The sequence below is a fragment of the Ziziphus jujuba genome, chromosome 1 (assembly GCF_031755915.1).
Source record: "Ziziphus jujuba cultivar Dongzao chromosome 1, ASM3175591v1".
In the NCBI taxonomy this organism is placed as follows: domain Eukaryota; kingdom Viridiplantae; phylum Streptophyta; class Magnoliopsida; order Rosales; family Rhamnaceae; genus Ziziphus; species Ziziphus jujuba.
The window spans coordinates 12839528-12911616 of NC_083379.1; the positions used below are offsets into that span (position 1 = coordinate 12839528).

Genomic DNA, 72089 nt, shown 5'->3' on the forward strand with positions numbered 1-72089 from the left:
TATTATATATGCATGCACTTTCTGAGAAAAAAAAAAATAAATTAAAGTTCAATTATATATCCATCACATTTTTATTTTTATCACATATATCCAATATCACATCTTATGTTCTTTTGCTTTTCACTTTATACCATATGATTGATTAATTTTACAACGATGACATATATATTTTAAATTGAGTTAGTCTTCATATAGGAAATCTGAATGAATTTTTGTCCAAAATACCTATAAAAATTATAATCTCCCCTTAATAGTCATCTATGATTGATAAACTCATCCTAAGTTCAAATCGCTACATTCAATAATAATAATAATAATAATAATAATAATAATAAACAGCTGATAAAGATGATAATGAAAAGAGACAACTCAAATATATACACAAACATTTATTTTATTTTTTTTGTGAATCCTTAGGTGAATTGAACCTCTGACATTGCAAGTGGGAAGAGAGTGGAGATAATGTAGCACGCATCTTTCTTCCTTCCACTCTGGAGGCCTTTCAGTGGCAAAAGGACTATCTTCTTTTCCAAAAGTTGATTCCACACTCCACTATTTAAAAATAGAAAAAGAAAACCATTCCACTGAAATATTATCTTATACATTTGGTGCTTGTCTGAAAGAAACAATGCATTATATGTCATTCACAGCCTCTCACGTTTATAACCTGGCCTGCAAATACAATTGAATTTTTCTTAGACTGTATCCATAAATATTTGTAGAACTATGAAATTGAACAAATAAAAATATTTTTTCTATAACAAATAATGAGAACGAATATTATAAATATTACAATAGTAGATTCAATAAAACAAAATTATATAATCCAAGAATTAGGGGAAAAAAAATAGAAAAACTCCTTAGAGATTTATTCAAGGCCTGTATTCCACAGTGTTCCCAAGTTAGATTTGTCTTAAACGGTGCAAATGTTACTAAAGAAACCGTCTTCCACAACACAATGAAACATTTAGAGTTTTGAATTTTTGCACCTTCAAAACTCCCTACTCCAAACTTGAACCGTACCTTTGCTTTGTCCCACTAATAACTCTAAAACTAAGAGAATAAAAAAATTTCTTCTGATTTGCTTCTTGTATATATATATACAGTCCGTCTATGGTGCGGATGGTCTTCATACGGACCACAGCATTGATGATGGTTTTTATAATATTGGTGACGATTTTCTAAAAAATTGTCGTTAATACTATGAAAAACCATCATTAATACTGCTGTCCTCATACGGACCGTCCTCACCATAGAATTTCCACATATATATATATATATATATATATATATATATATATATATATATATATATATATATATATATATATTTGACTTTCTAAATGAATGTAACTATGAATAAGAGCTATAGCCCAAAAGAATCAGATAAGTTACAAACTTATAAAGTAAAATTCAAACAAAAAAAGTTTAAATAAAACTATCTCTCATAAAATAATTCAAAATATAATAAACGGTCAAATAAAACTATTTGTTTTAAAATCATTCACAACCAAATAACATTTTTAACTCCTTAAATTAATAACCAAATTAAAACATTGGCTGTTATAAGAAATTTTTTAACAGGGAAAAAAAAATTACAAAATACAACAAAAACAAATAAACAAACATAACCTGTGGCGGCATAGCCTTTCACCCTCTAATTGATTGGAAGGTTTGGGATGCTCTGTTCATGCCTGAAGAAGTTATCCGGATCAACTTTGCCCTTTACCTTCGCCAATCTATCGAAGTTATCCTTGAAATACTTATTACCCCAAACACTTGCCTCTACAAAACTCATGTTCTTCTTCTTGTTCATCCCCAGATCAAGATCTCTATAATTCACATACGCTTCTCTTGGAAACATCGAAACTACGGGCCCATGTAGTTGTAAAGCTTCCTAATCCACTCCATGTGTTTTGCTGTGTTTCTTTCACCATCAAACCAAACAATTAGGTACTGGATCATGAAGATTGTTCCTTCTCTGTGAGGAAATGGAATCTCTGTCTCTGGAATCCTGCTCATCATACCCCCATATGGAGTCCAAATACTGACGGGCACGTCGTCTTCCAAAAACGTTTTCCACAGCCCCATGAGAGCAGTTTCTGGTATAGGCACTTTAACAAAATCTGACTTGGCTTTGAAAAAAACCTTGGACGTAGATGTCCCCACAAGCAGAACTTCAGGACGAGTCCCATTTGGGTGGCCTGCTATGTAAAGCACAGAGCCAATCCAGCTTGTTTCGATGCAATCCTTTCTTGTCAAACCCAATTCGGGAAAGCTCTGTTGCATAACATCAAGCAGTTCATCTGCATCTCCAAGAAACAGCGCATTGTAAGAAGTTGATACTGTTTTCTTAGTGGAATTTCCAATACTGGTTGTTTGAATGATGACCCTGATGAGTAGGTCTTCTTCAAGCTTATATACAACCTGTTGCCATATATGCAGGAGCTTTGTAGCTCCCTGTTCCAATGTCTTTGTCACTGTAAAACCGTGACAGTTTCCGGAACAGGTACAAGATTTATCTTCCACCATCGAATGATCCCAAAGCTTGCTCCTCCACCTCCTCTGATTGCCCAAAAAAGATCTTCTCCCATGACTTTTCGGTCAAGAATTCTCCCGGTTGCATCGACCACGTTATCAGCACCGAGGCCATATTTTCTCATCATTGAGCCATAAGCTCCTCCAGTTATATGCCCACCAATTCCTAACTGGTGCAAAGCCCAGCAGGGAAGCCATGGATTTTGCTTTTCTCAGAAATTATATAATAAACTTCACCGATGGTAGCACCGGCTTGAATCCATGCACTGTGGTCTTCAATATCGACGTTGATGGACCGGAGTTTGGCGAGGTCGACGACGATGAAAGGTGTTTCGATTTCGGATACATAAGAGAGGCCTTCGTAGTCATGGCCTCCACTTCGGACTCTAAGATGTATTCCAAGCTGTTTTGAACAAATGACAGAGGCTTGGACATGGGAATCACGAAGGGGTTGGAATATAAACACTGGCTTCGGCACTGAAGGAACTGAGTACCTGAGGTTTTGTGCTGAAGATTGCAAAACAGTAGTGAATGAAGAAGAAGTGTTTGGAGTGAAAATTGCTGAAGAAATTTGAATTGAACGATCGGAATGAAGTGTGACACATCAAATAAATTTGTCAAGGATTGATACTGAAGCTGTTCTGCATGAAGCTGACTGCATAACGACAAGAATTAGTAACAGATGGGATGATTTTGAAAGCATAATGGTTGCCTTCTTTTGGTTTCCTCAAGAGTTAGTTTCTATAAAGGGTTAGATGTGATGAGCCTTGAAGCCACATTATGATGCAAGTGAGTGTCCAATTAAATATAATCCTTTTTTTAATAAAAGCCAAACTTTATATCCCACAGACTGTAGCAATATTATATGGTTCACAAAAACAGACATAGAAGATCTTTTAACATTATCCTACCATAATTGGATTTCTTGTTTTAATCATTAAAGTTTATTGTGGGTTGTGTGGGCGTTAAGCTCGGGCCCACAACTTGCATTATCCTTGTTAATTAATTTCTTCCAATATGTACTAAAAAAAGTTGAAGGGATTAATTTTCCAATAATTAATTATTATTACGATAAAAAAAAATACAATTAAGTAATTTTTTTTCTATTTTATGTGCATATGTTATTATTTTATTAGTTTGATATTAATGTAATTTAATTAAACTCTTATACAAATAAGCATAACTAAATATAAATTACTTAAATAGTGACACATATAAATTTGATAAATATTTTAGTGGATTTTTTGACACCTTTAGCATTATTCAAAATTAATGGAGTAACTATATTTTAGTGCTTTGTATTTTGGATGAATTGCATATTGGATCACATATTTAAGATATTTCATATGAGATTCTCAATTTACAATTTATTTTACAAATTGGCTACCAAAAAGTTTATAAATTTTCCAAATTGACTAGTTTTCTCATGAATTAATTTATCAATTTTCTTATCTTAATTATAAATTAAGAAACCCACTCATTTTTTTTTTCAATTTTTAAACTTTTTTATGAGTTAATTTGGAAATTGAGTTAATATGATACAAAATGTAGAGTGCAATATACAATTTGACCAAAGTGCAAAATACTAAACCCAATTAATCCAAATTAATATAATTTAAATACAGATGAATATGAATGAACCTTTAAAAATATAGTATAACAAAATATAAATCAACAAAACAAAAACTAAATGTGTATATATATATATAGCTTCATCATTTGCTATATATTTTAGTAGAGTTTTGGTAGTATAAGTCTTAAAATAATTTTTTTTTTGGGCCTACGAGTATTAATTATTTCATCATTCCGAGAGAGATTCATTGTACAAGTGATTTGATTTTAATTTGCCATTAGCCAGGACGATTAGAAAATATACACCAAATAAAATAAATGTGAATGAAAACAAGAAGAAAATCGCCAATGAGTATTTCACTCCCAATATGGAATTACAAATTATTATAGGGTCAATATTACAGACAACTAAATATTGACAACTAAGTAAAAACCAGTAGAAACACACAGCTCATGGAAGTATAAGACAAGAAGGTAATGATTGACCTTTGAAAATAATTTCTGTGCATGACTTTTAACTGCACGGTACATGACTTTTAACTGCACAGTAGTCTTTGTTCCCATATGCTCTGCGCACCATCAAGTGAAAAAAGCAAGATTGGTTGCTACCTATAAATTAGCAAACGAAACCCTCCTACCTATAAAGCAAGATTAAGTGCAAATCTAAATAAAAAATAAATGATTTAATCAGAAAAAAAAAATTATGTGAGCAAAAAGTAGTCAAATGGAAAGGAATCAACAAATTTGCACAAGTTCCCCCATTTTTCATGCGATTAAATAATAAAAAAAACCTGAATAAATAAGAAACATGTTGCTACACACACACACACACACACACACACACACACACACACACACACACACACACACACACATATATATATATATATATAAGTGCAATAAAAAAGATCCGTCCGCACCACATGGAAAGAACATGGATATCTGTTTCCTTTTCTCCTTTTAATGAAACGGTACATTGGCACCCATTTTGGAAAAAAAAAAAAAAAAAAAAAAAAAAAAGAAAAAGCAAAGCAAAATAAAATCCACATCCATTTTCTATGTTTTAATGAAATGTAGTGTTGGCACCCATTTTGGGAAGGAAAAAAAAAAAAATGAAAACAAAGCTTTTTTTTCCTTCTTTGCTGCCTAGTAGCTCCAACAGTATTCCTCTCTTCCTTTCTTTTCTAAATTCCTAAACCAATTTCAGTAGCTCACTCACTTTCAGATTTTTTCTCTGCTGTCCAATAGCTCGCTACGGCACTCTAGAGAGGAAGAGTACATATTAATGACGTAATTAAATATAAAAATCTATTTGTAAAATATCAAATAAATATGCATATATGTGCTTCTTTTTTTTTCTTTTTTTTTTTTGATAAATTCATCTGTGTTTATGAAAAAATCTATGTACATACATTATATGTATAAGTATATATATTATAAAATAGTAAAGACATTATGAGACATTATGAGAAACTTACAAAGAAAGAATTCTATGTGTCAATCCAATTCACAACTTATAACAAATCAATTAAATTTTGATTTTTAAAAAATAAAATCTAAATAGGCAAAAAGCTAATCCATGAATGTGTGTGAGACCAATATTAAATTATTAGTTACTTTTTATGGTTGATTCAAATTTTTTCTTATATGACAATTGACATGGCATGTACTATTCCAAAAATTCTTTACAAGGTCTTTACCATGTCAAAATTTTTTTGGTTTTTGATCATAGGGTGTCTCCATACCTAATTAAGCATGGCCTAATCCATGTTTGAGATTAGAGTATTAATAGGTTTTTCTCTCCCAATAAGAGCTACTCCAACTTGAATCCCTACAATATCAAAATTGACATACTAATACATATTATATAAATAAGAACTCTGCGGTGAGGGAAATTGCCCACCATCTGGTGGATTAATTTACTAAAATTGACATACTAATACATAATCCACAAGGATTGAAGCTGAAGCTGTCCTGCATGAAGCTGATTGTACAAGCATCAGAATTAGTAATACAAAAGGTGATTTTTGAAGCATCATGGTTATAGCTTCTCTTTTTCTCTCTTTTATTTATTTATTTATTTATTTATTTATTTTTTTTTTTTTTTTTTGGGTTTCCTTGTTTGTGTTCATGAAAGTAGTTTTTATATATACTATATATGGACCATGTTTGCTTAAGCAAGACATAAGGGAAGAAGACTGTTAAAGAACAATTCAAATTTCTCGACTTAATCTTGAAGTTTATTGTGCATTCTGAGCATTAAGTCCAGGACGACGACTTGCACTGGCACCAGCTACCATATTGATTAATTTTGTTCTAAAATGTACAAAAGTTGAAATGATTAATTTTCCAATAACTACTTGATTATTTGATATATAAAAATAAAATTATTTTGGCCTACTAGCTAGCTAGTATTAATTTTTTCTCATCATTCTGATATAGATTCATTGTATAAATGATTTAATATTAGTTTGTCATTAACCGGGTTGATTAGAAATATAAATCGAAAGAAAATAAACGTGAAGTTAAAACAATTGAAGAACATCAATTAGGAAAATGTGAAAGCAGCCAGAGAAGGAACATGGAATGTGTAATTAATTAGTGCGCTGTAAATAGTTTACAATAAACTGAAAAAACAAATTGAAGTGTTTATATATTATTGCCAAAAAAAAAAAAAAAAGTTGTTATACAGTATGTACACACACGCAGAGAGAACTGATTTTATAATATTATTAAATTGTTTGATCAGACGGGTAAATTTTGTCTTTTTGGGAGGCGTTTGTGGGATGATGGTGCATCAAACAAGCTCTAGCAAGGCACCAACTTAATGAAAAATATTATTCGAATTTTTTTTGGCGATTAAAATTTTTGAATTTTTTTGACACAATTAAATTTATTCGGAATTGCTGATAGAGATAAAAGCAAAATAATAGATAAAGTACTATTTAATTATGAATAAAAAAGAAGGTATTATTTAACTTTTTTTTTTTTTTTGGCTGAATAAAGTACTATTTAACTTGTATTTTTAACTCCACAATTCAAAGTTGAGTTGGACTGAGTTGGGATCCGTGTTTTCTTTTCTTTTTTTTTTTCTTTTTTTTTTTTTTTTTTTTTTGGTGTGTGTGTGTTCTTTTTTGGTAAATGATTTGGCTCCTTTTCATTTTTATTTAAAAAAAAAAAAAGCATTCTCATAACCATTGATAAAATTGTATGCTATTTGATCATTTAAATAGCTTATTTAAAATGTTTATTTTATTAAATTAGAATTTTTATTCTAAAATTTAATATATAATTATATATTACAAATTAACATATGTCATATCGATCTCATCCTCATGGTTACCATTGGTAATGGACTATGGAGTATCACTTCATCAAATTATATGACGTAAATATAATGGATTTAATATTAAAATGTTGTCAAATCATAGTTTTAAATTGAAAATATTCTAATAACATTAATATGGTACTAATTTCTTTAATTTTATGTTCCTTGAAATGGCCAATAATGATTTTCAAATTGAAAGGTATTGCAAATATAATTTTGGTTTTTTATTTTTGTTTTTTTAATTTATCCAAGGAGTTTTAAAAAACAATTATTATCTAATAATAAAATTTTCAATGCTTAATTTGCTTTTCTAAACATAAAAAAAAATAATAATAATTGTGTTTATAGTTTTTTTTTTTTTAACTCAAATGCTATCTTTTATTTAAAACACATATATTTTTTAATTTAAATATTATATTTTATTTGACTTTTTATTGAATGAATTGACATACTAATATATTTACCATTGTGCATCAAACAAATAAGACCAAAAAAAAATTTTTTTTTCTTTCGAAATTAAAAATAAAAAGAAAGAAAGAAGAAAGAATTGTATGCATCTTCCAATAATTTTTAGTATATGAGTTAAATACATGCCTTTAAAATACTTTTTTTTTTAAAGCCTTTAAAATACTTGTTTTTTGGGTGATAAAAAGCCTTTAAAATCTATATAATATTTAAAAATAGAAGAATCAATGCCACGTGTCAGCATATGATAATCATTCCAAATTCCCTTCAAAATTATGAATAAAAAAAATCATAGTTTTTTATTATTATTTATGATTTATCAAAATATAAATCAATAACAAATGAAGAAGTTATTTAAAAACATGAAATTTTTATCTTTATTGGTTATATTCAAAAATATATATTATTATTATTATAATATTAAATAATTGATTAAAAAAGTATGAGATTTTTTCAATTTTTATGGTTACACCCAAATATATATAAAATCAATTTTTATTTTGAAATACATTTTAAATAAACAATAAATATATATTTATAATATTTTATATATAATTTTACTATATTAAATTTTTCCATGCAACTAAAATTAGGTCATAATCAAATTATATGTAATATTGAAATAAAATATATATAATATATCATAAGTTATACATAACTTAATACTAATATGTATCATAATGTATAAGTCAACACATATTGCAGTGAAATTGTATATATATTTTTGTATTATATATATATATATATATATCTCTTTTTAAATTCAAATGATTGTTAATTGGGTTATAATAATAATAACAATAATAATAAATATAATTATATTATATTATAGTGATTTAACATAAGAAAATTAATTATTTGCAAAGAATCAAAAAATAAATTTGAATTTGAATTTTATAGATGAAAAATATTATATAAATACATTTGAATTTAAATTCCATAAATGGAAAAAATTAAATAAGTAAATATTTTTTAATTTGAATTCAATAAATAATTTACTTTAAAAGGTAAAAATGTGTTTATATGATAAATAATGATAATTATTATTATATTATGAGTATTTAATATATGAAAATTAATTATTTGCCAGGAATCAAAACATACATTTGAATTTGAATTTGAATTCCATAGATGAAAAATATTATTTAAATACATTTATAAATGCATTTGAATTTAAACTTAAAATCCATAGATGAAAAAAAAAAAAAGATTCAAATAAATTTATTAACAATAAAACTTTTAAATAAATTTTCAAATATGACCCGGCATGTTGATTTTATCAACAAAATCAATACTAACAAGACGCACTGGATGTTAAAGTTCGAGTTTTATGACTTTAGAGGTTCCAAGCTTTAATAATAAATCAGAAATTAATAGTGTTAAAATGGTTGTAATGGATGAACAAGTTTCGTTTTTTTTTTTTTTTAATTTTCATTACATACTAGTGATATTATTATTATTATTATTATATATAATATATAATTATATATTATATAATAATATAATAATATTATATATAAATTTTTTTGTTTAAAGTTTAAAATTTTTTTCAAATATTTATAAGATAGAATGATTTATGCTACAATAAAGAATTCATTAGTTCGTCATTGCAAACTATTGATTCATGAAGGTCAATTGTATTTAACGCGAAATTTAATAGTTAGATTCAACAATATCAAATTTAAGATCACAAAATACAAATATAAATTAAATTTTATGCTGAAGACTAATATTGTAGACACTTTGAATGAAAGTTTTTCAACGTACAAGTTTTGTATTCAAATTGCTTGCTGAAATTTTGAATACAACTAAACCCAATGAACAAGAATTGTTTGGTATGTAAGAAGTTTATAATAGTGTAATGATTAATGCTTTGGAATTTTATATATAACTTTTTTGATTTTTTAATATATTATCGGAGAAGTTCTTTGAAAAGACAATGTTAAAAGTCTGGGCATGGAGGAAAGATAAACAAACTAATTGATATTATACTTTAGGATCTAAAATACGTTTCATCTATAATTTAGTTATATTTTAGGTTAAACATGGTAAAATAGAATTTATATTCAAAACAATTTTCTTTATTTTATTTTATTTATCAAATAAGTCATATACATTTAGTTTTTTATTAATACAGAGAAATTAATTACTTGCAAGGAACAAAAAAAAACAAAAAAAAAAGATAGTCAGAATAAAAAACATTAAAAAAGATTTATCATCTATATATTAATATTTTTGTTGATTTGTTATATTTATTTTATTGTTAAATAAAAAGATGTTATATATAGTAATTAATAATTAGATTCTATATACTAATACATACATACATACATATATATATATATATATATATATATATATACTGATGTGTAATAAATGAAATTTAAATAACAAAATATATAGATCTCAATAATAAAATTTATCTCCTTATTTAATCTTCTTAAAATATATATAACCATAGATAAATTATCTTATAAGGTAAAAAAGTGTTCATTGGGCAAATAATAATAATAATAATAATAAATATATTTAAATTATATTATGATTATTTCACATAGGAAAATTAACTATTGCGATAAATGAAAAAATACATTTTAATTTGAATCTGAGTTCTATAGATGAAAAATATTATACAAATACATTAAAATTTGAATTTAAACTCCATAGATGGAAAAAATTAATTAGTAAACGGCTTTTGAATTTAAATTCCATAATTGAATAAGATTATATATAAAAGTCAAATTTTTTGTTCTTAACAAATTTTTACAATATAAATTGAAAAAAAATTAAGATCCAAATATACGTAGTAACAATAAAACTTTTAAATAAGTTTCCAAATATGGCTGGATATGTTGATTTTACCAACCAGATCAACGCTACGAAGGCACAACGAATGTTCAAAGTTCGAGTTCTAAGACTTTGGAATGTTACAGACTTTGATGATAAATCAAGGTTACAGACTTTGATGAGAAATCAGAAATTAGTAGTGTTAAAATGAATTTAATGGATGGATAAATTTTTTTCCTTAAATTTTTGTTATATTATTATTATTATTATTATTATTTATATCATTTATCTAATTTCTACTTACTTTTAATTTGCTGTTTCAAATTATTTTAAATTATTTTTTATAACAAATAATACATATAATATAATTTATAGTTTTCATCAATGATATTGATATTCCCATTAATTAGCTTTTGTATGTAAATGTGCATGTAATATACACCAACATCAAAGTTTAAATATTATTATTTAATTATTATTTATGATATTATATATTATCTATATTATACATAAAAGTAAAAGTAAGATACTTAGTAAAAAAAAAAATTTATATGTTATTAGTAGATTTAAATATAATTAATTATTATAAATTATTTTTAAAATTATATATCGTACCTAGCATGGAAACATATTCTAATATTTATTATCAAATAAACAAATGAAATAAAACACGCCCGCGTGTAGAGGAGAGCCCCATGGTCTTGAAATAAGCCTTGGGCTCTCGGACTTCCATTTAGGTTTCAGCCAGGGGTAAATTGGTCCAATGCTACTAATTTAGGCCTTCAAGGGTGTTTGGTTTAATGATTAGGATTTTGTTTCGGTTTATTCAAATTCAAGGAATGAAGACAAAATAACGATGATTGAATTTTGCGTTTTTTTAATACTTAAAAAAATAAAATATTATTATTGTTTTAATTTGATTGAGGGATGGAAGTAGCATTGCAACCAATAGGAATTGAAGAATAAAATAATGGTATATGTGGAAAAAGTTGGAAGAACAATATTTTATATTTATATTTATTTTCCAACTCTGAAAACAAGGCTGCTGCATCTAAATGATCTCCAGTAACTTTATAATAATAATAGGATATTTCTCAATACTGGATATCACATAAACTTCATGTTCACTAAAATTCTATATAATATTGAATACTAAATCTCTAGATTTTTACATTTAAATTCAAATAACAACTATTAGTGCATACAGTTGATAAACACAGGCTATATAAGAGCATCTCCAATTATTTTTTTTATTGGAATTTATATAGTATTGATTTTAAAAAGTATTTATGTTTACATAGTATTTTTTCTATTTAATAGATAATATTTTGGATAATTTCTTTCTAATGGAATTTGTTTAAAATGTTATGCAATGTTAATATGTAATTTTTTATTTTAAAATTATATCTAACTAAAAAAATCTAAAAGTCCATCCAGGAATTATTTTTCTTTTAACAAAAGTCAATAAAAATAAATAAAATACTGATTCAGCCTGTCTAATAAAGCGTCTAGAAATAGACAGTGTTCTCACGGCTTTTATTTCTTTTGTTACCATATTAGCATAACTAATGCACAGAACTATTGGAGATGATTTTTTTAAAACCCTATCTACTTATCTGATGTAGCAAAGAATTTTTAAATAGATATAGTTAATATACAGAACCATGGGAGATACTCCAAACATTTTTTATATAACTAAATCGATGATCTTGATAATAAAAAAATATTATTATCATATATTGTCTCTATGAGCGTGTAAAAGTGTATTGATTGAAAGAAATTAAAAAAAAATATATATATATATATATATATATAGTAATATAGGGGCTTATGGCCATCAAAATTGAATTCAATAAGATAATAATTCATTATTTAGTATCTAAAGTTTGGTGACTATTTTTTTTTTTGTTTTGGGTTATTGGTAAAGGACTCTAGAATTATTGATAAAAAAATTATATATCTCAATTCTCTACAAAAGTTGAATCCATTTTAAATTGGGCGCATTTTATATACTGATGTAATATTCAAATAAAAATTTGATATATATATATATATATATATTTATATAGGATGGGAGATGGAAGCTCAAACATTTTATCAAACAAAAGCCTCAAAAAATTTATTACATCAGTTTGTGAGGAAAGTGCATAATTTAAGCCCGCATGAAAGGATATTTATACTGAACAATAATTACACGTGAATTGAACCTGTGACATTACACGTGGGAAGAGAGTGGAGATAGTGTAGCACGCATCTTTCTTCCTTCCACTCTGGAGGCAGTTCAGTGGCAAAAGGATTATCTTCTTTTCCAAAAGTTCAAAGTCTACTTTTACACTCCACTATTTAAAAATAGAAAAAGAAAACTAGTAGTATCATCTTCTTTTGACCATTCCAGTGAAATATTATCTTATACATTTGATGCTTGTCAAACCAATTAACAGAAACAATGCATTATATGTCATTCACAGCCTTTCATGTTCGTAACCTGGCCTGCAAATACAATTAGATTTTCTGAGGCTATATACATAAAGATTTGTAGAAATATGAAATTGAACAAATAAAAATATTTTTCTATAACAAATAATGAGAACAAATATTATAAACATAACAATTTTAAATTCAATAAAACAAAATTACAATTATAATTCAAGAATTTGAAAAAAATAAATAAAAATCCACAGAGATTTATTCAAGGTCTGTGTTCCTCAGCATCCTTAGTTAAATTTGTCTTAAACGGTGTAAATGTTCCTAAAGAGACAGTCTTCCAAAACACAATGAAACATTCAGAGTTTTGAATTTATGCACCTTCAAAACTCCCTACTTCAAACTTGAAGCATACATTTACTTTGTCACACTGATGGCTCTAAAACTAAGAGAATAAAAAAGTTTCTTCTGATTTGCTTCGTATGTATATATATATATATACACATTCTTTCTGAATGGATGTAACTCTGAAGAAGAGTTATAGCCCAAAAGAATCAGATGAGTTACAAACTAAAAACGGTTAAATGAAACTAAATCTTATAAAATCATTCAAAACAAAATAAACAGTCAAATAAAACTATTTGTTACAAAATCATTCAAAACCAAATAACTCTTGTAACTACTTAAATTCATAACCTAATTAAAACATTAGCTGCTCTAAGAAATTTTTTAACCAAAAAAAAAAAAATAATAAAAAAATAAAAAAAGAAAAAAGGCCAAAAAAAAAATTACAAAATACAACAAAAAACATATAAACAAACATAAAAAAATAAAAAAATAAAATAAAAATTACAAAATACAACAAAAAAACATATAAACAAACATAACCTGTGGCGGCCTAGCCTTTCACCCTATAATTGATTGGAAGGTTTGGGATGCTTTGTTCATGCCTGAAGAAGTTATCCGGATCAACTCTGCTCTTCACCTTCACCAATCTATAAAAGTTGTTCTTGAAATACTTAATTCCCCAAAACCTTGCCTCTATAAAACTCATGTTCTTCTTGTTCATCCCCAGATCAAGATCTCTATAATTCACATACGCTTCTCTTGGAAACTTTGAAACGTACGGGCCCATGTAGTTGTAAACCTTCCTAATCCACTCCATGTGTTTTGCTGTGTTATTTTCACCATCAGTCCAACCAGTTAGGTACTGGATCATGAAGATTGTTCCTTCTCTGTGAGGAAATGGAATTTCTCTCTCTGGAATCCTGTTCATCATACCCCCATATGGAGTCCAAATACTCAGGGCCCCGTCGTCTTCCAAAAACCTTTTCCACAGCCCTTCGAGAGCAGTTTCTGATATAGGCACTTTAACAAAATCTGATTTGGCTTTGAAAAAGAACTTGAGCGTAGATGTCCCCTGGAGCAAAACTTCAGGATGAGTCCCATTTGGGTTGCCTGCTATGTAAAGTACAGAACCAATCCAACTTGTTTCGATGCAATCGTTTCTTGTCAAACCCAATTCGGGAAAGCTCTGTTGCATAACATCAAGCAGCTCATCTGCATCTCCAAGAAACAGGGCATTGTAAGAAGTTGATACTGTTTTCTCAGTGGAATTTCCAATATTGGTTGGTTGAATGATTACCCTGATGAATAGGTCTTCATCAAGGTTAGCTACAACCTGTTGCCATATATGGAGGAGCTTTGTAGCTCCCTGTTCCAATGTCTTTGTCACTGTAAAAACTGTGACAGTTTCCGGAACAGGCACTAGATTTATCTTCCACCATAGAATGATCCCAAAGCTTGCTCCTCCACCTCCTCTGATTGCCCAAAAAAGATCTTCTCCCATGGCTTTTCGGTCAAGAATTCTCCCGGTTGCATCGACAATTCGAGCATCGGCGACGTTATCAGCACCGAGGCCATATTTTCTCATCATTGAGCCATAAGCACCTCCAGTTATATGCCCACCAATTCCTAAACTGGTGCAAAGCCCAGCAGGGAAGCCATGGATTTTGCTTTTCTCAGAAATTCTATAATAAACTTCACCGATGGTGGCACCGGCTTGAATCCATGCACTGTTTTCTTCAATATCGACGTTGATGGACCGGAGTTTGGCGAGGTCGACGACGATGAAAGGTGTTTCGATTTCGGATACATAAGAAAGGCCCTCGTAGTCATGGCCTCCACTTCGCACTCTAAGATGTAATCCAAGCCGTTTTGAACAAATGACAGAGGCTTGGACATGGGAGTCACGAAGGGGTTGGAATATAAACTCTGGCTTTGGCACTGAAGGAACTAAGTACCTGAGGTTTTGTCCTGAAGATTGCAGAACAGAAGTGAATGAAGAAGTGTTCGGGGTGAAAATTGCTGAGGAGATTTGAATTGAACTATCAGAATGAAGAGTGACACATCGGATAAATTTGTCGAGGACTGAAACTGAAGCTGTCCTGCATGAAGCTGACTGCGGAAGAACAAGAATTAGTAATAGAATGGTTGATTTTGAAAGCTTCATGGTCGCCTTCTTTTGGTTTCCTTGTTTGAGTTAATTTCTATATAGGGGTTACACTTGATGAGCCTTGAAGCCACTTTAGCAGTGAGCGTCCAATTAAATGTAATATCTTTTTGAAAAAACCAAACTTTGAACCCCACTATGGCAATAATCCATGCTTTGGGAAAAAGAAGACAGAATATCTTCACGTGTGATTAGAATTCTTGTTTCAATCATTAAGTTTATTGTGGGTGGTTGTGAGCATTAAGCTCGTGTCCACAACTTTCATTATCCTTATTGATTAATTTTATCCAGTATGTACTAAAGACTAAAGTTTAAGGGATTAATTTTCCAACAGTTAGATATTATTATGACAAAAAATTTTTTTTAAAAAAAAAAAAAAAAAAAACAACAACAACAACAACAAATTCTTAGTGATATTATTACGTACATATGTTATTATTTTGTTAATTTAAATATTAATATAATTTAATTTATGAATGTTAGAGAAAAATATAAATGAAATGAAAATCTATTTTCCATCAGTTTAAATTTTTGGAATAAATAGTATTTTAATATGATATCAAAACCAACAAATATATGGATCCAAAGAAAAACCCAAAAAAAACAGATTTATATTTGAAAAGAGTGTTAGAGAAAAATATAAATGAAATGAAAGTTCACCTTCCATCAATTTAAATATTTTACTTAGATTTTTTGTCACCTTTAGCATTATTCCATTATTCATAAGTAATATGGGTAATTGCATTTTAGTGCTTTGTATATTGGATGAATTGCACATTGAACCTCTAATTTAAGACATGTCATATTGGACTTTCAATTTACAATTTATTTTACCAATTGGCTAACAGAAACTTTACAAATTTAAAAAATTGACTAGTTTTCTCACGAATCAATTTATCAATTTTTTTATTTTAATTATAAATTGAGAAACCTAGTCATTGTTTTTTTCTCAATTTTTTATAAGTTAATTTGGAAATTGGATTAATATGAAACACACTGTAGAATGCATTATACAATTTGATCAAAATGGAAAATACTAAAATGCAATTAATTCAAATTAATATAATTTAAATATAAATGAATAAATCTTTAAAAAAATATATTATAACTAAATCTAAATCAACAAAACAAAAGTAAATGTATAATATATAACACCTCATTATTTGGTATATTTTTTGGTAAAGTTTTCAGTAATATAAATCTTAAAATAAAATTATTTTGGCCTACTATTATTAATGATTCCATCATTCCGAGATAGATTCGTTGTACAAGTGATTTGATTTTAATTTTCCATTAACCAGAACGATTATAAAATATACGAGAAATAAAATAAGTGTGTTTGAAAACAATAAGAAAAACAAATGGGAAAATGTGAACGGAGCTTGAGAAGGAAACTTTTTTTTCTTTCTTTTTTTTGGGTGAACGCTTGAGAAGTAAACGCTGAATGTGTAATTAGAATATGTTTTGCAAGGGAAGTGTGGCCTAAAAAATTCTAAGAATAGTTGTAGAATTGATGAAAGATTTTATGAGAGTCAATAGATTTTAAAAAGGGTTAATAACGTTGTGCTCCTATAATTTTTTGAAAATCTTAAAATAAACTTTTTTTTTTAAGATTTAAAGATGTATTTAGAATATTTATACGAAATCTAACAGACGTTTTGCCCTCATAGGGTATTAATATTTTATTAGACTCATATAAAATTTCAAAAAAAATCTTTAAATCTCAATCGTTGAATAGATCTAAGGACCAATAAAGAAGATTCAAATAAAAAATATATCAGAATGTTCTAATAAAAAACTAACTCTATATATATATATATATATATATATTTGTTGAATATATAATCCTAGAGTTAGGCTTATATAGGACAACTTGATAGTTTTGATATTAGAATTTTCTTTATTAGCTATTAGATCACATCAAAGATTGAGATTTAAAATTTAAATATGGTAAAATATGAATTTAATGATATATTTAGATCCTATTTAGAATAAGTGAACCCTATCAAAATACGATGATTAATAAATATGGTTTTAAATCTCAATATTTAATGCGATCTAAAAGCTCAATAAGGAAATTTTAATGTAAATTTTGATATTAAAAAACTGATTTAGTATGCTTGTATATAAATATACACATATAAGAAGATGTGAAAGCACATTTCTATTTCTCTTATGAGAAAAGAATACTACACAATGAAAAAATAAAAATAAAAATAAAAAGGCTCCTACAACACCTGATAAACAAGGAATGAGATTGCAATTTTGTCTACCTTTTACTGATAATAAGTGAGGCATCCTTATGTCTAATGCTTTCGAGATTGACTTCCTATATATATATGTATGTATGTATGTATGTATGTATATATATATACAATAATTATCTAATTAGAGGTATTTTTTAAATTTAATAAGAAATGATTATGTGGTAAATGTTAAAGTCTGTTATATCTAATTTAAAGTATCTTTAATAGGCTATTTATTAGTTTTATTCTTTATAAAATAGAGAATCAATTCTCATTGTTAAGTCTCCATTCTCCAATAAACTTTTCATATTTATAAATTAAAATAAAAAGTAAATTTGATTCTCCAAATTTAAAGAGCGAAATTCACTCTCTAAAGTTAAATTTTTAATATTTTGATTGTATATTATATTACACCTTCCGATGCATCTATATCACTTTATGTTAATTAAAACAATAAACAAAAAGAAAATATTCTTTCAATTTTTATGCACTAGTAATATTTTACATTTCCTTATGCAACATAAAAATAAATTTAAAAAGTTGTGTTGCAATGGTTTTATTAGTTTCACTCTTTATTTTTAAATATTCTTTAAGATGCACTTTATAATAATAAAAAAAAAATGTTCTTCAAAATGAAAAGCATTGTTGGAGACACTAGGATTTTAAATTTAAATTCAAATATTAATTATCCTTAAGCATCTTTAATATAATTGAATTAGTGATTATTTGATAAAAGACTTCATGGTGTATATGTAGTTAATCTCTTATCAAGATATTATAATGGAAAAATCATCACAACCATTACTTACTAGCTTTTAAATTGTTTGAAGAGCTACAATTTAAAAATGTTTTAATGGTCTAAATAAATTGGATGGGTTATGTACTATGGCCATAAACGAGCAAAGTGAACCCAGACTCATTTAAACCCCAAAAATAATTTTACATTTCAACCATTAAAAAAATTTGAAAGTTCATTAAAAGTGTGATCTTGATTAAAAAGGCATTTCAACGTCTTGATAGGAGAATTATTCAATGTTCATATCTATATAATATATAAAAATTGAATAGTCAATGAAAAAAATACCACGTACCATCATAATATTATTTTAAATTTCTTCCAAAATTATCAATAAAAAAAAATTCATCCCTCATTCTTCTTATTATTTATGGCCATATCAAAATATCAATCAGTATCAAATAGAACAGTTATTTAATAACATAAGATTTTTTACTTTCAATTAGTTGAATCCAAAAATATATATTTTTATTAGCACAAAAATATAATATTATATTTATAAAATAATAAATTAAAGTGTATCTCCATATATAACATATCTTAAATTACATATATAAATGTAATTATATAAAAAATAATAAAGATATTTCTTTATTTGGATAAAAAAATTACATAAATAATATTATTTTATTTTATTCGTGGAAAAAATTTGAAATATCATTTTCATAATATATTTGTTAAATATTGCAAAGTAGGATTTTTATTCAAAATAAATTTTTTGATTTTATTTTATTTGAGATATCTTTTTATTGGTTGTACCTAAAAATATATAATTTTATTATTATAATACTATATATGACGTTTGATTAAGGAAACCACCTTGATTATGACAAAAATGTTAAAGTGTATAATTAGGACAAAATATAATATTATATTTGTAAAATGATAAATTAAAATATATATCCACCTACAATGTATTTTAAATATTTTTATATCTACAAACGTAATTATATGGAATATAATAAAGATATCTTTTTATTTGTACACAAAAAATATATATAAATAATATAATTTTATTTTATTAGTAGAAAAAAATTCAAATATCATTTTTAAAATATAATTGTTAATTATGGAAAAATAGGATTTATATTCAAAATAATTTTTTTGATTTTATTTCATTTACCAAATAAGTAAAATATATTTGGTTATAAATTCGTAAGTGACATCTTCCTATTATCTAAAATTTCAATGTTCAATATTTTGGTGGTTTTTATTTTTTTATATTTCTGTTTTGGTTATTAGAGTTTTTTTTTTGTTGTTTAATTTCAATTTATTTTTTTCCATGGATCATAATTATGATCATCTAAATTATGACCATGGATGTAGACCATGGTATGGATTTTTTATTGAAATTGACGATATTGAATCAAAATATGTTGTGGAAACTAATCAAAAAGAGCAAAAGTTTCTTTTGATGAAGATTCCTCACTAATTATTAATTTACCTTTATGTATCAAATTTTTCAGGATAATAGAGGACAAGAATATAAAAAGGAAAAAACGTAAAATATTATTAAGGCTGAGGGTATTATTCAAGCCAAAAGCATGTAAGAAAGAATGATACGATTGTTTTGAAAGTCGGATGGTATCAGAATTTTCGAACTCAGCAATAATGGCATTGAAAAAAAATAACTTACACCGATTAAATATTTATCCTAAATAATTTTTTTTTTGTTATTATGTTTTATTTTTTTAATCTGTTTGAAAAATAATATTAAATTTTTTTTTTTGATTGAAAAAAATAATAACTTTATTTTAATAAGTAATGAAATAAGCCCTCCAACAAAGAAAAGCAATCCTGGAGTACCCTAGACTTTGAAGTCCTTCAAATCATTTTATACCATGTGGAATTACTTTATACCATATTTAAGGTATGTTATGTGTGAAACATATTGTCTTGATTTACTAAATAAAAAAAAACAGTTCAAGATCCTTTATATCTACTTCGTCGCTATGTAAATCGAATATGTATCACTAAGGTAAGTTTAAGTCCAAAAGACATTTTTCCTTAAGCATGACACATCTATTTCCTCTCTGGTTACATTGCATACATTCATTACATTATAATATTTTGTTTCAAAATGTGGGATAATATTGAAGTTATGAGTGTTTTAAAATAAAAACACATAGTCCCACATAGAAAGTTTAAGAGAAACTTTTATGCTTTATAACCATAAGTGATATGGGTTAAACTTTATCATAGGTTCTCCAATGGGGGCCTACCTGATTACCCATCATATACATATTAAACTTGAACATGGGCCCATTTACTGGGGCCTACCTAATTACCCATTATATACATATAAATATATATATATATATATATATATATATATATATATACATATTTTTATTAAAATAAAATTTTATTTTATTTTTATTTTTTAGAAGTCTGTTAGAAGATGTTTTCAGGAAAAACCGAAGTTATTTCCTGTTACAACTTCCACCTTTACATGGAATTGTATTGTGCCATGAAAGAGTACGAATTATCCTATAAACAGAGAATATATTTCATTCATTTTTTTTTAATACAAAATCTGCATAAAACATTTAGAGAGAAAAGATATTTTTGTTCTGGATTGGGTTTGGGATTAAGTACTCAATTTAAAATATCTGATAGCTTAATCCTGGGAGGCAGTTTCCTACATAACTTCAAGTACAGAGAAGGGGAAAAATACTGTCTTTAGGACATTACTACAAGCAAGACTCTATCATCAACTCTTCAATACAGGTTTTCCTAATTTTTTTATTTTTATTTTATTTTGCTGTATATTATTATTTCTTCTCTTCTTCTTTATTGTACATCATATTAAATATTTATTGAATATTTATACTTTGTTTTCTATATTGTTTGTGAATTTTCAACAATCTAAAGACAGTATTTCATGGCAGATTCAAAGCAAGTATAGTGGCAAATCCTATAAATGTATCTAAGAATCCTTATGATGAGAAGCCTGAGAAGTTCAATAGTATTGACTTCAAGAGATGGCAACAAAAAATGCTTTTCTATCTGACAACCATGAATCTATGACACATAGTCAAAGAAGAGGTTCCCAAGGCAAATGGTGATCCTCTTTCAAAGGAATCATTAATGACCATTGAGCCTTGGAAACAATCTGACTTCCTATGCGGAAAGTATATTTTGAATTGTTTAGAGAATGGCTTATATGATATTTATTTTTCATATAAGACTGTAAAGGAAGTTTGGGAAATGCTTGAGAAAAAGTATAAAACTGAAGATACTAGTGCAAAGAAATTTATAATTGGTAAATTTCTCAAGTTTATTATGGTTGACTCTAAAACTGTTGTGAAACAGGTTAAAGAATTGCAGGTGTTGATTCATGAGTTACATGCTGAGGGATGTTTTCTCAATGAACAATCTCAAGTTGGAGCAATTATTGAGAAATTGCCACCATCATGGAATGACTGTAAGATTTACTTAAAACACAAACGTAGAGAGATGTCTATGGAGGATTTGATCTTAAGACTTCAAGTTGAAGAAGATCACAGAAAGGGAGACAAGGTTGATGGAGAGAAAGCCAACATCATTAAAGGAGCCTCAAAACCTAAATTCCAAAAGTTTAAAGGCAAGAAGATTACTGCGAAGGGTGTTAATCCACATGCTCCAAAAGGTAAAGGCTTTAAGAAAATTAAAAGAAGTTACTGGGCTTGTGGAAAGATAGGACACAAAGCACAAGACTGCCACAACCACAAGGATCAAAAATCTGGACTCAATTATCAAGAAAATGTTCATGAATATGATGAGAATTTGGTTGCAGTAGTATCTAAAGTTAACATGATTTCAGATGCAAAGGGCTGGTGGGTTGGTACAGGAGCCACAATGCACATATGCAGTGACAAAAATTTATTTTCTTATTATAAACAAGTTTCTGAAGAAGAAAATCTGTATATGGGGAATTCATCTTTATCAAAGGTGGAAGGCAAAGGCAATGTGGTGCTTAAATTTACTTCTGGAAAATCTGTAACTTTTACTAATGTCTTATACGTTCCTGACATTAGGAAGAGTTTAGGTTCAGGTTCTATACTTAGTAAGAAATGTTTCAAACTTGTATTTGAATCTGACAAGTTTGTTCTCACTAAGGGTTGGATGTATGTAGGAAAGGGTTACTTGGCTAATGGCTTATTCAAACTCAATGTAATGGTTACTAATGCTAATGATAAAGTTATGTATGCTTCTGTTTATATTGTTGACTCTCTTGATTTATGGCATTCTAGATTAGGACATGTTAATTATAGATCTTTACACAGAATGGTTAATTTAAAGTTATTACCAAAATTTGATATTGATATACATCATAAATGTGAAGTATGTGCTAAATCTAAATTTACTAGACAAAGTTTTAAGTCTATATAAGAAAAAGCAAAAACGAATTGCTTAATTTAATTCATAGTGATTTATGTGACTTTAAGTCTATTCCCACATGTGGTAGAAAAAGTTATTTTATAACTTTTATTGATGATTGCAGTAAATATTGTTATGTAAATTTAATACATAGCAAAGATGAGGCTTTGAATATGTTTAAGACATATAAAGCAAAAGTTGGAAATCAATTGGAAAAGAAAATCAAAATAATAAGATTTGATAGAGGTGGAGAATATGGATCAACTGTATTTTTAGATTTTTGTGTCTTATATGGAATTGTACATCAAACAACGGCTCCATATATACCACAACAAAATGGTGTAGCAAAAAGAAAAATAGAACTTTTAAAAACGTGATCGATTGCATGTTGAATAGTTCAGGGCTTCCACACAATTTGTGGGATGAAGCATTACTTACTGCTAATTTTATATTAAATAGAATTCCAATGAAGAATTCTAATAAATTTCCATATAAAATCTGGACAGGAAGAAGTCTATCATATAAAATGTTGAAAGTGTGGGGTCATATTGCAAAAGTGCTTGTTCCATTACCTAAGAGAACTAAACTAGGTCCTAAAACTATAGATTGTGTATTTATTGGTTTTGCCAATGCTAGTGCTACATATAGATTTTTAGTTTATAAATCCGAAATTTCTTATATACATTTAAATATGATAATTGAATTTATTGATGCTGAATTTTTTTAGAATACATTTCATTATAATGAAAATAAGATTAACGTTTCAAAGAAAAGAGTTCTTGAGGAACCTTCTACTTCAAGAGTCCAAGATCAAGACTTGAAACTTAAAAGAGGTAAAAGAATTAAAATGCCAAAGAATTTTGGACCAGACTTTATTACATACGTGACTATTGTAGAACCACAAACATATAAAGAAGCTATGTCTTCACCTGAGGCACCTTCATGGAAGGAAGTTATAAACAGTGAAGTGGAATTCATTTTACAAAATCATACATGGGAATTGGTTGATTTACCACCAGGTAATAAGCCAATTGATTATAAATGGATTTTTAGAAGGAAACTTAAACAAATGGGTCTATAGACAAATATAAAGCACATTTGGTTGTTAAAGGATATATACAAAAAAAAAGGATTGGATTATTTCGACACGTATTCTCCTATTTCAAGAATAACATCAATTAGAATGCTAATTATAATAGCATCTTTTTATGATATGGAGGTATATCAAATGGATGTTAAAACAACAATTTTAAATGGAGAATTAGATAAAGAAATATAAATGGAACAACATGAAGGTTTTGTGGTTAAAGGTCAAGAAAATAAAGTTTGTAAATTGGTTAAGTCTTTATATGGACTTAAATAAGCACTAAATCAGTGGTTTTAGAAGTTTGACCATACAGAGTTATCACATGGTTCTAAAATAAGTGAATGTGATAAATGTGTATACATTAAGAATTATAAAAATTTTTATATGATGGTGTATTTATATGTTGATGACATGGTAATAATGGGAACAAATAAAGATGTGATTATGTTAACTAAGAAAATGTTGAATACTAGTTTTGACATGAAAGACTTAGGTCTGGCTGATGTCATTTTAGGAATTCAAATTAAAAGAAATAATAATGGTTATATTCTCACACAAGCCCATTATGTAGAAAAAAATATTAAATAAATTTGGGCAATCTAATTGTAAGGTTATTGTAATTCCCTTTCATACAAGTTGTAAATTAAAAAAGTTTACAGGAGATGCAATTTCTTAATTAGAATATTTACAAATAATTGGAAGTTTAATGTATTTAATGAATTCTACTAGACTAGATATATCTTATTCAGTAAGTCGGCTTAATAGATACACTCATTGTCCAAGACATGATCATTGGAAAGCATTAGTTAGAGTTTTAAGGTATGTAAAATATACCTTAAACTATGGATTACATTATACGAAATATCCATCAATACTTGAAGGGTATAGTGATGCTAATTAGATTTCTTACAGCACATAAACCAAATCAGCTAGTGGATATGTATTTACATTAGGTGATGCTGCTATTTCTTGGAAATCTTCAAAGTAAATGTGTATAGTAGTTCTATAATGGAATCTAAATTTATATCACTTGACAAAGCTACTAAAGAAGCATAATGGTTAAGGAATTTTTTAGAAGATATTCCAATGTGGCCTAAGCCAGTGATAGCCATTTCTATACATTGTGATAGTATGACAGCTTAAGCTAGAGCCAAAAGCAATATATACAATGGTAAGTCAAGATATATAAGGCATAGGCATAATACTATTAAGCAATTGCTCTTTAATGGAGCAATCTCCATACAATATGTGAAATCAAAGGAAACTATCGCTGGTCCTTTGACAAAAGGCCTAGCTAGAGAGCGAATAGCATATACTACAAGAGGAATGGGTTTAAAGCCAATAGAATGGGCTAATCTAGGTGGAAACCTAACCTAGTTGATTCTAGGTTCAATAGGCAAACTAGCTTGAAGAACACAAAAGGTAGACACACACAAATACATTCTTGAAAAATTGGTGTGTTGATAATATGTTATATAGTTATTTAGGTTATGCTATGCATTTAATGATTTATTTAAAAAAAAAAAAAACCTATATGATAGTAAATGTGGGGTTGCAATTATGAGAATTAATGGCTGAACTTTCAAGAGCTATCATGAATATCAAGATATATTCAAGACCAAAAAGAATATAAATGAACGAACAAAGAATATTTAAGGTGTGTTATGTGTGAAACATATTGTCTTGATTTACTAAATAAAGAGAGCAGTTCAAGATCTTTTATATCCATTGCGTTACTATGTAAATCGATTATGTATCACTAAGGTAAGTTCAAGTCCACAAGACACTTTTCGTTAAGCTTGACACATCTATTTCATCTCTTGTTACATTGGATACATTCATTACATTATAACGTTTTGTTTCAAAATGTGGGATAATGTTAAAGTTATGAGTGTTTTGAAACAAAAACACAGTCCCACATAGAAAGTTTAAAAGAAACTTTTATGCTTTATAAGCATAAGTGATGTGGGTTAAACTTGAACATAGACTCCCCAGTAGGGGCCTACCTGATTACCCATCATATACATATTAAACTTGAACATAGGCTCACCAACAGGGGCCTACTTGATTACCCATTATATACATATAAATATATATATATATATATATACATATTTTTATTAAAATAAAATATTATATTATTTTTATTTTTTAGAAATCTGTTAAAAGACGTTTTTAGAAAAAACAAAAGTTATTTCCTATTACAAATTCCACCTTTACATAGAATTATATTGTTCCATGAAAGAGTATGAATTCTCCTATAAATAGAGGATAGATTTCATTCATTTTTTTTTTTTTTTGTAATACACAATCTGCATAAAACATTCAAAGAAAAAAATAGTTTTTGTTTTGGTGTTGGGTTTGGGATTGAGTGCTCAATTTCAAATATCTGATAATTTAATCCTAGAAGGCAGTCTCCTACAGAACTTCAAACATAAAGAAGGAAAGAAATACTATCTTTAGGACATTGTTACAAACGAAACTCTATCATCAACTCTTCGATGCAGGTTTTCCTAATTATTTTTATTTTTATTTTATTTTGCTGGATATTATTATTTCTTCTCTTCTTCTTTATTGTGCATCATATTAAATATTTATTGAACATTTATATTTTTTTTCCATATTATTTGTGAATTTTCAACAACATATGCCAATCGTTGTTGATGAGAGATGAGTCTAGCTTTTACAGTAAGCTGTCGAAGAGAAAGAACAAGAAAGAGCACTATTTGTAAATTTTTGTTGATGAAGGGAGTTGATGGTTTCATATTTCTGGTTTTTGGTGAAGGTAGTTTGGTGGTTTCATATTATTGGTGATGAAGGGAGTTGGTGGTTTCAAGACAAATTGAAAAAAAAGAGAAAAAAAAAATTGTTTGCCATGTATTTGTTTGTTGCCGAAACAGGGAAAGTGGAGAACAGGAGAGAGAAAAAGGGAAATTAATTACTTGTGGAATTAAAAGAAAAAGAAGAAGAAAGATAATAAAAATAGAAAATATAAAAAAAATTATAATCTATATATAAATATATTTATTGATTTTTTATACTTATTTTATTATAAAATAATAAAATTTTATATATAATAATTAATAATGAGATTGATTTTTTTTATTTGTATGATCTATATATTAATATCTCTATTACTTTTTTATATTTATTTTAATATAAAATAATAAAATTTTATTTACGGTAATTAATAATAAAATTAATTTTCTTATTTAGTTTCTTTTTAAATTTTTAAAAGATAATGTAAAAAACATACACCTAATAAAAAATATTTTTATTAGTAAAGTTATTTCACACAAAATTTCTATATACTGATATACTAATATATATTTATATATGGTTATATAATAAATGGAATTTTAATATCCCAATATATATATATATATATATATAGATTTCAAAATGAAATTGATCTTTTTATTTAATCTTTTTAAAATCTATATAACTATCAATACATTGAAATTTAAATTTGAATTCAATAAATGAAAAAAATTAGATAGATAAATACTTTTGAATATGAATTTCGTAATTGAATAATATTATATATAAATATCAAACTTTTAGTTTTTAACAAATTTTTACAAAATAGATTGAAAAAATTAATATTTAAATTACTTATTAACAATAAAACTTTTAAATAATTGTTCTTAATAAGAACATTTTAAAATATATATATATATATATAAAGAAATATCTCTAAAATTAATATATATATATATATATATACATACATATTAGATAATAAAAGAGATTTAGGGAAATACAATTATCCCATTTAAATTGAATTTTTTACCTAATCAAGTTAAATATTTTATATGGAGAAATAAGGTATATTTGAAATTTATATTTTAAAATATAAATTTCAAAATTAAAATTCAAAAGTCAAAAATTGAATTTAAAAGAAAATCAAATTAAAATTTAAAATTATGGTTTATATATAGTCTCCAATCCCTATAAATAGAGAGAGAAGCCAAAAAAAAGGGGGAAATGTTGGAAAAATAGTATAAAAAAAAAGGTTAAAAAAATACAGAGAAGAAAAAAGGCAAAAAAAGAAGAAGAAGAAGAAAGAAAAGTTTTGAGAAAAAAAAAAAACATAAGTATTGATGTTAAGTGAAAAACTAATATTGTAAATACTATGGATGAAAGTTTTCCAACACAATCAAATTGTTTACTAATATTTTGAGCGTGATTGAATTTAACAAAATGGAATTGTAAGTAAGTGTAAACTAGATTATACAATAATTTGTGCCCTTATAAGTGATTTTTTTTTTCTTTCTCAATTTTGTTAAAGATATAATTGGAGAGTTGTTGTAAAACAATGTTAAGTGTTCAGAATCCTGTAGAAAGATAAGCAAACTCATTGATATTGTGCTTGAGGGTTTAGAGTATACTTCATCTATAATTTTTTTAAATATTAAATGATAATTTTATTTGCATATATTATTGTATGAGTTTTGATTCATATTTTTTCAGAGAAAACAATTTTCGTATACTTGGTGGATGAAATTGTAAATGAGATTAATGGTTATGAAAAATTATCATACTCTAAATATATCTTGTGAAAAGATTCATAAGTTATGCTTATAATTTGTTAAATATACATACATTCCAATTAAAACTTTATTTGTGGTTGTTTATATAGTGTTTTAACATTTGATTTAATTATAATGAATTAATTTTCATAAATGTTAGCGAAATCATGTATTACGGTTATCTCTCCTTGCATTGTACGAGTTTAATACTAGTATATAAACAAGTTAAAGTGGTTTTATATAATTTCAGAAAACTTATTTTATCATATTATTAAGGAAATATTTCATCTAGATCTTTTAAAATTTGCATTAATTTTAATTTAATTCTGTAGATTTTGAAATTATAATTGATACCCTTATAAAGGATGTAGATAAAATTATTTTGATAGGTGTAGATGAAATAATTTAGGAGAAAAATGAAAATTGTTTGAAACTTAAAAAGTGTTAAATTATATTTTTAAAATCATAAAAATTAAATTATATTTAAATAAAATCTAAAAGGAAATAAATGAAATAAGCCTTATTATTAAAGTTGTCATGTGAAGATAGTCTCTTTTTTTTTTCCTTTATTCTTTCTTCTTTATTTGTGTTTGATGGGAGGTGTTTGTGGAATGATGCGTCAGAATAATAAGGCCGTAGGCCTGAGGCAAAGCACCAAGTTAGTAAAAATAAAATAAAATAATTGGAATTGATTGATAGTGATAAAAGTAGAATAATAGAGAAAGTGATACTTAACTTGAAATACTTTTCTCTCCCGGACACAAAGATGAGTTGGACTAGTTGGGATTTGGCTACTTTTCATTTAAATAAAGGATCGCTACATCAATCAAATTACACATCTTCAAGCATAATGTATGTATATTCAAACTGTGTCTAATTCCATTATACAATTGAAAAATGTTCTAATAGCCAGCGTTAATATGGACTAATTTCTTTAATTTATGTTTCTTCAAATTGCCAAACAATTATTTTCAAATTGAAATGTATTGTAAATACAATTTTCTTTTCAATTTTTTGTTATTTTAATTTATCAAAGGTATTTCATCAAAATTTATGAACTAATAATAAAATTTTAAATGGTTAATTTGCTTTTCTAAACATCAAAAGAAATTTATGTTTAATTCTTTTTTTTTAAAACTCAAATGTTGTATTTTGTTCAACTTTTTATTGAATGAATTGACATAATAAATTTATATTTATATACTAATGTGAATCAAACAAATAAGACAAAGAACAGAATTCATTATCCTACAAATTTTAGTATATGATTTTGTAAATAAGTTTTTTCCCTTCAGATGATCACGTGAATACAGAATATTAGAAAAAGAAAAAGAGAGAAAAAAAAAATGTTTGCCGTAACTAAATGTGTGAATAGAGGAGCGGCCTTATGGTCTTAAAAGTAAGCCTTGGGCACTTGGAGTTTTGCTTAGGTTTAAAACAGGGGAAGGATGGTCCGGTATCAATAGTTTAGGCTTTCAGGGGTGTTAGGTAGGAAATGAAGAATAAAGAACGGTATACGTGTGAAAAAGTTGCAAAAACAATAATTTTTCTTTTTCCAAAATTTGAAAACAAAAGTGCATCTAAACAATGCCATTTAACTTTTCAAGGACAGTAGGACGTCTTCTCATATTGAATAACACATAACCTTACAAAAGGTTATAAATATTGAATGATACATATCTAAATTTTCATATATAAATTCAAATAATAATTGACAATAAGTTCACGGGATAAACATATACCACATAAAAATATCTTATTTAATTGTATTTGTGATAATCTTGAATGTATGTTTAAATTTCAACCCATAGATAATGATTAACAAATTAATATAACATATAGATGCATATTCCATGTACCAAAATATTTTACGAAGATTTTTAACAAATATCATTTTGTCTATTAAATGTATAAATCTAAAAATATATAAATCATGAGGATAAATTACTCATAGTTTTCAAATGTTTTTCCATCTTTAAATAACCCAAATCAAAGGCCAAGATAGTCTTAGTCTATCTCAAGATATTTGTCAAATATCTTGATATGTTGAATACTTGTCTAATATAAAATCATAAAAATAAATTCTATAAAATAATATCATATTATTTGATATCCACAATTTAATAAATAAATTTGGTAACTCAAGAATTATTAATAAAAACAATTATATATATCACTTCTCTGCCACAGTTGAAAGGCAGTATATACGAAGGCACTTTTTATTCCTTTTAAGCATGTTCGTGGCTAAAATACTGTACGATATATATTCATTCATATAAAAACCAAGTTTCTCAAAAGCAACCGACGTAGCAAAAACAGAGACTACAATAAACTACCCAAATATCATCTAGACTTTAGCCTTTCACATCGTGTCTTTTCCTGGAACTTGGTGTGACTGGAACAGGTGGGATGCTCTGTTCGTGCCTGAAGAAGTTATCAGGATCAACCTTCGTCTTCACCCTCACCAATCTGTTAAAGTTATCCTTGAAATACCTGTTTCCCCAAGCACTTGCTGCAACAAAACTCGTGCTGCTCTTGTTGTTGATCCCCAGATCAAGATCTCTATAATTCACATAAGATTCTCTTGGAAACTTAGACACATACGGAGTCATGTAGTTATACAGCTTCCTAATCCAATCTATATGCTTTGCCGCGTCTTCTTTCTCATTTTGCCACAGAGCAAGGTACTGAATCATGAAAATGGTTCCGTTTCTGTGAGGAAATGGGATTTCAGACTCTGGAATATTGCTCATTTTCCCACCATATGGAGTCCAAATACTCAAAGGACTTTCCTCTTCCAACAACCTTTTCCATATCCCTTCAAGACCCGTTTCGGGTATCGGCTCTCTGACGAAATCCGATTTGGCTTTGAAAAAGTTCTTGAATGTTGGTTTACCCTGGAGAAGAACTTCAGGTGGAGTTCCACTTGGATAGCCTGCGATGTACAGCACAGAACCAATCCAGCTTGTTTCCATAGTATCATTTCTCGTCAAACCCAATTCGGGGAAGCTTGCTTGAATAACCTTGAGGAGTCTCTCTGCATCACCAAGAAACAGAGCATTGTAAGAAGTTGAGATGGTTCTGTTGCTTCCTTTTCCCTCAGGTTGTATGAGAACTCTGATGAATAGATCTTCATCAAGCTTATCCACGACTTGTGTCCATCTATTGAGGAGCTTCGTAGCACCTTGTTCCAATGTCTTCGGAACTGTAAAAACCGTCACGGTTTCCGGTACAGGCACAAGTTTTATCTTCCACCAGAGAATGACTCCAAAACTTCCTCCTCCACCTCCTCTGATTGCCCAGAAAAGATCTTCTCCCATGGATTCTCGATCGAGAATTTCGCCGTTAGCATTGACGATTCGAGCATCAACAACATTATCAGCACCAAGACCGTATTTTCTCATCATCGATCCGTATGCTCCACCAGTTATATGCCCACCAATGCCTATACTGTTGCAGAGCCCAGCAGGGAAGCCATGGACTCTGCTTTTCTGAGAAATTCTGTAGTAAACTTCACCGATAGTAGCACCGGTCTGAATCCATGCGCTGTTGGCTTCGATATCGACGTTGATGGACCGGAGTTTCACGAGGTCGACGATGATGAAAGGCGTTTCGATTTCTGATATGTAAGATAGGCCTTCATAGTCATGGCCTCCACTGCGGACTCTCAGATGAGTTCCAAGCTTTTTGGAACAAATTACAGCAGCTTGGACATGGGAATCATGGAAGGGTGTGAAGATGAATTCGGGTTTCGGGACCGAAGGTTCTAAGCATCTGAGATTCTGTGCAGAGGATTGAAGAACAGAAGTGAAAGCAGACATATTGTTGTTTGGGGTGAAAAGGGCTTTGGAAAATGGAACTGAAACATTGGAGTTTTGGGACACACATTGGGTGAAATCGTCAATAATTGAAGCTGAAGCTGACCATGAAACAGATTGTAAAAGTAGTAGTAGAAATAGTAATGGAATTGAAGATTTTGGAAGAACCATGATATAGTTTTGAATTTTGCCTTTGATCAGATATTTTGTTCTGTTTTGTATTTGAGTTGTGAGTTTTTAAGATTTGAGAAGTGGTTCTGTTTTTATACATGCAACGATGATAACTTAGTTAGATCATGCGAACGTCATGGAGGAACTTTGGCTTTTTTGATTGAAACTGTGATTTCAAAATCAAGACCATGCTAATTAATTATAATCCACTGATATCTAAAATATATGTTTCTTTTTACCTAAAAGACTTATTGTCATCCCTTTTAATTAACTATTCATGATATGATTATAATAATATAAATTTTTTCCAACATTCATTTTAATAGATAAAGATTGAACTTCATTTTCCAACCTTTTAACTTTTAACTTTGATTTTTTTGGTATTCAGTTTTGGACAAGGAAAAAAAAAATATATATATATATATATATATATATATGTGTGTGTGTGTGTGTGTGTGTGTGTGTGTGTGAATTAATGAAAAGAAAGGAACTAAACATCCTTAAAATTTGATTGTAAAAATAAATAAATAAATAAAAATATCCTTAAAATTTGAAGAAAATATTGGACGTGTATCACACTAAATACTATCAATTAATTAATGTTGATTATGAGCAGCGTCAAAAAGCTTTCTTGTAAGTTGATCCCTAGTAATTAAATATGTACAACGTGCTTGACGGAGTTGACTCGGTGTTCAACGTTTTTCTTTTTATTTTTTTTATTTTTTGGGGGAGTCTAACGGTGTTAAACTCGTTGCTTTCCTAACATTGGGTACAGGTATATGTGTATTTGGGAATCAAACAAACCATATGCACATAGTTTTATTTCTTGTTGCAGGCTTGCAGCTAGCTAGCTAAATTATTTTTTGATGCAAAATTATAATATATATATATCTATATATATATTTATATATATGTTAAACGAAACACATGGAACTGGTACATAGTTTTTTAAAATAATTCATCAATAAAGACTTAATTTCTAAAGTAATAATGCAATTTTTAGATCTCAGGTAATGTGCAAAATTATCTGAGAAGCTTTATTATTAGTATTGATTTTTGTTGAAAGTTGGTAAATTATTCGTATCTATGATTATAAAAGAAAATTATAAATTTAATATATTAAAATTTTAAAAAACATTATTATAAATTATTAAAAGGAAAAAAATTATATTATTATTGTACGGTAATTTGAAGGCATTATAAATAAGGAACACGAAATCTAACTCACTAAATGTTGTGCCTTATTGTATTCATGGACTTGATTTAATAAAACTATTGAGAATATATTTGCAGCGTTCAAACTTTAATCTAGATGAATTTTTTCTCTTTTTAGTTATAATGAATTTAACTATTATAAATAATAAAATAATTACTATGGCAAAAAATCCGAAGTTGGAGTCCCTTGCATTTTTTGCATTTTTAACAGCTCATTTGTCGGTATTTAGTTGATATTAATATTTCAACAATTAATATATTAATATTACTCATAAAAATATTTTATTAGTTTAAATGGGACCTTGTGTGTGTGTGTGTGTGTGTGTGTGTGTGTGTGTGTAAAAAGAAGAGATATATATATATATATATAGTTCTGTTATGGAGGGTACTGTATAAAAAGTATCTGGTTGTGTTTTATGTCCCGCAACATGCAAATTAAATTTAGTTAACAAATATATCGAATATAATACAATATGTTAAGCACGCACAAAATAATATTTTTTTATAGAAAAATTATATATATATAAGTAGAGAGAGAGAGAGAGAAAGTATTTTTTTTCCTTAATTTACTGATACTTGTACATTTTGTTTATTTTGGAAGGTGATGGAAACTCAAAACTTTTATCAAACAAAACCTACAAAATTCATTGCATCAGTTTGAGGGAAGTGCATAATCCAAGCGCGCATGAAAGGATAGTTAAACTAAATTGTAATTATAAGAAGTTCAAAGTTACATGTCTTTCTCTTTCTCTATTTAATTCCCTTTTATTTCTTTTATTGTTATTATACATACATGCTTTTCTAAGTGAAAAAAAAAAAGGAAAAAAAGAAGAAAAAGAAATTAACTTCAGTCATATATAATGCTTCCATCATATCTTTTTCTTTTTTTTTTCTCTCTTTTACTTTATATAAATATTAATTAATCTTACAACACTGATGCATAGATTTTAAATTTTACAAATTAAAAAAAATAAGTAATATAATTTTTTTATCATACGATATAAATAATATAAATAATATGGTTAATTAATTTTATGTTTTACTTAAATATTTATCAATTATAAGGAGAATACCATATAATAGAGTGACAAAGTTATTATTTCTTCAATAATGTGAGCTCAAATCCTACTTTTTAAATTTTATTATAAAAAAAATCAAAGAAATAAAAAATGATAAAGAGGATAAGGAAAAGAGATTATTGTCATTTTATTTAAGGGGTACCCCCACCCAAAAAAAAAAAAAAAAAAAGTGCAGATTAAAACCTTTATCTTTTTATTGATTTTAACTACTGATAAGATTTGAACGCCTGGATTATGCTAAAAGTACTTTAACTATATAAAGAGGTGCTCTAACTTTCTCCAAATAAAATTTCTTTTTTTAAAAGAAAAAGCTCAAAATTAAGATAGTAAAGTTAAATAAAATGAAACACGCACATATATGTACATATATGCGTGTGTGTATATCTGTATACGTATAACGTTGTTCTATAACTAACATAAATAGTTAACGTGTTGAGTGTTAATATTTTAATTAATGAATTAATGTTAAAATTATAAATGGATAAATAGCAAAATTTAGCATTTTTTTTAAGTGTCCAATATAAAATAGTTTAATAAAAATTGCGTTGAAAGTAAATGTATCTATATCAATATGTAATGGAAGAAAAACAAAAATACAAACTGAGAATAATATATTTTATAATTAAGCAGAAGAAAAGTAGCCATGTGAAATAGACACCATTATTGTAGTTGGTGAGCATGGGGCCTTGCCTGCTATATGATTGTCAGATAAAATATAAATTCAAGATTATTCAAACATCAGATTCTAGATAGGTGAAAATTTATTAGATGCAGACCATGAAAAGAAGGAAAGGAAAAAGATGGCAACGTTTTTGATTAATTGTATTGTAAAAATAGAAAGCAAAAGAGTAGGAAATGAGAAAAACGAAATTAAAATGAAAGTTGACCCACAAGATATATGCTCAGCTTTCACATTTCTAGGCAATAATTGTTGTAGTTTCTATTATTATATGCGGCTGTCTTTGTCAAATTGGACATTTTGGTTGCACCTTAGGCCATAACACACTTTGGCATATGCTTTACTTCATTTTTAACTAGTAATTTATTCACTCTTTATTTTGGTTTGGTAATTGATAATTTATTCATTCTTTCTACAAAATAATAATAATAATAATAATTTATTCATTCTCTGTTTATGAAATGACTCTTCAGCTTTGAGAAAGGTGAGCCTAAGTTAAAAGACAGACTGCACTTATTCATCTGGAAACGTGGCCTGATTTCCTCAAAATATGTGTACTTATTTTGCATGAAGAAGATATATATCGATGCACGAACCACGTCAACCTTACGCGATATGTCTTTCCTGTGCATTTCCAGATTGATGATCATTTCCCACTAATTAATTAAGAAGATGCTGATGATGACCTATTACATCGTTAATTAGATAACCTACCTTATTAAAAAAAAATAGAAAATATAAATAAAAATAGAAAAAAGGGAAATCACGACCAACATTAATGATCTTAGATATTATGGTTGGATTTTTGTGTTTGAATTTTTTTTTTTTTTACTCTTTATATTAGATATTCAATAATAATTATTATAATTTTTTAAATATTTTAAATAATTAAAATCTTAAAAAATAAAAAATTATAAAATAATAAAACAAAAGGCAACGTACTTTAAAATTGTATTTAATTTAGTATTTATTTATTTAACTTTGTAGTTAGTTTAAATAATTTGATAAAAAATAAAAAACAAACACTAAAAGTCAACTATATTACCAAACCACACCAACGAAGCAAAAAAAAAAAAAAAAAAGTCAAAAAGACATTTATATATAATAAAAATTTGTATCTTTTAACATATATTAACATATAATCAAACGGTCTTGCCCAGCAATAAAAAATCCCCTCATCCATAATACATTAATTTACTTTTCTACAAATACCATCTGTTTTTCTGACAACCTTCCCTTATTTAGAAAATTTGTTTTCCATTTTCCACATTTCCTTCCTAAGAAATTGTTACCTAAACAATCTAAAAATAATTCTTCCAATGAAATTTTAAATTCCCACGAAAAATGACACCAACAAAATGGGGCCATAAATGATTTCCTACCCAAAACTAATGTAATGTTAGGATTTTTTTGTTCGATTGTAAAAATATATTTAAAATTTAAAATTATATTTATTAATCATCGAAATAAAAAAAAATTATTTTTTTAAATAGAATTTTAGTATATTAATAAATTTATATTTAATTATTTTTAAATTTTAAATGTAATGTTGAAAAAATTGAAATAATTTAAAAGTTAATGAAGAAAAATGTAATATTAAAAATATCAAATTGTTTTAATATGGATTTGATAATATATATACATTATATTTTAAATTGAAAAAGAAATATTTCGGCGCCATGTGAACCCAAAATCAGGATTGTTATCCATGGTGATTGTGGGCTGTCCAAGGAAACAAAATTGAAAACAAAATTGGGTTAATAATATATTTGCAGTTAGGTTAGATAAGTGTGGTTTGCTCAATTGAAGACAAATGCTAGATTTCAATATGTATATATGTTCACGGTTCAACCCAATTGCGACATCCAGTCTCATTCTGTTTACCTAACAAAGATAGCTTTTTACTGGCTATGTTGTCCACAATTTAATTTGCACTTTCTCTTATGCATCACATTGTCAATACCGACGACCAATTCCTAGTTTTAAAGTGTAAGAATTTCATTCAATATGATATTCATTTCCTGAATCCAAGGGGTCGCCACATTATTGGCACCATCGGTGGTGCAAAATTGTTTCAGTAAACTCTCTCTCTCCTATTGCAAATCTACCCCGCCTAATGCGCATGGACAATACCAAATTACCAATTTTCTTTTTGGCAGGTTCCAAAAGGCAAAATCTGTGCCACAAGTATAATTCCACAGCCACCCCACAAAAGGTTCTAAATTGGAATATCATTCTCGACCTTTCCATTGAATTTCATGAGTCAAGGAATATGAAATGTCAAATTTATCAACTTATAATGAAAATTCACCTACCCTGTAGCATAACTTTTCATATTGTTTTGAATTTTTCGTGTCTAATGTTGGCCATGTATATCCCAATTCAAAGAATCCAAATTCTGTGATTGTTTACCACTTTCCAGTCTTCTAAGTGGCTTATATCTTCAAGTCTTTGTTTATTTTATTTTATTTTTTTATTATATCTTCAAGATTTTTGTTATATAATATTTTTAGCAAGGTCTTGCATTCAATATAAATATAGAGTTTCTTTGTCCTTGCAGCTTTTCAACCACTATCAATTGGAAATATATGGTATGCATAAAGAATATTTGTATATCTAATTTTCCTATAACCATGGCCACTAGTTCTGATAGCACATCTTCTTGTTGCTAGGTGTCCTGGACGGTTATTGGAAAATTGATTCACTGGAGAATATATATATATATATATATATATGATATGGGTTTCCATGTAAGACCACACTAGAAGGCTATTTTTATAGTATATGATATCATATAGAATATATATATATATATATATATATATATATATATATATATATATATATATATATATATATATATATATATATATATTGATAAAACATTATTCTTTTTTAACCATATATGCTTATATATTCATCATAAAAAAACCACTGGTTGTAAAGAGATAAACACCCCAACACCAAAATTTGATTTTCCATTTATTTGATTTTCCAATCTAATCCAACCAAAATCGAAGTGATATGGTGGGGGACTTCAATGAATTTTTAACAATTTGACACCAAAAAAAAAAAAAAAAAAAAAGAAAACAAAAAATTGCATAAAGTTTTTAATTGAATTTATATAAACTTTTCAAATATTTAACCGGATTGCCTATGGAAAAATTCATATTGGGTTGAAGAATATTTTGGGCTCATTGTTGGAAGTTCGCCCGATTGAAAATGATCCATCTGTCGAAGCCTTCAGCCCATTTTTTAGACCCTTCAAGGGAAATCCCAGCGTAATTCTTTCTGCACAACCAAAAAACCTATATACACTCTCCTCAATGCTAAATTACCAAACAAATTCCAAAAAAATAATAATAATAATAATAAAATTGGAGGAATTGGTCTGGGACCTTTAGTAATTTACAAAGAAGGGAGTTTGTATATAATTGTTTCAGTTGTGCAAAAAGAACTTTACATCTTTTAAGAATATGACAAAGGATACAACAAGAAAGTATTAGTTGGTATTTATTTAGTGTAGGAATGGCATAAATACCTGCGGGTTCACCAATAGTTTTCACCATGAAGCAGTGCCCAATTGAAGTTGTGGACAAGATTTGCTAACAAAAACTAAATGGTGGTTATGTCAAACGAGAATCCTGGGCAACCCCTTGGGTACACCACTAGGCCATGAGCTATATTTATTTTGGGTCTGTTCTAGAAGTTGATATCATGGTCAATTTCTGAATTTTCATGATCTCACCCGCCCTTGGTGAGGAAGGTTATAAACAATGAGAAGTACAATGGAAGAGACAAACCAAGGATCCAACAAAGTGACGGATCAAGAAAAAAATTTGGGAGACAACTATAAAATAGCATAAACCGTTTTCAATTTTAATTTTTGAGCGATATAAATATATAATAGAACGAAACATAGTTTGTTATATCATAATCAAACTAATTAGAATTTTCATCAAACATAGGAGGTTAAAACTACTTTTTTATTCTTTTTATGCGAAAATAATAATAATAATTTAAATGCTTTGGCAATCATAAATTTATTAATTTTAATTAAAGAAATCAAGCATACTCCTTGAAGCAAAAGAAGGAGAAAAATATTTATTAGGAATTAATTAACCAAAATAATTTGAAACTTAGAAAAAAAATAATAAAAACATAAACATATATGATAATAAGCTGTTTTTTAGTTACATATAATTGTATTTAAATACAAATTTTAAGTCTTATATTACTAAATTAAGCTAAAAAAGTATTATATTACAAAACACTAATAGATAGATATTTTGATTATATTAAACAATTAATATTGAAGAAAAGTAAGAGATAAAAAAAATTAAAAAAAAAGGGTAGATGATTGAAACAAAATATTTTAAAAAAATATATAAAAACTCAAAAAATCTTGCAGGAGATAAAATGAGAGGGAGAAGAGGCACATAGTGTATTTTACAAGAAGAGTAGGAAAAAATTGAGGGGAGGCACGTGCCCCCCTGACCCTATGTTGGTCCGTCCATGTCTAACATGTCTATTATTCGTTCTACAAATAAATTAATAAAACCCCCTTCGAGTGAAAATGAAAAAGCAAAAAAGAAAAAAAAAAAGAAAAAAAAAAAGAAAAAAAAAAAGAAAAAGAAAGTATATTTAAAAAAAAAATATTGCAAAACAGAGGAAACAGAGCAAACAGGGCGAGCCAATTCGTTAAATTTTCTCAACTAGTAAACCGCAGCAGCCAAGCAAGACTGTTGTGCAAAAAACAATCACATAAACACAAAACAGATCAAGTAAAAGATAAAGATGAAGCATAAGACCTAGATTTAAGTGGCATCCACTGAAGGGAGATTAAAAAAAAAAAAAAAAAGTTTTCCATTATGATTCTATGAAAAATAAAATCTGAATACAATCCATGAACTTTGAAAGGATCACTTTTTCTTTTTTTCTTTGCTTGTTGACTAAGCAATCTTCACGTTGCATAAACCCCATGCTCATAACTCCTCTAACTTAATGATCTTCGCCAAAACCAAGTGAAAAATAAGCTTTCTAAATAATCCTGTTCCTTTCTTCACATAATTAATCTCCATGATTATGATCATCACCAGTACTACCAGTACAAGTACCACTGACAGAGGTTACTAATTAGCTTCTGGTAGAGTCAAGAATATAAGATTTCTTCTTCATAAACCACCCATCTAAAACATTAATCCTGATATTGAGAATCCCTTGAAAATCACCAGACGGAAGATGGACATGAAAAAGCTCTGAATATGCCTCTCATGCTGCTCTCGTAATAACGAATGCTATAAGAATACAAGTTGTTGAGCAGAATACTTGTCGTCCCGATCAACTTATCCACCATGACTAAACGAGAAGGCAAGTTGTTTAGCAGTTCATCATCCACCATTAACATGAACTTATCATTCCGTGTTGGATTCTCTCTCCCCACTGTATCGATCCTCGACTTCAACTTTTCATCCGGGTACTCAATCCACGCAACCACGTACGTCTGCGTTTCGCAGCTTATCTTTTTCTATCCTTGGAAATTTCAGTAGAAGGCATTTCGACATTGTTGCCGCAGCTCTTTTATGATACTCTATGCTTCAAGATTCAAACATTTCTGCTAAGGTCCTGTAATGGCGCAAATATGATTCTATTAAGGTTGTGTGTGTGTGTGTGTGTGTGTATATATATATTGGTAAAATAGTAAGGTTGTATATGATTATGGTAAGGTTGTGTAATGGCTATATGGTAGGGAAGATTTAATTGAGTTGGATATATATACTATCTTTGTCATTTAGAATTTGAATCGTATTCAAATCTGTATTAGAACAAAATATTTGGTCCCATAAAGCACTTAGTAAAAGGTAAATAAGTTGTAGGGAAAAGGAACTGAAATTCAATTATGCTTTAGGCAACAAGATGTTGATTAATTCATTAATGTGACAAATAACATTTAGTTATCTTTTTGGCATACTCGTTTGGTTCACTTATTCATATTTAATTTTTATTAATTCATTAGCCAATAACATAATAACTATCATTTTGTCACATGGTTTGCTATTCTTTGCCATATGAGAGCATTAGAATTTTAATCTTATTCAAATCTGCATTCAAACAAAATTTAGTCCCTAAAAAACTTTTTAAAGTTAAATGAGTAATAAGGACAAGGAACTCATATTCAATTATGCTTTAGGCATCATGTAATTATCTTTTTGGCATGTTATTTTTAGTTCACTTATCCATATATATATTCACAATCATTTTATCAAACGCTTTTTAAATTAAGTTGACTACAACACAATTTTACGTTTTCTTTCTTTCATTCTAAGAACATACAGCGCCTCAACCTATTGAACCAGACAACAATTATATGATTACTCACATATTCTCCGTTCACTTGCACTCCCTCAGTATATATTTCATTACTAAACAAGACTACCATTGTACTATACATGATACATGAAAAATAATTGTACAAATTTCATCTACCCGATTTTGATGAAAACACACTTCAAAAAGTCAACGAAATTTGAAAAATCATCCCTTTATAGTAAATCCTCTCAAATTTGGAAAATTATCTCTTTAGCACATTTGCTTTTGGACTAGGTTGACTTTTAAAGTATCTATTTTACCATTCTATGTAAAATTAAAAGTTAAATTACTATTCTATCATTAAAAAACTTTTGATGTTTATTTTGTTATAAAAGTGCAAAATAGTTTTCTATAAGTCAACTTGGTAAAAAATCAACTCAAGGGATGGTAAGTGATTATTTTTCAAAGGGGTGGTTAAAGTGTAAATGCCTACTTAATATAGTACACTGGTAAAAAACGTAGCTAATTGCCAGCAAACACTTTGGCCGGTTGTACAATCTGAAAATCATTTTTCTAATGCCCTCCAGCCAAGCAACAATGCTTAATACATAGCAAGAGACAAACTGGCTTGCATTTGTAGGAGAAAGCGCATTCGATAATTTATGTATCCAACGAATAGAAAGAATGTATATTCTGCATGCCAATTAATGAGAGTATATTCTGCGAGTTTTGCTATAGACAACATTTAGTCTACCAAGGTATTTATGAAATGTACATATATTATTGATTAACATAATAATATAATCTAGCAAAAGATGAATGAATAAGATAAAATACACTAAATATAAATTAATCAAATAATGATGAATTTACAATTGATAGATATTTTGGTAGAATAAATTATATTTCTATCATTATTTAATTACAACAGCCGTTTCATGAAGAATCTTTTCCATTTTGAACTTTCCGAGCATATTATATAATCATAGTAACAGTCATCCAATGGTTACCTCCAACTGTTCATCAAGATGCATAGTAAATAAATTTTAGTAGCAATTAATACACCAATCTCTCCCATCTTTTCATTTGTAGCACAAGCAATGGCAGCATCCAACTTCAAGCTTCTTCTTTCACTCTTCATTCTCTCCATCTCCATTTCCTCAACAACTTCGAATAATAATGATGGTTTTCTTCAATGTTTCTTCTCTAAGGTACATCATTCCAACCCAATAGACAATGTGATTTTCACCAAAAACAGTTCTTTCTACACCTCTCTTCTTCAATCTTCCATAAGAAACCTCAGATTCTCTTCCAGTACTTCAGCTCCGAAACCCGAATTCATCATCACTCCATATCATGAGTCTCACGTCCAAGCAACCGTAATTTGCGGGACAAAAAATTCCATGCAAGTAAGAGTTAGAAGTGGAGGCCATGACTATGAGGGCTTATCTTACGTCGCTGATGTTCCTTTCATCATCATCGATCTAGTCAATCTTCGATCCATCACGGTGGACATAGACAGCGAAAGTGCGTGGGTTGAGGCAGGTGCTATACTTGGGGAGTTGTATTACAAAATTGCAGAGAAAAGTAGTGTTCATGGCTTCCCAGCAGGGTCTTGTCCCACTGTTGGAGTTGGGGGACATATCAGTGGAGGAGGATTCGGAACCATATTCAGAAAATATGGCCTAGCAGCCGATAACATACTTGATGCTAAACTTGTCAATGTCAATGGCAAAGTTCTTGACAGAGTCTCCATGGGAGAAGATCTATTCTGGGCTATTCGTGGTGGAGGAGGTTTAAGCTTCGGTGTAATTCTCTCATGGAGGATAAGATTGGTCCCTGTTCCACCATCTGTCACCGTCTTCAACATTGGAAAAACCTTGGAACAAGGAGCTGGAGAGCTGCTTCAGAAATGGCAAACAGTCGGCAGTGAACTCCATGAAGATCTTTTCCTCCATGCAGTGATAGAAGTTGCCAAAACAAGTTCAAATGGTGAAAACAAAACCATTAAGATCTCGTTTTTTTCGTTGTTTCTCGGACCAGCTGAGAAACTTGTTCCTCTAATGCAAGAAAGCTTGCCGGGTTTAGGTTTGGAGCTCAGCAACTGCACTGAAATGAGCTGGATCGAATCGGTTCTCTACTTTGCCGGCTTCTCAATAAAGGAACCAATGGATATTTTGCTCAACAGGACCGAAAATTTTTCAGGCTACTTCAAAGCAAAATCTGATTATGTAAAGGAACCGATTTCGGAATCTGGGTTGGAAGGAGTATGGAAAACGCTGCTTGAAGATGAAACATCACTGTTGATCTTGACACCTTATGGTGGAAAAATGAGTGAGATTGGAGATTCAGAGACCCCTTTCCCACATAGATGTGGGAATCTGTACAAAATCCAGTATCTGAGCTCTTGGTATGCTGAAAACGAAACAGAGGAACATATTGGATGGATGAGAAGGCTGTATGATTATATGGAACCTCATGTTTCCAAATCCCCAAGAGCTGCCTATTTCAATTATAGAGATCTTGATCTGGGTACCAATATTGATACTAATAGTACAGGCTATGAACAAGCAAGTAAATGGGGTTTGAAGTATTTTAAGCATAACTTTAAGAGACTTGTTGCTGTTAAGACCAGGGTTGATCCCCACAACTTTTTCAGGAATGAACAAAGCATTCCATCGTTGCCTTCTTGAGGAAAAAAGAAAACTGAGCAATAAATAGATGGTTGATTTGGGGTCCTCAATTGTTCTTTACTGCTACACATAATTTTTTTCCTCTTTTTGGATGTAAAAGTAAATAATCTGCAATTTAAGAGCATATATTTGTAATGATGTTAGAATAAGCTTATTTAAGTCAATTTGCTAATCACAGATTATGTCTCCCAACAAATATGTATGTAGATACTAGGCTAGTGTTACTATCTAACTGGGTGAGTACATGTACCATATGCGCATATAGAGGAATTTGACTTTCATTAATTCGAAAGTAAAACTTATGGAAGAATTAAGATTGACTCTCAAAGTATATGATAAATAATGTCAGGCTTCTCAGCAAATAATAATAATAATAATAATAATATTTACCCCAAAAAAAAAATAATAATAATAATAATATCAAGTCGGAGAGTGATGAAATAATTAAGCGACTTTGGCAGAAAAGAAACTGTTTAAATATAATACTTATTTGCATTTTCTTTGAAAGACGGTTATTGTTCTGTTGTTTGTGGGGTCGTACATCATTTACACCTCTAGCCCCATTATTTGTGTATGTTTGGTTAAATTTTAGACTATCTAATGGGGCGTATTTTTGTCTTTTCATTATATTTTTGTCCTTTTAATGCTTTTTAAAATATGTAAGGAAAGAACAAAAGATGGAAAATAAAAGAGTTATTTCTTGTGATCACAAGCTAAAATACTTAATTTTTCTTCTGCATATAATGTAACCTCACGAATTAGTAAATTAGTCAGGAACTTTCTTCTTTTTTTTGTTTTTTTTGTTTTTTTTTTTTTTGTTTGTGTACAGATACAGAATACCAAACAGCAACAAACAGCAAGCCAATCTTCATAAATTCCAACGTAATTGTAAATGTCAAATATTTATAATACTTATACAAATAAAATACTTATACAATACAAATAAAAAAAATACAAATAAAAATGCGGGATAAATAAACATTTGTCTGCTTGGTTAGTTAAACATGGGCTAGTTCGTAGATCTTTGGGCTTCGATTATCAAGGAATAAAAACTTTACAAATAAAACTAGAGGATTGGCATTCTATTTGTGTCGATTTATATGTATATGGTTACAATTATCTACACTCCCAATCTGCCTATGATTTAGTATCAGCTGGACCGTTAGCCAGTGTGTATTATCTTGTGCGAATAATAGAGATATTTTGACTGTAATCACGTATTTAGATCAGTGTGTTTTGTGTGTTGATATGGTGTTTGTTATTCTTCTTTAACCTCCATTTAGTGTATGCTTGGCTTTTGAGAACTAGCTGCTTCTACCGTCGGTATACAGGGGTTGAGAGTGCACACTACGTGTTTGATAAATTGTTTGAATTGGGTTTTGGCATTATCACATTGTATATAATTCAAAGTTCCAAAAATTACCCTACCGCGATGAAGTTTGGTAAATTTTCAAATGCTAAATTTGATGTGGAAAAAATTTGATGGAAGAATTAATTTTAGTTTGTGGCAAGTTCAAATCCGGGATATTTTGATTCAACAAGATTTGCAATCTCGTTGAAAGGAAAAGATGGGAAACCCCAAAATATGTCAAATGAGAGGAATACAATCTCCAAGCATGTGGAGCTATTGAATTGTATTTAACTATGAAGATTATTTCTCATTTGGCCAAAGAAAAATGAGCTGCTACCATGAGGACCAAGCTGGAGAGTTTGTATTCAATGAAATCACTTCATAGTTGGCCACATTTTAAAAAAGCAATTGTTTAACTTTCGGATGCAAAAAGGTACATCTATGAATAATCATCTTCATGAGTTTAATCTATTACTTACCGATTTGATGAATACGGAGGAAGTTCTCAAAGATGAAGACAAAGCTTTTTCTTTCTTTCGAAATCACTTTCTGACAAATATGATATGACTTGGTGACTACGCTATTGCATGGTAAAAAAAACCATTACATATAATGAAGTCTGTGCATCATTACTCGAATATGCATCAAGAAGAAAGGTTGCTAATTTAAATATCGATCCAGAAAGCGAAGGTCAGAGTACCAAAACAGAGGCAAGGGAAAGCCAAGAGGTAAGAAAAAGGGGGATTGATATTATTGTCACAAGAGAGGGCATTTCAATGCTGAATGTCCTAATCTGAAAAATGATAAAACTTAAATCTCCTAGACATTTGTTACAGATTATAAATAGTTGAAATAAGGTGGGCATTGTTCCGATGGGAATCAGTACAGCTCTAAATTGTAATGGTGTTTGGGTTAAGATTGTAAACCAAGTTTTTGATTTCAATCAAAGGATCTTTGCACAATACATTTATTTGTTTCATTTTTATGTACTCTTTCTTTGCATTCCTAACTTTTATTATTTTTAGTGGCATCTTTTCATATGTTATATCAAATTCGAGAGCATGGCCCATCAATCATGTCGAGAATAAAAAAGGAGTACAAGTGAAATCATCTCAAATCATTTGCCCTTACTACACTCCTTAATAACTCCACTAATTTTTCCAAAGCCGTCTTTTTCTAACTAGAGGTTGCTTTATGCCAATCATGATAATCAACTGCTATCAACGGTTTTATTCACTTTTTCATAATTCATCTATAAAATAGTAATAATCCGTTAACGTACTTTATCAGCCTATGATCACTATAGCCAGCAGAGACGAAATTACCAATTATCTTTTTGTGAAGTAATTATAATGCTCTCTATTAGAATGCCAGTAGTTTCCACTGGCGTTATTGCTTTTTGAGCATTATTACTATTTTCATAATTCATCTATAAAATAGTAATAATCCTTTAAATATACTTTATCAGCCTATGATCACTATGGCCAGCATAGCTGAAATTACCAATATTTTTCTCTAATAATTATAATGCTGTCTATTTGAACGCCAGTAGTTTCCATCCAATTGAAGTGAGCAACAAGATATAAAAAAAGGTTTTGATTCGATAAAGACTCGTTTTTAATCTCCTGGTTCCCTAATCTAATGTTAAAAAAAGAAAGAGACATAAACAAACTACCAGCTCAATGACAAAAGCATAATTATAAATGTGGAAACATTTCATTGGATTTTCCACTCTATATAGGGAAGCCGATAGAGTTCAATACATTTTCGCAAGAACTACAACAAACAGACAGGGGTTGCCTATTTATGCCAAGCAGGGATTGGCTGCAACGAGCAGCAGAAAGTACAAGGAAGAGTTTTGCAGTCATGGCTGTCCGATAATTAGGTAGGTTACTAGTCCTAGCAAATTACCTGTTATTATGTTGGACTTCAACCGAATACTTGTGCCTGGTTGATCACCTGCAATAAACAAACCATAATGATAATCGGTAAACCTAAGCAAGATAAATTGAGTTCAATATTGTAAGAATACAGATTGACCATTCAAACAATCATTATTTGTTTGTATCCTATTCACATGGATATTGACTGAGTCATCTCTGACTCGCTGATACAATAAGCAAGGAACCTGCCAAACTTTAGCTCCTCCCTCCAAGGTCAACCACCCTCAGCAGCCTGACTTTTTTAACTAAGTGGTCTATCTGGACCCTCTCCCAAATGAAATTAGATCAAAAGGAAAATGCAGTGATGATCGGGTAAAACATCAACATTTCAGAAATGTTGATTAGCGTGTTAAACTTAAAAAACGAATATCGGTTGAGAGAGCATGATAAGAACAAACGTTTGTTTACTCGCTCAAAAGATAATCAACACATTCGACATGGGAATAGGTACTGCAACGAAGGGTCAGGGTTTTCTTCTTGTCCAAAACAATCTTGCCAACTTGAAAATTACGATTAACATGAAGAAGAAAGATAGCTGCAATGGGATTATTTGCACATTTACCCATAGAAATTGTATGCCTATCTAGTGTCCAGTTCCAAAGGCATTTCAAGATTATGCAGCCTACATAAATTTCATTCGCATACATCGAATAACAACCAGAATTTAACTCAAAACATGGCCAATCTCGTAGCATTTATAGGAACAGCAATAACACTGTCAACATAAGTCCTACACATTAAGTACAGACAGGTGCATTCCACTCTTTATTAGGAAAGCACAATCTCTTTCGGGATAAACAAATGGCTTATCGTTGAGGTAACATCGAACAAGTAGAGCGCTAAAGTGGCAACCGAGTACTACAAAACTAAAACCCAATATCTAGATTCACCCACCCAACAAAAAAAAAAAAAAAAAAAAAAAATCCCATATCTGAAAATCACTCCAAACGCCTAATAAAGCATTCACCAATCACACTCTCCATATAAATTTAAGTGTAAAATAAAAAATATAAAAAAAATAATAAAAAAAAACTTCATTTAAATTTCTCTTCAACCCATTATCACAAGGAACTTATAATGACGACAAAAATAGAAATCTTAAAGTTATCGATACCCCACCAAGACAGAAGTGTCACCTACGCATCAATTCACGCTCACCATTACTGCTGGGCGGCAATTGGGATTTGGACCATCCACATGGCCCTAAAGCTTTCACAGCCTAAAAGTCAAGACGTACAGACGCAAATTGGAGTCCAAATCATGGTCATTAATCAACCGCGTCACGGACAAAAAAGGAAAAAAGAATTAACCAAACTAAAAGGCAAAAAGGTTCCATCCAATCGCATGCCATTCATTTTTTTTATTTCGAAAGGAACGTATACCCTGACCTGAGCTCAGGCTAAAGAATCCCGAAGATATGAAGCATGTTCTTATATCAATAAAATAAAGTAAACAAAAAACTAACCCACCCGCATTGAAAAGCCCAGTTGAGCTTTTTAAAGTACGAGACTCTTTTAAGTAAAATTCAGAAATAAATAAATAAATAAAATGAACAACATGTTCTGCAATTGACTTGGTCAGCATGACCTTGTCAAAACGTCGAATCACGCAAGTTTAAAATCTTTACGGAATGAAATTTGATCCTCTGTAATTTTTGAATACATGTCATGTCTATAATAAGCTTGACTCGTAACACCAACTAAGAACGGTAAGAAAGAAAAGAAAATTTTGGATTCAAAACTATATTGCTCTACTAAGAACTCCATATCCATATCTGGATGTATAACACTAAACAATGCTTTTTTTCCAGCTCAAAATAAAAGAACCAGATTATTATTTCAATAACAGAGAAATGAGAATTCCAAATGTGTGCTATCGCTGATAAATTTTCTTTTTTTTTTTTTTTTTTTTTTTTTTTTTTTTTTTTTTTTTTCCCCCTATGCCTTACTTGGAAGTGTTGGGATGCTCTGTTCATTCCTGAAGAAATTGTCTGGATCAACGGCCGTCTTTATCTTCACCAATCTATGGAAATTGTCATTGAAGTATTTCAACCCGTAAACCATCCCTTCTTGATAGCTATCTTTGCCATTGGTGGTGATTCCAATGTCGAGGTCTCTGTAATTCAGAAATGCACTTCTTGGGTTCTTGGACACAAATGGCGTCATGTAACTGTAAAGCCTCCTAACCTGCGTCGTATAGTTCCTTTCTATTTCGATTTCAACTTCATCCCAATTCACTGAGTACTGTATTTTGTACAAATTCCCTGCTCTGTGTGGAAATGGAGTCTCCGAAGCAGAGATTTCGCTCATCTTGCCACCATAAGGATTGAAAACGAAACCGGTTTTGCCCAATTCGATCAACTTCTTGAAAATCCATTCCAACCCATCTTTGGAAATTGGGTTCTGAACATAATCCGACTTCCTTCTGAGGAAATTGGCCGAATCTAAATCTCTGTCGAGAAGCACATCAGGGGAGGTTCCATTGTCGAAATTAGCCCACCAGACCACCGAATCAATCCAACTAGTTTCAATACAATCCTCCTTCTTCAAACCCAGCTCCGGAAACTCCTTCCCCAACAATGAAACCAATTGATCTGCGGTTCCAAGATACATAGTTATGACGGTAGCTCTGACTGTCTTCGCCCCCTTGTTCACTTTCGAACTCACCGGTTGCAGAAGCAACCTCATGAAAAGACCGTCGTCAATAGATGGAGCAACTTGTTGCCATTTATAAACAATGTCGGTCGTCGTTGAGTTCTGATCCAACAACGTTTCGATCCGGAAAACAGTAACCCTTTCGGGTACAGGAACTAACTTCAATTTGTATGACAATATGACTCCGAAACTCGCTCCTCCACCTCCTTTGATAGCCCAGAAAAGATCTTCCCCCATTGATTTCCTGTCGAGAAGTTTCCCATTCACGTCGACTATCTGCGCGTCGACCACAAAGTCGACGGACAGGCCGTACTTCCTCAACATGTTTCCGTACCCACCGCCGCTGATGTGGCCACCGACTCCGACAGTGGGACAAACTCCGGCGGGGAAACCGTGGACTTTGCTCTTCTTCCAAATCTCGTAGTAGAGCTCTCCGAGCGTCGCGCCGGACTGAACCCAGACCGACTCGTCGGCGATATCGACGGCGATTGACTTGAAATTAAACATGTCGAGGATGATAAACGGCACGTCGGAGACGTACGAAATGCCCTCGTAGTCATGACCGCCACTTCGGATTTTGAGTTGGATTCCGGCGGTTTTGGCGCATATCACGGCTGCTCCCACTTGGGTTTCTTGGGTAGGAGTGACGATGAGTAAAGGTTTTCTCGTCGTCGTTCGGTTTAACCGGGCGTTTCTGATGTAATTACTGAGAACTTTGGAAAAGGAAGAGTTTGTCGGTGAATATAATATGTTTGAGACTTGGTCGGATTGGTTTGTGTTTTTTTCTAGACATTGAAGAAAAGTGTCGTAGACTGAATCCGAGGAAGCCAATGAAGACGAAACATGAAGAATCAGCAAAAGAAAAGCAAGAGAAAGACGAAATGAATCTTTCATAACCATTTTGTCGAACACGAGTTGGTTCTGAATCTGAAATAAGCCGTGGTGGTACTTTCCCCTTTTATAGAGAGACTTCGACATATCGTCATGTAATTATGGCCCAGAAACGGCCAAGTTTCTTTCTATGTAAATTTTCATATTTCGACGAATTTTGACTTAGAAAAGTCAACATTTATTTTATTTTATTTTTTTCTTTTCCATAAAAGAGAAAATTCTGAAGTGAATCCGAGTTTTCCTTTTGGCGACCTACCATTAACCATATTGATGTGCACTCCATGATTTGCATATCAAGTATAATTTATCAACATTTAATTGATACTTTATTTTGATCCTAAATATTTAAGTGATTTTCTCTCCCAATTAAATAAGAAAAAAGAGGTATTTAGTATTTGACCAACTCTTCGAGAAATCTATGGAAAAGTACTCCTAATTGGGTGACGTATAAAGTTTTGTCCTTTCATTGCAAAATAAATTTATAAATGAAAGAATTTTCGTGATTAGAAATTAAAAAATGTATTTGTAGGAATTAATATTCAAAGATGGAGTACTTGGTGATGGAGACGTAATGTGTGCAAATCAGTATTAATTTCTCCGGCCGACTACTTGACAATTATATTGACCATGGGTGTCTGATGTTAAAATTGCTTTCGATGAAAATTGTATTCACACCTATTAATTTTTTTCTTCCAAAGATTTTTAAAAAAAAAAAAAAAAAAGTGGCAACAAATTTATTCAAATTAATTTCCTTGCTCATTGCTTTGCTGGTAATTTGTAATTTTGGCAATCAATTTGTATTTCTTTTTATTTGGAGAATCTTCCCATAGATGGTAAACTATTATTAGTATAGCTAAATTGCTAATAATTTTTTAAGTTAAATTGTGATAGATACTACATATGCTGCATGTTTTTTTTTTTCCCTTATTTTGGCAAAATTAACCCCAAACTTGAATTACAAACAAAACATAAGTCATCCTAAATAACAAAAGGCAAGAAAAAAGGAGCTAACTCATGAGCAGCTCTATTGTTTTCCATGAGACTATAACAAACAAAAGATCGAATAGAACTAAATTGACATTTCACATCCTCCATTAACAAAAACACTCAATTCCCATATATTCATTTTTATCAATAAGCAGACGGACAGCTTCTGATGAATCAGACACCAACTCGCCATTATTAGTAAACCCCAGCATGCATGCAAAATAAGAGTGCCTCTTCAATAGCCAACATTTCAACTGCCAATAGACTATGGTGCTGATGAAACGCGGCTTTGACAGAGCTCTCATCTGCTGACCAAAACAGCTCCATTTACATGCACCTAATACTCACCAGAAGAGAGAGGAGACCAAGGTCGTTGGCGACAGCACCCGAGTTGAAACAGAGGATGTCACAACCATATTTGCAGTAGCCTCCAAATATTCAAACATGAAGGTCAGCCACATTATCTAGCAGAGTCGACATATCCTCTTTCTGTTTACCACCATGAACAATAATATTTCTTCGATTCCACACTGCCCAGCATAAAAAAGGAAACCTCTTCCGCTGCCAAACACTCAAAAATAGTTCAAGCTTGACAACAAAGCTCCCCAAAGGAGGAAAACCCAATCTTCTCAAATCCATAACAAAATCCAACTGTTTCCAAACATTCGTCACATTTTCACATTGCCAGTGAGCATGAAGGATAGTCTCCTCATTATTATGACATGGGGCACACCAACCTGAAGGTATCACACCTTTCTCTGGGACAATAGATTAGCACGAGGCAGAGCCCTGGATATGCTGCATTATCAAATCAACAAAGCAAATTTCAACAAATCTTATGGGAATTGTACTGGATCCTCCTTGTCATTATAGAATATTCTTTAATTGTTCTGCCTTTGTTACAGTTTTTTTTTTTTTTTTTTTTTCCCTTAGACATGCAATAGGAAAAAAAATATATAAACGAATAAATGACAGCTACCGATGTATAGAAATTAACCATTTGTTTTGCACTTTTGCTTTAAACTATAAAATAACGTTTCAAGAAAAATGTAAAAATTGTTTTTAATTTGAAAAACAAAAAGTGGATAACGGATTATAGTTTTAGGGGGACAAAATATTAAATTTCTTCTTCTTTTTTTTTTTCTTACTATTTCTTTTTTTAAATTAAAGTCTTCTTTTTTCCGATCATACCATAAGAATCAAACTAGAAACTACATCAACACCAATATCTCCTAAACCAGAGATGCATGATTTTAAGTATCTCCGTAGTTGGTGCTTAGCCAAACCAAGAGTATGAACCTCATGTGTATATATGCATGCAATCTGTATTAATTTATTTTCCCAAAATATTGAATGCGACATGTTTGAAACGTTTGCATATGCACAAATTACCAGATCTGTAACTTGAAAACACTTCTAGATAACAAAAAACAAAACAAGAGAAATGAATTACGAAAACGCGGGGAGGGAAGTTGACTAGAGGTACAGAGGATAAGCTTGAGAAAAACGACATACAGAGTGAAGGCAATGGACAGTAGACATTTTCAATTCAAAAAGCAAAACTTCATTATTCAAAACGTAGAAATTATCACGGTTTCCCTTTGTGATATGTCTTTAATTGTCATTCACATATCCAACTTGATTTGTCAGAATATCTTGAAAAGTACATATAAATATCTATATGCATGTATGTATATTTATATATAATAAATTAATAATAAGGTCCCAGCAATTTATCAAAAATGAAATAAAACATTTGGGGTCATAGCCTTTCTTTTTGTTTTTTTGTTTTTTTTCTCCCTATTTGGGTTCTGGCCAAACTTTCATATTTTTTTAATAATAATAATAATAATAATAACAAATTACTATCAATTTATGTTAATTATTATAAGTCATAATTAATCTAAAGGAATCACACATTTAAAACAATATTGTGTAATCTGTTTTCTGAAAAACTTATTTTGTAGATAAAAATTATTAATCATTTATATATATTGGTTTTATTAGGATACAATGAGAAACACTACAGTACCGAAAGATGAATTATCTGATTTTTTATTATGAGAAAAAACAAATTAAGGTAAGTATGTCAACTTTCGATTTGAAAATGGGGGGTGCTTCTCTCATGGTGCCCCACTGGATGAGTCAGAAGCCATGGTTTGTGACTCTTGTGGGACCTAAAAGGAATACAATCCACGGCGCAACGGCCTCTGACTGGGTATGAACACAAGGACGAATACAAGATTCCATAACCTTGTTATACTTTTAATTTTACGTTTTTTGGCCTTCTATTAGTTGAAGAATTTTCTGTTAATCCTAACAAGAATTTCTTATAAAAATAATGGATGACTTTTTGTATATTACCCCCCCAAAAAAAAAAAAAAAAAAGGATGGCTTTTTGCATTCTTTCAACCAAATCAGCAAATTGATATGCATTAATTAATTTTCAAATTTTCTGTACCCGGTGGTTTGTATAATTTTATATTCAAGTCATTCTTTAATTTCCAAAAAAAAATATATATATATATATATATATATATAAAATTAAGAAGGATTTTTGTATCAAATCAAGCAAGAGGAGCTTGAAAATGCTGATACTTAGCTCACCCTTACGCGTCTCATATATGGAAAAGCCACCGCTCCATGATCTTCCACCGCAATAGAAATGAGTTAGCTGCTGTCTCAGATCGACTGCATGCATATCCTCTAGAAACAGGCTTGGCTTTAGGCATTAAGCCACCAAGGCCATTGCACCAAATTGTTAAGGCCTCTCTCTCTCTCTCTCTCTCTCTATATATATATATATATATATATATTAAACTATGGCCCCCAATTAAAAGGTTCATAAATGATTACTAGGATCATTTAAAAAAAAAAAATGAAAGATATAATAATTATGTGAGTTTTTTTTAAATATTTTTTTATCATTTTTAATATTTATTAATAGGATTAATATTTATATTAGTTGAAATAAATTTATAGATGTTAAATTGATGAATCCATTTTAATAAGTTTTGGAAAAATAAAATTGCAATAAATACATTAATGGTTGACCAACCTCCAATAATTGTTAATTACTTTAATGGCATTTTTCAATTTTTTCTTTAACGGGATTGTATGTTTCCATTAAATAAAAAAAAGAAAGAAACAAATTTGCATCTCTTTCTCATTTGACAAAACATGCACAAATACTTCTAAAAACCAAATAACTTTATCATATTCAAACTAAATTGAGAAATTTAGTGCATTGTACTAAAGTTTTTTATTTCTTCTCTTAACTTCGGAAATGGGATTTTAATTTTAATTTATATCTTTTATAATATCTGTAGTGTATGTTTGTTTTTTTATAAGTATTTTAGTGTTAAGTCATTAAAACAACTTTGAGTAGAAAAATAAAGGTTAAAAAAAAAAAAAAAATTCCTATAAGACCCTGTCTTCCGTTCGTAACTAAAGACCCACGTAACCTTAAGCCGGAGTCTAGAAAATTAGTATGTCATTTTCCTTTTAATTTCTAATATTGCATAATATACGTTGTTTAGTATATTAGTATATGCGGGTACTGCTATTTATTTACGCGTTCAATTGCTTTTCCCATTGCTATTCCTCTAGCTTTTTCATTTATCATTTTATTCCTATGTAAAATTACTTAAAAGGACTAATACTACAACAATTGCTTAATACACTCCTAAACCAAAGTTCCTCTTCAATAAAATAACAAAAAATAAAAAATAAAAAGGTTTACTTTTGTTTTTGCACTTTAAATCTTATTTTCCGTTATATTTTCTTCAGATTTTTCATGGATATGTATTTGTCAAGTAAAGATACTGGAAAGTATAAGATAAATTTAGATACTCAAGAGGAAAAGATAAATTTCTGTTAAGGTTTCTATTTAACCTTTTTTTTTTTTTCTTTTCACCCTCTAAATTGAACAAAGTCGAAATTAAACAGTAGAGAATTAGACTCTCTCCTTCGTTCCAGCGTGTTCTGCAAGTTCCCTCTCGACTTAAAATAGTTTCTTTGAACGACACAAAAAGAGGCTTGTCGTCCTTTTAGATGAAATATATGTATTAGGAGCAGTGATAAAAATTCGATATCAATGAAAATATCAAAAATATGATTTTATAGAAATATCGATGGAAATATCGATAAAATTATAAAAATTGTAAATATTTCATTTACAATATAAATTTTTACATATAAAATAATTAATATAGTAAAATAATAAAAAAATATAATAATTAGAATACAATAATAATAAAATAATCCATAGATATTAAAAATTATTGTAAGTAAAAAAAATATAGTATTTGTTAATACCAAAATATAAAAAATTCTTTGATAAATTCAAATATAGACAATAAATGATAACTATATAAACACTTTATCTTAATTATGCTAATTGAATTATCCAACAACAAATGCATCATTTTTAATTAAAACAAAAAGTATACATTTTTCAATTATATTAGAGAAATATTTGTTAGCAAAAAAAAATTATATTAAAGAAATATTCTCTGTTTTTTTTTACAACAAAAGTTAGATTAAAAAATAGGTGAAAAAATAAAGAAAAAATATTATATAGATATTTACTTTTTCAAAAATCTTTTAATTCCTTATACCAATATTTAAACTTTTTTTTTACCATTAATTAAAAGCATATTTAAAATTTTCACTATTAAAATTTAAGTGAATAGAAATATAAAAAACGTTCACGTTTAAATAATATAGTATTTATTAATGAATAATATTATTTAAAATTTTTCTTCAATAAATTTTGTTTAAAATTTTAAATATAATATATTAGTGTATTAAAAAAATTAATATTATAGAGATCTTTATATTTTACCTATATTTTCAAAAATATCATATAATTTAAAATAATTTAATAATTATCCGTTGTCTTTGATTAATTTTTATTAAATTTAATTAAAATGAAATAAAAAAGTAATTGAGTATGATTAAAAAATTTAACAAAACTATTAATTTGTGTTGAAAAGTTTTAAAATATATTATATCAATAAAATAGTATATTATAAAAATATAAATTAAATTAAATATATTATTGATAATCACTTTATTTTATCAAAGAAAAGACAAGATTTTTCTTATTACAGCAGTCCACCCCCCGGCGCCCCCCCAACCCGAGCATCTTCTTCTTCTCCTTCTACGTTCTTTCTTTTCTTCCCAGATCTTTTTTTGTTCTTTTGGGTTTTTCCCCTCTTCTTCTTCCTTTCTCTCTCCACCTCTCACACCCTTCCTTTTGACCAAAAACAGAAAACTTTTATCAGTGCATGGACCGATTGCCCACTTGAAACATCACTCTGTCTCTTTTTTTTTTTTTTTCCTTAATTCCCTACGAATTTCGCCGGCTTTCCACTAATTTCGGTGATATTTCGGCGATTTCTTCCGACAAGGGCTCCAGTTATATCACACTTCGTGCCTACGAAAGAGGTAGCTTAAGTGATAGAACACGTGAGAATTTTTTTTTGGATAATTTATAAATTAGATGAATTATTAAAAAAAAAAAATTACAGTGCAAAAAGCAATTTGGGGCGTCTAAATAGCAGCACCGAGAGAGTGAATCTTGTTATAGCAATTTCAGCCCATTTTAGTGGACCTTATATGATTGAGCCCAGATAGGCAAATAGTACTAAAAAAAAAAAAAAGGATTTTCATTGCAAAAGATTTTAAGACTAAAATTACACAAACATCCCATCTAATTTTTTTATATTATTATTATTATTATTATTATTCCACAAACCTAGTAATTTTTAAGAGAAAATATTTTGCAAAAGTTTCCTTCTGTATTTAAGTTATATATAATTTTAACCTCTTCTATTTAGAATTTATTGTAAAAATATATCTCTCTATATTTTGAAAGTTTCACTGTTCATGTTACATCTTATTTTTATTTTACTTTAGTCCCTTTGCCAGTTAAATTATTAAATAATTTTATATTTTTAACTTAAAATGAGACTTTTAACATTTTTACTTATTACAAACATAAATAATTCATTTATTATTCTTTTTTTATTTTTTTATTTATTTTTCAAATTTATATATATATATCTTAAAAACAAAAAATTTACATTTTAAAACTTAAAACAATTTAAAAGTTAAAATGTAAAATTCTAATGAAAAAACTATGAGGATGTTATAGTAAAAAAAATTATTTTATATATATATATATATAGACCTTGGAAATGATTTTTTTTTTTTTTTGGGAAATATAATAAGAGGAAATGTTAAAATTCTCATTTTCATTTCCAGTGAAATGTATAAGTTCAAGTTTGACTTAGTATAATTGGCTAAAGTGAAAACAAACATTTTTACCCAAAAAAAAAAAAAAAAAAAAAGTCAAGACAAACATGAAGAGCGTAGGGACCATATTGAAATTTTCCGAAACAAATTTTCATTTATGCCCCCCCCAAAAAAAAAAAAAAAAAAAAATCCAGAGTAACATTAATAACCTGAATTTTTTTAGAAGTGTGGAGATGTGAATTTTTCAAAACTTAGATCTACTATAACTTTATTATTTCTAATATCCCTTATTTTATTCAGACTAAAATCATTTTTTAATATTATTTATCATTTTTTTAGTCTCATAAATTACTAAATTCACACCATCACCCTTCTAGGACATATTTTAGAAGAGATTCTAAGTGTATAGATATATAGATATATATATATATATATATATTACAGGAGAATAGTTTGTCTTCTAAAGAGAGGGAACCAAAAACAAAAAAAAAAGTAACAAGGGGGTGGAATTTATCCGATGTGGCTATGTCTCTTACTTGGAAGGGTTGGGATGCTCTGTTGATTCCTGAAGAAATTGTCTGGATCTACGGCAGTCTTTACCTTCACTAACCTATGAAAATTGTCATGGAAATACTTCAATCCATAAACCATCCCTTGTGTGTAGCTATCATTGCCATGGGTATTGATTCCAATGTCGAGGTCTCTGTAATTCAAAAAAGCACTTCTTGTGTTCTTGGACACAAATGGTGTCATGTAGCCGTAAAGCCTCCTAATCTGTGCCGCAGAATTCGCTTCCTCTGCTTCTCGATGCCAATTCACCGAGTACTGTATTTTATACAAATTCCCTGCTCTGTGTGGAAATGGTGTCTCCGAAGCAGAGATTTGGCTCATTTTTCCACCATAAGGGTTCAAAGCCAAACCAATTTTGCCTGATTCTACCATCTTCTTGAAAATCCACTCCAATCCGTCTTTGGAAATTGGGTTCTGAACATAATCCGATTTCCTTTTGAGGAGATTGGCGGAGTTGAGATTTCTGTTGAGCAGAGCATCTGGGGAATTTTCAATGGGGAATTTATTCCACCACAGCACTGAATCAATCCAGCCCATTTCCCTGCAATCTTTGTTATTCAAACCCAGCTCCGGAAACTCCTTTTCCAACAATGAAACAAGTCGTTCAGCTTTTCCAAGGTACAGGGCATATATCGAGGCTCTAATTGTCTTTTCGCCCTTCTTCACATTCGAACTCACCGGTTCCAAAATCATCCTCATGAATAGTCCGTCGTCAGTGCTCGGAGCTACTTCTTGCCACCTGTACACAATGTCGATGGCCATCGTTGAATTCTGATCCAACGTCGTTTCGATCCCAAACACAGTGACGGTTTCGGGGACAGGAACCAACTTCAACTTGTACGACAATACGACTCCGAAACTTGCTCCTCCTCCTCCTCTAATAGCCCAGAATAGATCTTCCCCCATTGATTTTCTGTCGAGTACTTTCCCATTGACGTCGACTATATTTGCGTCGAGAACATTGTCAACCGACAAGCCGTATTTCCGCATCATAGTGCCGTATCCACCACCGCTGATATGGCCGCCGACGCCGACGGTGCTGCAAACTCCGGCGGGGAAGCCATGGACTTTGCTCTTCTCCCAAATACTGTAGTAAAGTTCTCCCAGCGTAGCCCCGGCCTGAACCCAAACCGACCCGTCGTCGATATCGACGGCGATGGTCTTTAAATTGAACATGTCGAGGAGGATAAACGGCATGTCGTACGAGACGTAGGAGACGCCCTCGTAGTCGTGGCCACCGCTTCTTATCCTGATTTGCAATCCGATGATTTGGGAACATACCACGACGGCTTCGACATGGGATTCGTGAGAAGGAGTAACAATAAGCAGAGGCTTTCTTGTGGAAGGGGTCTTGAAACGGGCATTTCTAATGTAATTGCCAAGTAGTGTTGAGTACTTGGCGTTTGTCTGGGCATAGAGTATGTTGGAATTTACTTCGGAATGGTTTGTATGTTTTTGCAAGCAGTTGAGAAATGTGTCATAGACTGAATCCGAGGCAACCAATGCGGAAGAAACATGATGAAGAAGAAGAAAAAAGGGAAGAGAAAGATGTAAAGACCAAAGCTGCAAAGCATTTCTCATCATCTCCATTCTTGTGGAATAGTTGGAGCTTGAAAGGTTTTGTTGCTACCTTACTTCGTATCTCTTGGTACTGTATTATTAATTTAAAATTATCCACCTTGCCACTGTGACTGAAATAAAGACCATGTGGGTTAGATAGAAATGCAATTGTGGGCAACTCCCCTTCATATCATATGGTGGATGATAAACATTTATCACCATTTGACTAACTTGATCACATCAAATTGCACTGGCCAAATTGTCAACTTCCATTAAAGGGAGCGACATGGCCCACAATAAAATTTTAAGTGGTTTTTTTTTTAAAGGATAGAAAAAATTTTAAGTGGGTTAGATATTTTAGAAATCTCTTGTTAGTATTCTATACTAGAGTTAAATTAGAAAAACATTGCAATAAAATTTTAGATTCATGTGTTTTGCTGGAAATATTTTAATTATAATGTTCACACTCCTTGATAGTGATAGTTTAGATTTTGAGTTATTCATATCTTTAAACAAGAAAAAAAAAAAAAATTCATGAGACCATTAAAATTTATCAGTCCAACTATTAGTGCCTATTAACACTTATAGGATGTGCCTAGTTGATTGTATAAATATATATAATATATACAAATTGGTTTCGATCAAAAACTTTTTTTCATCTAAAATACAAGGAAAAAAAAAATAAACACATTTTTCTACAGCTATTCCATTTAATAATTTATTTATTTTTTAAATCATTTGATAATTTGTTATTAAAAAATTCTACAACGTGGATAGTTCGATTATATTATGGAATATAAATTTTAATTATAATGTTTTATTTTATTGTTTTAAAATTTTAATAAATTTTTTAATAATAACAATTTAAATTATAATTTAATATGTAAATTTTATTGATAATTGTTTAATAATAATAATAATAAATAATATTTTTTTAAAAAAATTGACTCTTAATTAATAAAAACAAACCAAAACTCTATTTATAAATGCATGTGTATATGCTATATTAATAACATTTTATTCCTAACATGATTGAAAATTGCATAAAGAAATTAAGAACCATTTGATCCTTTTAACTCGAGAGATACATAATAATACTAATAAAAATAATATTATAGATATCATATAATCTATAAATATATTTACTATGAATATATATATATATAGATATTATTTAATTTATTTATATTTAATAGAACTTTTTTAATAATTAATTAATTTATTTTCAAATTATATTATATATTATAATTAATTCAATATTAATATGTATATTCTTAATAAATATCTTGATAAATTAAACGGGGATTCTAATAATTAAAGAAGAAGAAGAAGAAGAAGAAGAAGAAGAAGAAGAAGTGTGGAGAGACAATTTCGAATCCAAGGATATTTTAGATGCTGAAAGTAGATTCGGATTTTGACTTCAATAAACCTAAAGTAATACCAAACATAATGTATATATAATATATAAGGATTCTCTACTTAGGAATTTTTTTTTTTTTTTTTTTGAAATAAAGGAATTTTCTGATTTCATTGAACAAGCTTTCAATAGATAAATATTATCTTTTTCCCTATGACCTGCCTTCAATTTATTTATTTTTCAGATTTTTTTTTTTTTTTTGGTGAATATTTATTTCTCAGACTGCATTGAATGAAGAGAAAGGCTTCAGTCCAAAAAAGTAGAACCAACTTATTAGAATCACAAGTCCAGTGGTATAGAAGCCACGGGCTGGCCTAGCCATTTAAACCAATAGCGATTCACATAACCAGATGCAAAATCCAGAAGAGAGATTTTATTGCAGTCGAAAAAGGAATTTTACATAATCCCATAGAGTTTATATTATTCAGAACACCCCTATTAAATTGTTTTCAATCTTTTCAGTGTATTTCTCTTTTATTAATCATAAGCCACTCATAGATAATACATCGTGAATTTGAAACACGAAGATGGAAGATAAATTATTGTAAATAAAAAAAAAAAAAAAAAAGGGCAAGTCACCACCATTGTCCGAAGCCAAAGTAACACTGATGATTTGTTAGGTCGATCATTGGAACTCCAGCAAGTTGCTAGTGATTATCCGACATCGACAATGTTTCTTTTTATTCGGTATTAAAAGTTTGACCTGTTTATTAAAAAAATTTATAAAAAAAAAAAAAAAGGTCTCGTAGTAAGGGTGTTTCCGCCGGTGAAGGTCTTTTACGACGGTCGTCAACCCCCATCAGACTGCTGTTGGTGGCCTTCACGAATGGAAGCAGCCCCATCCGGCCAATGTTGCTATTATTAAAAATTTTCATAACTTAAAAATAAATAAATAAATAAAAATCTGCCATGCCCCTAAGAACCATTGGAAACTACTAGAAGTCAATAGCTGCCTCAGCAGGTTAATTACCGAGGTTCCTCAGCCGCTGGCATGGTGATTGCTAGTTTGAATTTCTAAGTTTTGAGTTTCAAAAATTGATAAAAAAAAAAAAAAAATTAAATATAGATTTTTTTTTTTTGGGTAATTTTCATATTTATTGTAAAGATTGCAAAATTTGTTTAAAGTAACTGTTTGATCGCTTTCCCAATGAAAAGATGGCTGATGGAAGAATTCTAATTGTCTAATGAAAACATCCACATCACTCTCTCTAACAACTTTTCTCATTTCTCTTAAATCCATCACTTCTAAAGCTATAAGCATTGTTTTCGCTTCGAATTGTTAATCCAATCCTTGCAACTCCGTAACTTCACCACTTAATTAATTTTCAGAAAAGCAGCCAAAAGAAAGTCTTGTAACTTCTCTTCTAAGTTGTAAGCTAGTACTAAACCTCATAAGACTTATCATCTACTGAGCTCTTAAATGGCTACTACTCTATTATCTGGAATAGAACTCGGTCGGATATGGCCTTCTATAAAATTTATGCTTGAATTAATTTGGAAGAGTAGATCTAATTTTAGTTATTTTAGTATCCAACAAGTTTTTTTTTTCCCATCTTTTTCATAAAAAAGAAAAAAAAAAAAACCATCTCATCATGCTCCAATTTTAGAAGGAATGTTTTGGATACATTTCTTATCTATTCTCTTCCCTGTCTTAATTGTGAGGTCCAGCCTTTTATCTTTTAAAGTCCAAGCCCATTAGGATTTCAATTCTAGAAATCCTAGAAAGAGCATTATAAATAGATGCTTATTTTCATTTTTGTATTATATAACATACAGTATACAAAATACAGGTTTTTGAGAGAGGCTGAAAGAAGTTTTTTGTTGTATAAATTTTATAGTTATAATATATCTTTTTCTTCTCAATTTTCGTGCCTTTTGTCTCTCTTTATTTTTTTGTATTAGTTTTGTGTATTTTTGATGATCAAAGGATCACAACAAGTGGTATCAGAGCTAAGATCCAGATATAGGGTTTGCGGTCCAAAAGCTCAAACAAAATATTTGAGCATATCCGAAGGTAGATCTCATCGAGACGAAGAGAACGAGCCGGATCGGACCTCCATCTGACGCTGAATGCACCTCCACGCGTCGGTCAAAGTTTTCTACAGGTTTTTCCACGCAACAGTCAACGCACACGCGCCAGTCAAACTTCTGCAAGTTTTCACGCGTCACCCGCCCATGTGCCACAGTGCTGAGCCGCAAACCGAGCCACCCCAAGCCGTAAGCCGAGCTGTGAGACGAGCCGTGGAGCCAATTCGAGCTGAGCCGAGAGATGAGCTGTGACACGTCATTCGCCAGCTCTTCGCCATGTGTCGCCATGTCATCCGATCTGCCATGTCATACGCCACATCAGCACCGAGCCAGACTTTTTTGAAATTGCAGAATACCCCTATACTTTTGGTATTTGTAGGTTTTCCCTGAAGTTTTGATATTTGCAGGTTGACCCAAAACTTTTGAAATTGCACTTTGATCCCAACTTTTGGAGATTCAGATTTTGACTCGAGAGGAGTCAAACCAAAAGTTTTTGACCGTTTTGGATGCATTGGTGGAGTCTATTTTGCCAAATTCAGCTCCAATTTTTCACAGGACAAGATGTCAATGGACAAGTCATATTCGGGAGCGATGATCAAGCTTACTGCCACCAACTATGTACTTTGGAGACCTTGGATGCAAGATCTTCTAAATTGCAAGGATTTATTTGACCCCTTAGATGCCGAAGAAAAGAATCCCAGTCCCACCAAAGAAGCAGAATGGAAGAAGATGAATAGGAAAACGATTGGTCAACTCCGACAATGGATCGACCACCGTGTCTTCCATCATGTTGCGTAGGAGACGGACGCATACAACCTCTAGAAGAAATTGGAGGACGTGTACCAAGCCAAGACTGCTCGGAATAAAGCCTTATTGATGAGGCATTTGGTGAATTTGAAGTTGAAAAATGGAACTTTTGTAGCCGAGCACACTAGTATGTTTCAGAACTTGGTAAACTAATTATCTGAGGTGAAGTTACAACTAGGGGATGAAGAATAGGTACTTTTACTTCTTAGCTTTCTTCCAGATAGCTGGGAGACACTAGTAGTCTCTCTTAACAATTCGGCCACTAACGGTAAACTTACCATGGCTATGGTGACTGATGCCCTATTTAACGAGGAGACCAGGAGGAAGGACATTGGTAATAATCAAACACATGCCCTTGTCATAGAGAAATGGGGGAGACAGCAAGAAGGTACTCATGATAGGGGGAGAGGCAGGAGCCAAAGCAAAGGTAGATCCACAGATGGAAGAAGGCCAATATATAAGTATCATTATTGTGGCCGAGAAGGACACTTGAAGAAGTACTGCAGGAAGATGTTACGAGAGCAGGGGCAAAAAAGCAATCAGCTGAAGAAGGATGGTGAAACTTAGTCACTGTTAGAGGAGAAGTGGCATATTGTTCCACACATGAAGAATCATGTCTTCACACTTCAAGCCAAGAAGTTAAGTGGATAGTTGATACTGCATCATCCTACCACGTTACTCCACATGAAGAGTTTTTCAAAACATATAAAGTTGGAGACTTTGGCATAGTGAAGATGTAACACCCCGTCCCAAATCGCACCGGAATCCGTGCATGTTGACCGAGGTTGACCGTTGACCGTTGATCGAAGGGGGGTCAAAAGTTGACTTTTTGACTCGGTGAGAATTTTGAGTTGACTAGGGTACCGTGGCAAAGTGTACGATGCCACGAGTTCGTAGACTGGTAGCACGTCAAAAACGGAGCTACGGTTTGAAAGTTATGGACGAAACAAGTTGCGGTCCAAATTGTCCAAGGAGTGCCGGAGTTGACTTTTTGTTTATGGGGAATTGAGCTTTGACTCGTGCATGGTTGTGAAGTGCTCGTCGATACGAGTTCACAGACTAGCGGCACGCTCAAAACGGACATCCGGTTAAAAAGTTATGGACGTTTGAAGTTTACCGGATACCGTATTATTTTAATGTTTTTGGGTCGGTGAACAGTGAAACGCCATGTGTCAGCTTCTGATTGGTCCACGTGGCATGAACAGTGTCACACAGGGGTTTTTATTTGTTAAAATTCCCGGGGAAGAGAGAGAAAGAGAGAGAGGAGAGAGAAAGAGAGAGAGAGCCACCGCCGGCCACCGGGGATTTTCACATTTTTCGGCCTAGTTACTGTACATGCGCCGGCCAGCCAGATTGTGCACCTCATTTCCGGTAAAACCTCCAAGTTTCACGGCGAACGGCCGCCGGACGCGCCCGAATCGAACCTCCGAAGTTTGGCGGCGACTTTTACCCCTCCACCGTCGGCCACCGCGAATCGACCCTATTTCGGCCGATCTACAGTACACGCGCCATACACCCATCATCCTCTCCTCAAGTCCGGCCTACCCACCAAAAATCACGGCCATCGGACCACCGACGCGCCGGGATCGGAGCGTTTTCCCGCGAGGGGCCGGAAATCTTCAAACGGTGATTTCTCCGCCGTCCGACCTCCGTTTTGCTCACCGCCGATCCCGTTGGGTTGCTCTCCTCAAGATCTACAAGTCTGCAAAATTTCACGACCAACGGCCACCGCACGCGCCGCCGCCGGCGACGGTTGCCGGTGACCGCGGCGGCCCGCCGGAAATTACTGTTCCGGCGAGTACCCGAAATTTCGGCCAGCTCCAGTCCGCTGTGTTCGAGCTCCTGAACCCGAATCCAGCATCCGTTTCCGCCAATTCGCGACGGTTTGGGAGAATTGCGGACCCGAAACCAGAAAAACTTCCCGACGAAATTCCGACCCCGTCGGGTACGATCCTTGGAAATTGAGACCGAATCTGTGATCAGCATCACTCGAGCTTCGATTTGGTATATAACTCGTAAATTCTAGATAATGTTTGTGTTTTACCCCCCGGGTACCGGGTATTATTTACCCGAATAAAATATTAATTTATTTGACTGTCTGTGAATTTTGTTCTAGGAGCACCGGTGAGTCGTAGAATTGATCCCGTAGTGGATCGTGGGTTAATTGCGTGCTCCAAGTGAGTGACCCACCTTCAAATTAATTTTGGGAATTTATTTGGTGAATATATTATGTGCGATTTAAATATTTGGAATTTAATTTCTATGTGCCAAATATTTATTGGATTTATTGTGGAATTATTTATAAATTTATTGGATTTAAGAAAATGTGCATTTTACAAATTTATGCCATGTGGAATTATTTTATGGTTTTGAGGAATTTGAAATTGGTATGGTTTTAATGGTAAATTGGGCATGATTTGATTTTCAAATATTTCAAAGAAAATATTTGGTTATGTTGGTGATTTCAATTTTTATAAAATATGCCCATGAAATATTATGAGATTTGATTATGATATTTCGAGAAATTATTTATGCTATTGGGAAAATGTGGATATTTGAATTGATGGATTTGGGAGTTGGTGGATTTGAAAATCATGGAATTTATGGCATTGATTATAAAGAAATTGTGGAGAATTTCCCGGTTCAAGCGGATGGATTATGCCCGCTATGCTTATGAAAAATGTGACATTTGTTTTATGATTTAAATTTATGGATTTTATGATTTTTAGATGCACCGTGCACGTACTGGTGTTCTGATTATGTGATATGGTATATGTGATATGGATATTGTGCACACGGATATGATTAGCGCGCAGGTGGGTGTGAGTAGCGCGCAGGTGATATTATGAGGGTGTCCTGTGGATGCCATCGGAGAGGGTGGCCACCCCCCTTTGGCCGGGACACCAGGTTAGCAACGGCGCAGTGGGACGCCACGCGACCGTATGCCGGTTTCTCTCTATAACCTCCTGTCTGGCGGTACCTCGGGACGCTGGGTACTGTTGGCGCCACTGGTATATAGTGGGTGCATCAAATGATTTTCAGAACTGTGTTTTAAAAATAAAATGTTTGGAAACTGAATTGGAATTAAAAATATAATTGTTACCGCTTCTGGTATTTAATTGATGTCTTGGTTTTCGGGGAATATGGATAAAGGGTTTTGTGAAAATGTTTTAAAAGGGGAACCTTTCCAACTGAGAGAATTGTAAGGGTTTTGAGAGAAAATATTATTTCCAAATAATTATTATTTATATACCTATTACCGTGGTAGTATATTGTATAGTAGTAGGGTCGCTCACTGAGATGATTAGCATCTCACACTCTTAAATTCCGTTCCTCTAGGTACCAGGTTGTCGGTGTTCATTCGGAGCGGACTCGATCTTCCTCGCTGTTTTAGTTTGTGCAGTACCCTGTTCTTCGTTTATTGCAGTTGTAATATTTCTTTCACTCTTGTTGTATTTATCTTGCACTGGATTACTGTATTTTTATTATTGAAGTGATGAAATTTGTGGAAACAATTTGTAGACTGTGGGAGGAATAAGGGGATGTTGTTAGAAGTGTGTTTTCAGTGCAGGTAATTTGTGGTAAGTAAATCCCTTAGGGGAGGCTCTGCCGGATTTTCCGTTGGAGGGTTCGGTAGGGTTTCCCTGGGATCAGGGCTATCTAGGGTTCCGGGGAAGGAATTCTGGACGGGTCCTGACAGAAGATGGGAAATAACAGCTTCGCTAAGATCATCAGAACTGGTGATATTCAAATAAAGACCAACGTTGGACATATAATTACTTTGACGGATGTCCGACATGTTCCAGACCTTCGGCTCAATCTGCTCTCAGGAATAGCCTTTGACAGGAAAGGCTTTGGCAACCATTTTTACAACAGCACATGGAAAATGACAAAAGGTGCTATGGTTGTTGTTCGAGGACATATTTGTGGAACATTTTACAAGACTCATGTGAAAATTTGTACAGATAGCCTTAATATTACAGAAGGAGAGGTATCTCAAAATCTATGGCACCAGAGACTCGATCACATGAGTGAAAAAGGATTGTCTACCTTGACAAATAAGAAACTTATCACTATTTGCAAGGATGCCGTGCTAGATCCTTGTAATCATTGTTTATATAGTAAGCAACATAGAGTCTCATTTAAGACCTCTTTAAGAAGAAGATCAGAATTGCTTAGTCTGGTGCATTCTGATGTTTGTGGACCTTTGGAAAAGTAATCGCTAGGTGGCAACAAATATTTTCTGACCTTTATATATGATGCTTCTTGGAAGGTGTGGGTTTATTTCTTGAAGACGAAGGATCAAGTTTTAGATCACTTCAAAGATTTCCATGCCATGGTAGAGCGTGAGACAGGAAAGAAGCTGAAATGTTTTCGCTCAGATAATGGAGGTGAGTATACCTCCCGAGAGTTTGATGCCTACTGTAGAGGACATGGCATTCGGCATGAAAAGACCGTCCTTCGCACCCCACACATAATGGTGTAGTCGAGAGAATGAATCAAACAATTATGGAAAAGGTCAAAAGTATGATCAGTATGGCTAAACTGACAAAGTCATTTTGGGGAGAAGCTGTTCGTGTCACCTGCTATTTAATTAACCGATCGCCATCAGTACCACTGAATTTTGAAATTCCGGAGAAAGTGTGGTCTAGTAAGAATCCCTTATACTCTCATTTAAGAGTATTTGGATGTTTAGCCTTTGTACAAGTATCCAATGAGCTTAGACAGAAGCTTGACGCAAGAACTACTCCACGCATCTTTATCGGATATGGAGACGAAGAATTCGGATATAAGTTATGGGATCCAAAGACAAAGAAGGTTATCAGAAGTAGGGATGTAGTATTCCATGAAAACCAGACTATAGAAGACATTAAGAAGCCAATGAAGTCTTCTAATACCAGTGCCCATAATTTTGTTCCTGATCCAGCACAACTAGCCACATATGATGACGAGGTGCATAGGAAATTACCAGAAGCAGAACAAGAGAGAGAAGAGGATATTGAGCAGGGAGATGCTCAAACACCAGAAGCTGCAGGACCATTAGAACAGTCAAATGATGGTACACTTCTCCGAAAATCTGAGTGAGGCCAGATTCCATTAAAGAGATATCCAGAGTCTTAATATATTCTGCTTATTGAAGAGGGGAAGCCAGAGAATTTTCAGGAAGCTAATTCTCATCAAGACAAAGAAAAATGGCTGCATGCAATGGAAGATGAGATGGAGTCTTTGCAAAAGAACCATACCTATGAGTTGGTTGAGCTTCCAAAGGGAAAGAAAGCACTGAAGAACAAATGGGTATTCAAGCTCAAAAAAGATGGCAACAGATGGATGGTGAAGCATAAAGCCCGATTGGTCATCAAAGGTTTCCTTCAGAAAAAAGGAATTGACTTTGATGAGATTTTCTCACCAGTGGTGAAGATGACTTTGATACGAATTATTCTCGGTTTAGTAGCCTATTTAGACCTAGAGCTTGAGCAGATGGATGTGAAAATAGTATTCCTTCATGGTGATCTACATGAAGAGATTTATATGGAGCAGTTAGAACGTTTTGAGGTTTCAGGGAAGGAGAACCTCGTTTGCAAGTTAAAGAAAATGTTGTATGGCCTCAAGCAAGCACCTAGACAATGGTACAAGAAGTTTGACTCTTTTATGGTGAGTTAAGGATACAAGAAGACTGATGCAGACTAGTGTGTTTATATTCAGAGATTTCCAGATGGAAACTTCATTGCACTTTTACTGTATGTCGATGACATGTTGATCGTCGGACAAAATACAATGAAAATTAGTCAGTTGAAGAAGAAACTTTCCAAGTCATTTGATATGAAAGACTTGTGACCTGCTCAACAGATTTTAGGAATGCAAATAGTCCGAGATAGGAAGAATCACAAGTTATGGCTATCTCAAGAGAAGTATGTTGAAAGACTGATAAAGAGATTCGGCATGGAGAAGGCCAAACCAGTCAGCATTCCATTGGCTAACCATTTCAAGTTGAGCAAGAGATCGTGCCTTTTATCCAAAGTTGAGATAGAGGATATGGCTTCAGAGCTTTATTATTCAGCGGTGGGAAGTCTAACATATGCAATGGTGTGTACTAGACCGGACATTGCTCATGTAGCTGGTACCGTGAGCAGATTTCTTTCAAATCCTGGAAAGGAACACTGGGAGGCAGTTAAGTGGATTCTCAGATATCTTAAGGGCATATCCAAAATATGCTTATGTTACGAGAGATGTAATCCAGTTCTACAAGGCTATACAGATGCAGATATGGCTCGAGACCTTGATAGTAGGAAATCTGCTTCAGGTTATATTTACACTTTTGCTGAAGAAGTTGTGTCATGGCAGTCAAGATTGCAAAAGTGTGGAGCTTTATCCATGACAAAAGCAGAGTACATTGTTGCAGCTGAAGCTAGTAAGGAGATGTTGTGGTTAAATCGTTTACTCCATGAACTGGGCACCAAGCAGAACGACTACAAGATCCATTGTAACAGCCAGAGTGCTATGGATTTGAGCAAGAACTCAATGTATCATTCTCGGACAAAACATATTGATATCCACTATCATTGGATACGCAATGTGACTGAATATAAATTGTTCAGGTTGGTGAAGATTCACACAAAGGAGAATCCAACTAATATGTTTATAAAGGTTGTTGTGCCAGAGAAGTTGAAGCTGTGTAAAGATATAGCTGGTTTAGATGGTAGGAGACCATCAAGTTTTTTTAAATGTGGCTGGAGGGGGAGAATTGTGGGGGTCCAGCCTTTTACCTCCTAAAGCCGAAGCCCATCAGGATTTCAACCCTAGAAACCCTCGATAGAGCATTATAAATAGATGCTCATTTTCATTCTTGTATTATATAACATAGTATACAAAATATAGGTTTTTGAGAGAGGCTGAGAGACGTTTTTTGTTGTATAAATTTTATAGTTATAGTACATCTTTTTCTTCTCAATTTTCGTGCTTTTTGTCTCTCTTTATTTTTCTGTATTAGTTTTGTGTTTTTGGTGATC

The 72089-nt window shown here is 30.7% G+C and overlaps 5 protein-coding genes and 1 pseudogene across 5 annotated transcripts; 1 reads left to right on the top strand and 5 right to left on the bottom strand.

Annotated features, from left to right (window-relative positions):
* Positions 1 to 387: 387 nt before the first annotated feature.
* On the bottom strand, positions 388 to 3450 carry LOC125420642 (monolignol oxidoreductase AtBBE-like 13; annotated as a pseudogene).
* Positions 3451 to 12782: 9332 nt separating this feature from the next.
* On the bottom strand, positions 12783 to 15723 carry LOC107405222 (monolignol oxidoreductase AtBBE-like 13). The gene is made up of 2 exons (XM_048467314.2): positions 14003 to 15723; positions 12783 to 13180 (listed from the first exon to the last, which is right to left on the bottom strand). Exon 1 carries the CDS (start codon positions 15624 to 15626, stop codon positions 14013 to 14015), a length of 1614 nt encoding a protein of 537 aa, XP_048323271.2. The 5' UTR covers positions 15627 to 15723; the 3' UTR covers positions 12783 to 13180; positions 14003 to 14012.
* Positions 15724 to 30781: 15058 nt separating this feature from the next.
* Positions 30782 to 32713, bottom strand: LOC107409200 (monolignol oxidoreductase AtBBE-like 13). The gene has a single exon (XM_016016636.4). The coding sequence runs from the start codon at positions 32636 to 32638 to the stop codon at positions 31004 to 31006; it is 1635 nt and encodes a 544-aa protein (XP_015872122.3). The 5' UTR covers positions 32639 to 32713; the 3' UTR covers positions 30782 to 31003.
* Positions 32714 to 43020: 10307 nt separating this feature from the next.
* Positions 43021 to 44613, top strand: LOC125420311 (tetrahydroberberine oxidase-like). Its single transcript, XM_048466879.2, has one exon. It carries the CDS (start codon positions 43021 to 43023, stop codon positions 44611 to 44613), a length of 1593 nt encoding a protein of 530 aa, XP_048322836.2.
* A 5003-nt stretch (positions 44614 to 49616) lies between these two features.
* On the bottom strand, positions 49617 to 51554 carry LOC125419142 (berberine bridge enzyme-like 21). Its single transcript, XM_048464451.2, has one exon. It carries the CDS (start codon positions 51537 to 51539, stop codon positions 49845 to 49847), a length of 1695 nt encoding a protein of 564 aa, XP_048320408.1. The 5' UTR covers positions 51540 to 51554; the 3' UTR covers positions 49617 to 49844.
* A 7421-nt stretch (positions 51555 to 58975) lies between these two features.
* Positions 58976 to 60922, bottom strand: LOC107408775 (berberine bridge enzyme-like 21). The gene has a single exon (XM_016016194.4). It carries the CDS (start codon positions 60858 to 60860, stop codon positions 59211 to 59213), a length of 1650 nt encoding a protein of 549 aa, XP_015871680.3. The 5' UTR covers positions 60861 to 60922; the 3' UTR covers positions 58976 to 59210.
* Between the last annotated feature and the right edge of the window lie 11167 nt (positions 60923 to 72089).

What these genes read in the sequence shown, in the direction of transcription:
- LOC125420311 (XM_048466879.2), top strand. Translation starts at nt 43,021, where the DNA reads ATGGCAGCATCCAACTTCAAGCTTCTTCTTTCACTCTTCATTCTCTCC.
- LOC107408775 (XM_016016194.4), bottom strand. Translation starts at nt 60,860, where the DNA reads ATGGAGATGATGAGAAATGCTTTGCAGCTTTGGTCTTTACATCTTTCT.
- LOC107409200 (XM_016016636.4), bottom strand. Translation starts at nt 32,638, where the DNA reads ATGGTTCTTCCAAAATCTTCAATTCCATTACTATTTCTACTACTACTT.
- LOC107405222 (XM_048467314.2), bottom strand. Translation starts at nt 15,626, where the DNA reads ATGAAGCTTTCAAAATCAACCATTCTATTACTAATTCTTGTTCTTCCG.
- LOC125419142 (XM_048464451.2), bottom strand. Translation starts at nt 51,539, where the DNA reads ATGTCGAAGTCTCTCTATAAAAGGGGAAAGTACCACCACGGCTTATTT.